The sequence below is a fragment of the Lactuca virosa genome, chromosome 3 (genome assembly GCF_052849685.1).
Source record: "Lactuca virosa cultivar CGN04683 chromosome 3, Lactuca_virosa_CGN04683_v6, whole genome shotgun sequence".
In the NCBI taxonomy this organism is placed as follows: Eukaryota; Viridiplantae; Streptophyta; class Magnoliopsida; order Asterales; family Asteraceae; genus Lactuca; species Lactuca virosa.
In genome coordinates this window covers 281,392,270-281,464,358 of record NC_136428.1, presented here as the reverse complement: position 1 = coordinate 281,464,358, position 72,089 = coordinate 281,392,270, and the positions used below count along the sequence as shown (strand labels likewise).

The window sequence follows — 72,089 nt, the reverse complement described above, 5'->3', positions numbered from 1 at the left end:
AGATCATTAAGGTCATGTCATAGTCTGTTTTATAGTAGTCACAAAGGAAACTCACTATGTGACTTAGAAAAGCGATTGAACAACCAACTTTATCAAGACTTTGACACCCAAATTTCCCAGCTTGTCAATATGTGACTTCATCTCCAAGTTGTGAGCACACATAGACCTTGCTTGCCAATAGGGCTTGAGTGACCTTGAACTATTCAAGAACTTGTGGGTTAGGGAGAATAATTGGAGGAGGTGAAGGAAGAGAAGTATGATTTCCTCGAGCCAACCACGAGACATCATCTTCATTAGGAAAGCTTGTTCCAAGGGATTTGGGAAGATCATAGATGTCTAAGCCAGACATCTAATATGGGAGATATTCAAGTCAGTTGATTTAAGTCCTTAATATAACACCCAATATGAAATATTAAGGCTAGGGCCCAACACAATACTTTTATAACTTGGAAGAGGGATGTCGTAATCCAAGCTATAAAATATTTGAAGGTAGGCGAATGACGATTCACCAGTTTCCACCATGAAAAACGAAATAGAAATATTAGGTTTTAATTGGATTTGAAACTCCTAGATCTTTTGAAATTCATTGAACTTTTCAATGGCATGTTTCAATCTCGATTGTGTCCTCTCAAGTTTTGTGACTGGGATGCCGGGGATCACAAAACAAGGTGTGAATAGCCATGCAAATATTCTTGGTACCCTTAATATTTATCACTTAAACGATGTGCCGGTTAACCACATGTGCTCCACCGATCCTATGATAAACATTAAGTTACCCTTTTCCTACCTTATTAAATCCAAGTTAGCGTGTCGGTTAACCACACGCGCTCCACTAACGACTTAAGCAAAGTGCAAAGTGTAATTTCATGGGTTAGCACCAAATTCACATTTTCCTAAGTAACTAAGATTGGGAATTTATAAGAGTTTAATTACTTAGTATCTTTCATTAATACTTTTAATGAAGGGAGAATTATAGTCCTTGTCCTACCCGTTCGGCTAACGACCCTCCACCAGTCAAGGAAGCGGTGGGTGAGAGTGGACACCCATTAAGCTGCCATTTTATAGGCAACAACCTTATACCCCCCTTATAGACTGGCTTCGTGAATGAGACCTACTAACTGTAAGACTGACTTGCTCTTATACATATATATATTATTAACTTATAATACTATAAAGTATAAGGGTTGAATTTTAACTTTTAAAACTCTAGGGTTTGGAATTAAAGTGTGTGTGAGACTTTACAAATTCCAAAACTTGAGGGAAAGTTTTGAACTATTCAAAAACTTTGGATTTTCATAACTTATGAGTTTAATTAAGTTTTAAAAACTTTAATGAAAAGACTCTTGAACATCCATAACTTGAGGACAAGTTATGGAGTTCATAAAGCAAAAAGACTCTTCAACTTTTATAACTTATGCATTTTAATGGATCTTTAAAAGAAATGAGTTTTGGTAATCCATAACTTGAGGACAAATTATGGACTACATTAAAATACATTTAGATCAAGAATTAACTAACAAACAATTTTTGCAAATAAGTCCTATGATCTACCAAAACTCATAAGTGTATGAACAATCATATAAACAATTTCAAGAATTACATAAACACACATCAAGCTTGAAATTTGTGATAACAACTTTGAAATTGGTTTACCATAATCATTACCACATCAAAAACAGGTTTCATAAGTCCAAAACAGTTTAAGGTAATGATTCTAGACCAATTCCAGCCTTAAAACTCGAAGATATGTTGTCATGGGGTCCGACTCGTCGAGTGCATGAACCAACTCGACGAGTTAGATGAATTTAGGCATGGACTCGTTGAGTCCCTTAATGGACTCGGCGAGTCAGTTGACCAGACAGCATATAAACTTCGATTTTCAGCAATTTGCATCAAGTATAAAAGAAAACATGCCTAGGCTCTGATACCACTAACGAGTTTTGAGCATTCTAACACTCCTATGGTGTACATGTAACCAACAAACCATGTGTAACATCCATAAATTTTTCGCCAAATTTAAACTTCTCAATCCAAAATAAAAACCAAATAGTATTTGTTTACAAAACATTTTCAAATCAATCTCCATCAGAGTGTCCCGAAAACAGATCATAAGGATGAGGAGCGGTATGGTCACGCCTTCGCCTTGCCACGATCTCCTGAAGTACCTGAAACAATCACTGAAAACTATAAGCCCAAGGGCTTAGTGAGCTCCCTAAAATACCAATACCACACTGAAATGCCAAATCTGTAACCATAAATCATCAACATGTATACTGGGCCATTGGCCTGACTGGACCGCCCTACAGGGCCTACAGTCTAACTGAATCTATACCGAGCCTTCGGCATGACTGGACCGCCACGTGGGCCTATAGTCTTCCAGGACCGCTCATAGGGTATGTTGGCCTTCAGCACAAAGCAAGACCGCCGCAACCCAAATCAACTTAGCAAACAATCATGTACGCATAACTAACATATACTAGCATATATAAGCATCGATCATAACTAACTCACCGATCATCAATCATAGCAATCTCTCATAACTAGAATACCGACCTAGCAGGCCACTAACATACCGATCCTTAAGGATCATAGAAACATAACATACTGTCTATCCTGAGTCCAATCTATCAGATCATAACCATATATATATATATATATATATACATATATATATATATATATATATATATATATATATCATAACGATAACAACTAAAGGGCCGGCCTTGGTGCCTTAGACCCTTTTGATATAGTGAGGATAACTCACCTCGTAGATGTCGACTCAGAAGGTAAACTCCAACTCTCGGATCACTTGACACAGGCTCCACCACCTATTACCATAGTACAATATACTCATAAGTCCTTAACCTTATAACGTACTGCATAACCCACTAGTCAACCCCTGGTCAAAGTCAAAGTCCTCAGTCAAGGTCAACAGTCCATGTTGACCTTAACTCGCCGAGTACCCTCGGCTACTCGCCGAGTTCCTTGAAGCACTTTCCAACTCACCGAGTTATCGAGGTGACTCATCTAGTTCCTTCGATTCTCGATCAAACTTTAAGGCCACCCGTCGAGTTTCCTTCTTGCAACTCGACGGATACACACGCATACATATCTTGGAGAAAGCTCATCCAACTCGCCGAGTCTATGGCAATCTTCATCGGACTCACCGAGTTGTTCATCCAACTCGTCGAGTTTATGGCAATCTTCATATGACTCGCCGAGTCAACCTTGCGACTCGCCGAGTACATGCAGTTCTTCATCCATACAGAAGCTTATTAGGCCATGCAACGCCTCCAAACCACAGATCCAAGCTCCTAGGGCATGTCTACCACGTAAAGTTGCAAACTTTACGTGCATGTAATGAGGAAATGACCCATAATGAGATAAAGAGAAGGTTCTAGGCAAAAAGTACTCCATCAACATGCTAAAAGTTGGGTTCTTGCGATAATGATGGCCAAGATGAGCCCAGATCTGAAGTTACAACTTCAGATCTTGGCTCCTTACTCGAAATGCAACACCAAAGCCCCAAAATGATCCCAAACTCAAATATAGAAAAGGGGTTTTATTAGAAGAAGCTCAAGGTGATGAATGAATACCTCCAAAAGATGATAAACTGAGATAAACTTCAGATCCTCGACTGCTTCCTTGCTCAAAGCTCCTTGACCCTCAACTTTTCCTCACTCAACTCCTTCTTCCAAGCTAAAGAGCACACCAAAGTAGAGAATATCACGAATTAGGGTTTCTGGATTAGAGGGAAGTAGTAAAAGAGGCTGAGGGGGAAAACATGGTCCTTAAATAGGGTGTAAAACCCCGAATTTAGGGTTTCCTCTGCCAGCTCCTACTCGTCGAGTCCCTCCTTGGACTCGGCGAGTAGATCACTAAATACGCGATCCCACCCCGCTGCTACTCGACGAGTAGGGCACCAACTCGTCGAGTAGGTCTTAAAACCAAGGAAATTCTTATTTAATCAATACCTGAGAATCGGGGCGTTACAATTCTCCCCCACTTGAACTAGACTTCGCCCTCGAAGTCCGCTGGGATAAACAATGTCGGGTAAAGCTCGCGCATCTGCGCCTCCGGCTCCCATGTCCACTCGGATCCCTTCCGATGTTCCCACTGCACTTTCACCAAAGGTATTTCTTTGTTCCGCAAAATCTTCTTCTTCTTTTCCAAGATGGCCGCAGGCCTCTCCACATAGTTCATGCGCTCATCAACCTGAATATCATCCAGTGATACCACTGCCTCCTGGTCCATAATACACTTCCGCAATTACGAAACATGGAACGTGCTATGGATCCGGCTAAGCTCCTCCGGGAGCTCCAACCTGTAAGCCACCTTGCCAACCCTGGCAATGATCCTAAACGGACCAATAAAACAGGGACCCAATTTTCCCCTCTTCCTGAAAAGGATCACACCCTTCCAGGGTGCGACTTTCAGAAGTACCATGTCACCCACCTAAAATTCCAACTCAGATCAGCGTCTGTCGGTATAACTCTTCTGCCGACTCTGAGCGGTCTGCAAACGCTGTCTAATCTGTTGTATCTTTTTGGTAGTCTGCAGAACTACCTCTGTCCGCCCCATTACCCTGTGCCCAATCTCACCCCAGCAGACTGGGGTTCTACACTTCCGACCATAAAACAAATCGAAAGGCGGGGCGCCAATACTGGAATGATAGCTGTTGTTGTAGGCGAACTCTGCAAGCGGTAGGTGGGAATCCCAACTCCCACCAAAATCAATAACGCATGCCCTCAACATATCCTCGAGGGTCTGGATGGTCCGCTCACTCTGCCCATCTGTCTGTGGATGAAAAGCTGTACTAAAATGCAGTCGCGTACCCAGTTCCTCATGGAACTTCTGCCAAAAACGGGAAGTAAACCTAACATCCCTATCGGAAACGATAGAAAATGGAACCCCATGGCGAGAGACAATCTCGCTGACATACATGTCGGCCAATTTCTCAGCCGACGAACTCTCCCGTATGGCCAAGAAATGGGCACTCTTGGTCAACCGATCCACGATGACCCATATAGCATCAAACCCCTTCGCCATCCTCGACAACTTTGTAATGAAATCCATCGTGATCTGCTCCTATTTCCACATGGGAATTTCCAGAGGCTGCAGCTTGCCATGCGGCCTCTGATGCTCGGCCTTGACCATCCTACAGGTCAAGCACCTCTCAACATACCCAGCGATTTCTCGCTTCATTCTGGGCCACCAATAACTCAAACTCAAATCACGATACATCTTGGTGGCCCCCAGATGAATAGAAAAGAGAGACTTATGAGCCTCCTCCCTCACCGTCTGCCGAACCCCTCCAGTCATCGGAACCCAAACCCGACCGTATTGAGTCAACAATCCATGGCTATCCTGAACAAACCGGGCACTCTCATCCTTAATTCTCTCCAACTTCCAGTACTCCGGTCTCATACCCTCAACCTGAGCATCCTTAATCAAGCTCACAAGTGGGGAATCCACCGCTATCCTCATACACCTTGCTGGGGCAGAAGACCCAGCTGACTTGCGGCTCAAAGCATCCGCAACCACATTCGCTTTACCAGGATGGTAAAGGATCTCACAATCATAGTCCTTGACCACATCCAGCCACCTGCGCTGCCTCATGTTCAGGTTCGGCTGATCCATGATGTGTCTCAAACTCTTGTGATCCGTATATATAGTGCAACGGACACCGTACAGATAATGCCTCCAAATCTTGAGAGCGAAAACCACCGCTCCCAAATCAAGATCGTGCGTAGGGTATCTCGTCTCATGCGGCTTCAGCTGCCACGATGCATAGGCTACCACCCATCCTCTCTACATGAGGACTGCCCCCAAGCCCGTGATGGACGCATCAGAAAACACTACAAAGTTCTCGAATCCCTCGGGGAGTATCAACACTGGCGCATCACATAAACACTGCCGGAGGGTCTCAAACGCCCTCTGCTACTTACGGCCCCACTGGAAATCCACCCCCTACCTCGTAAGACGAGTGAGGGGTACTGTGATCTTGGAGAAATCTCGAATAAATCTCCGGTAGTACCCTGCTAAACCCAAGAAACTCCTGATGTCTGAGGGAGATTTCGGAGTCTCCCACTGCATAACCGCCTCCACCTTGGCCAGATCGACCAAAATCCCCTCCTTGTTAACAAGATGTCCGAGGAACTGGACCTCTCGTAACCAAAACTCACACTTCGAGAACTTGGCATACAGCCGTTCTCGCCGCAGAACCTCCAGCAGCTCCCTGAGATGCTCCTCATGCTGCTCTCGGGTCTTGGAATACACCAATATATCGTCTATGAACACAATGACCGAGTGATCGAGTACGGTCTGCAGACCCGGTTCATCAAATCCATGAACACTGCCGGCACGTTGGTGAGCCCAAACGGCATCACCACGAACTCGTAATGACCATAACGAGTCTGAAACACGGTCTTCTCCACGTCTTCCTCCTTCACCCTGACCTGGTGATATCCGGACCTCAAATCGATCTTGGAAAACCAAGATGCACCCTGCAGTTGATCGAAAAGATCATCTATCCTCGGGAGTGGATAACGGTTCTTCACCGTTAACATATTCAACTCCCTATAGTCAATGCACATCCTGTGCGAACCGTCCTTCTTCCTGACGAAAAGGATCGGTGCTCCCCAAGGTGAACTACTCGGACGAATAAACTGCTTACCCAGCAGTTCCTGCAACTGTGATGACAGCTCCTGCATCTCAGGCGGTGCCAGACGGTATGGCGTCTTAGCAATAGGGGCCGCACCCGGCACTAGATCAATCCTAAACTCAACCTGCCTCTTCGGAGGCACTCCGGGTAACTCCTCCGGAAACACGTCAGCAAACTCTCTAACTACTAGGACCTCCGAAACTGAGGGCTGATCCCTAACCCTGGTATCTACCACATACGCTAAATAACTGGCACACCCGTGCTGAATATACTGTTGACCCTGGCCGCCGAACAAAACCCTGATCCCATCCTAGTGCCCTCGCCATATACCACCAGTTCTCCCTCACTTGGGGTTCGAACTACCACTCGCTGTCCCTCACAGTCGATCATGGCGCCAAATCGACTGAGCCAATCCATCCCTACGATCACGCACACTTCCCCCATGGGAATAGGAATCAAATCTATCGGGAAGGGCACCCCGAAAATCTCCAAGTCGCATCCCCAGTACACCGAAGAAGCAGAAACCCCGTGCTCGTTGGCGATCGAAACTCGCAACGGACACTCAAGCTCATCTACCGGCACACTAAACCCTCTACTGAAAGTCTGAGATACAAACGACCGACTGCCCCCGAGTCAAATAAAACCAAAGCAGGCAAAGAATTCACTAAAAACATACCTAATCACAGGTACAACCAATAAGTATAACACAAATACAATAACTGAGACAGAGAATAGAAACGTACCAGCAACCACATCCTGTGCTGCCTTAGCCTCCTCGGCCGTGAGTTAGAAGGCGCGACCCTGGGCCTTTGGAGGCTCCACCTTGACTGGCCTCCCATCTCCAATCCTCACAGTAGCTGGCGCGGGACCCTGCGCCGGCTTGGCGGCGAGCTGTGGACAGTTGGTCTTCACATGACCAACCTGATGACAATGGTAACAAATCACCATATCTGCTGGAGGGGCGGACTGACGGCAGTCCCTGGCATAGTGCCCCTCTTTACCATATCTGCGGAACCCACCTCCTGCTCGACAAACCCCCGAATGACCCCTGCCACACTTTCCACAAGTGCGGCTCTACTGACTCCCTGTCCGAGTATCAGTGGTCTTAGACCGCCTAGGCGCCGGCTAAGACTGTGCCGGTGCCTGACGCTGCTCCTTCAACTGCAGCTCTATCTCCAACTCACGCCGCCTCGTGGCTTCCTGAAGATCCAAGAGGGTATCACATCGCTGTGTAGACACAAACTATCGAATCTCAGTCTTGAGCATACTCAGATAACGAGTCATCTGAGACTGCTCTGAATCAAACTTCGAGCAAAACATAGCCCTCTCCGTGAACATACGGGTAATCTCCATCACAAACTCCCCATCCTGTCTCAATGTCAAAAACTCCTGAGCAAGCCGCTCCCGCTCAACACGTGGAACGTAGCGGGTGCGGAACATATCCCTGAACTGCTCCCAAGTAACAGCAGCCCGCTGATCATCAGTGTACGACCCAATCGTCAACCTCCACCAGTCCTTTGCCCCAAGCCTCAGCAGGTTCAGGGCACACCTGACCTTTTGGTCAGCAGGACATGAGCACGTGAAGAAATTTCCCTCAACGTTAGATAACCACCTCACAGCCCTAATCGCATCCTGTGTACCATCAAACGTCGGGGGCTTCGTGTTATCGAAGTCCCGGTACTAAAAAGCCCTGTCGGCTCCTCCTCCAACCCCTGCCGCAGTTACAGCCGAAGTGGCTGCAGCGGCAGCTGTCTCTGCTAGAGCTGCATATCGCTCATCAAAGTACTCAACCATCGTGGTCTTAATCGACCCGAACATCTCTGGCAGCTGCGCTCGGAATGCCGCAGCAATGTCATCGTGCATAATCTCCCGGATCCTGGCATCCAACTCCTCTGTCCCTATCTGTACCACGGGCTCAGGTGCTACCGGCACCTCCGACCCTCCGTCTCCCGACCTTGACCCCGATCCGGACCATGATCCTGATCCGAGCCCAGCAGCAAAACGTCTCGTCACCACCATACTGAAAGATATACTCAAATCATCAGATAAATAACATAATATCGGGAGACCAAGACCCACAAACCCTAGGGGTTGCGACTTCCTTGCTACGCGTATGGGTCCTGTGCTTTCAGTAGTACGGGCCCATACTACCTTCCACACCTACCCATATTTGTCTCAAGTATCACCACAACGCCCTAACACTAGCATCAACATAAAATGTGCTCAACCCTCACCCCTAGAGGAATATCAACTATCTCGCAACTGGTCTTACCGCTTCTCACAACTCACACATCCATGAAACTTTCATCATCCCCTGCAGCGCTAGTGTATGCTAACTGTACATAACGCTGGACCCAATAGACTTTCGAATGTCCAATCCTACCCAAAGGCCGAATCAATATTCTCAGGCTATGAGGTCTTTATTATGCACAGCCGTGATGCATACACTAAACATCTACAGTTATGATGTCAATTCCATATACATGAAACCCTAGGCTAACAGGCATCATATAATCAGGCAAATCTATCATGCGATTCCTGAAGATCCCTAGCCTAGCACTAGCATGTTGTTTTAACATATCAAAATGTCAAATAACTGTGTGGTATTTTGGGGTTCACTTACAGGCTCCGGCTGATCGTACCCTCTTCATCCTCCATCCTTTATTTTGAAAACCAGTTTAGAATTTATTCCGAAAATTTCCTTTATTTGAGACTGGGTTCACACGTGTGTCTCCCCCAATTCATTCAAACCAAGGCTCTGATACCAACTTGTAACATCCATAAATTTTTCGCCAAATTTAAACTTCTCAATCCAAAATAAAAACCAAATAGTATTTGTTTACAAAACATTTTCAAATCAATCTCCATCAGAGTGTCCCGAAAACAGATCATAAGGATGAGGAGCGGTACGGTCACGCCTTCGCCTTGCCACGATCTCCTGAAGTACCTGAAACAATTACTGAAAACTGTAAGCCCAAGGGCTTAGTGAGCTACCCCTAAAATACCAATACCACACTGAAATGCCAAATCTGTAACCATAAATCATCAACATGCATACTGGGCCATTAGCCTGACTGGACCGCCCTACAGGGCCTACAGTCTAACTGAATCTATACCGAGCCTTCGGCATGACTGGACCGCCACGTGGGCCTACAGTCTTCCCGGACCGCTCATAGGGTATGTTGGCCTTCAGCACAAAGCAGGACCGCCGCAACCCAAATCAACGAGCAAACAATCATGTACGCATAACTAACATATACTAGCATATATAAGCATCGATCATAACTAACTCACTGCTCATCAATCATAGCAATCTCTCATAACTAGAATACCGACCTAGCAGGCCACTAACATACCGATCCCTAAGGATCATAGAAACATAACATACTGTCTATCCTGAGTCCAATCTATCAGATCATAACCATATATATATATACATATATATATATATATATATATATATATATATATATATATATATATATATATATATATATCATAACGATAACAACTAAAGGGTCGGCCTTGGTGCCTTAGACCCTTTTGATATAGTGAGGATAACTCACCTCGTAGATGTCGACTCAGAAGGTAAACTCCAACTCTCGGATCACTTGACACAGGCTCCACCACCTATTACCATAGTACAATATACTCATAAGTCCTTAACCTTATAAGGTACTCCATAACCCACTAGTCAACCCCTAGTCAAAGTCAAAGTCCTCAGTCAAGGTCAACAGTCCATGTTGACCTTAACTCGCCGAGTACCCTCGGCTACTCGCCGAGTTCCTTGAAGCACTTTCCAACTCGCCGAGTCACCGAGGTGACTCGTCGAGTTCCTCCGATTATCGATCAAACTTTAAGGCCACCCGTCGAGTTTCCTTCTTGCAACTCGACGGATACACATGCATACATATCCTGGAGAAAGCTCATCCGACTCGCCGAGTTGTTCATACAACTCGCCGAGTCTATGGCAATCTTCATCGGACTCGCCGAGTTGTTCATCCAACTCGTCGAGTTTATGGCCATCGTCATATGACTCGCCAAGTCAACCTTGCGACTCGTCGAGTACATGCAGTTCTTCATCCATACAGAAGCTTATTAGGCCATGCAACGCCTCCAAACCACAGATCCAAGCTCCTACGGCATGTCTACCACGTAAAGTTGCAAACTTTACGTGCATGCAATGAGGTAATGACCCATAATGAGATAAAGAGAAGGTTCTAGGCAAAAAGGACTCCATCAACATGCTAAAAGTTGGGTTCTTGCGATAATGATGGCCAAGATGAGCCCAGATCTGAAGTTACAACTTCAGATCTTGGCTCCTTACTCGAAATGCAACACCAAAGCCCCAAAATGATCCTAAACTCAAATATAGAAAAGGGGTTTTATTAGAAGAAGCTCAAGGTGATGAATGAATACCTCCAAAAGATGATAAATTGAGATAAACTTCAGATCCTCGACTGCTTCCTTGCTCAAAGCTCCTTGACCCTCAACTTTTCCTCACTCAATTCCTTCTTCCAAGCTAAAGAGCACACCAAAGTAGAGAATATCACGAATTTGGGTTTCTGGATTAGAGGGAAGTAGTAAAAGAGGCTGAGGGGGAAAACATGGTCCTTAAATAGGGTGCAAAACCCCGAATTTAGGGTTTCCTCTGCCAGCTCCTACTCGTCGAGTCCCTCCTTGGACTCGGCGAGTAGATCACTAAATACGCGATCCCACCCCGCTGCTACTCGACGAGTAGGGCAACCAACTCGACGAGTAGGTCTTACAAACCAAGGAAATTCTTATTTAATCAATACCTGAGAATTGGGGCGTTACACCTTGGATCTATGTTTTCTCAATTATACATGCAAACATTCAATATTCCAAGGTTTCATCCTAACTAGCATAATAAGAAGTAACTATACTACAAGAATCTAGTAGAATGACATACCTTTTGATGTAGTAGCTTGATTCCATGGTGCTTAAGAGCCGAGTACCTCAAGTGTGACACCTCAAATAGTTCACACAACACCAAGAACCCTTGGAATAACTAGAGAATAAGGATACATGCACCAAATCTATTTTTTCGCTCTTGTGTATACACACTAGTGCATATTTCATGAACTAGGACCCTCTTTATATAGTGTGGAGGATTAGGGTTACATTCATGTAAACCCTAATACCCATGACCTTTCATTTCCATAGGATCCATGGTTAAACACTCCATGGACTATCCATGAAAGCTTAGCCCAACCTAAATGAACTTGGCCCACCACATATATAAGAGTCCATATTTAATTAGTTCTTTTTGATCACTAGATTAATTCTAAATTAATTCTTGATCAATACTAATTAAATAATATGATTTCATATTAATATATTAGAACATATAATATATTAATATAAATCGCTAGTATCCTTTTTCCTCATTTTATCTATCTAATTGTCCCGATGCCATGCAACCCAAATGGACCATGCCAAATCGGATCAAGTACATACCAATTATAGTTATGGGCTTAGACACTAATCCAACAGTGGGAACAACCGAAAAGTCCCACGGAGATCCAAAGCTTTCTAGGATTAGCCGGATATTACCGAAGGTTTTTCCAAGGCTTTTCTTCGATTGCTGCTCCATTGACAGCTTTGACCCATAAAGGAGTTACTTATACATGGAGTGAAAAACACAAAGAGGCATTTGAGAAGTTAAAGAAGAAGTTGTCTGAAGCACTGATTCTTTCTCTACCCGATGGAGTTGAATACTTCGCAGTTTATAGCGATGCATCTGGAGTTGGGTTAGGGTGTGTTCTGACCCAAAGCGATAATGTGATATCATATGCATCGAGGCAATTGAAAGAACATGAAAAGAACTAGCCCACTCATTATTTAGAGTTGGCAGCGGTAGTATTCACATTAAAGATATGGAGGCATTATCTTTATGGCACGAAGTGCCAACTTTTCACTGATCATAAGATTCTCCAGTATCTCTTTAATCAAAAGGAATTAAACATGAGACAACGACGCTGGTTAGAGTTACTTCAGGATTACGACTGTGAGATACTTTACCACCCTGGTAAAGGAAATGTTGTGGCTGATGCCCTAAGTCGGAAAGTGAGCCTTGAAAGGAAAAGGCCAAGAGCGTTAAAAATTGAAGTTGTCTCAACGACTGTGGAAAGCATCAAGAAAGCTCAAGAAGAAGCTTCAGAGAAAAATGACCGAAAGGAAGAACATTTGGGCAAAACATTAGTGTTCGGTACAAACAATCAAGGGTTGAAGGTATTCCAAGATATGATTTGGGTACCTAAGATGGGGGGAATAAGAGATCTTCTGATGGAAGAAGCTCAAAAGACCATATACTCAATTCATCCCGGCAGCACAAAAATGTATAGGGATCTAAACCCTACTACTGGTGACCAACGATGAAGCTCGATGTTGCAAAGTATGTGGCCGAGTGTGTGAACGGTGCGAGAGTTAAGGCTCAACATTAGAAACCGTATGGGAGTTTAGAACCTTTACCTATACCCATAGGTAAATAGGAAGACATCACCATGGATTTTGTCACTAAACTGCCCAGAACAAAGAGCGGTCACGACATGATTTGGGTGGTCATTGATCAGTTTACAAAAAGTGCACACTTCATAGCAGCTAATGAAAGATGTTCTATGGATAAGCTTGAAAATGCTTACGTGAAGGAGGTAGTAAGCCTTCATGGTGTTCCTTTAACGATTTTATCAGATCGTGATAGCCGTTTCACGTCAAGGTTTAGGAGGAGTCTGCAAGAGCAATTTGTACGAAGTTGTGTTTAAGTAAAACTTACCATCAGCAGACCGATGGTCAGATCGAAAGGATGATTCAAACACTTAAAGATATGCTAAGAGCATGTACCCTAGAGTTCCAAGGTAACAGGGATAAACATTTACCTCTGGTAGAATTTCCTTACAATAATAGTTTCCATTCGAGCATCAAGATGGCACCTTATCAAGCTTTGTACGGACAGAAGTGTCGTACGCCATATTTTTGGCTTGAAGCTGGAGAAAAGCAGTTTATGGGCCCTAAGATAGTCCATCAGACTGCAGAAAAGCTAAAAGTGATTAGGGAAAGGATGTTAGCAGCTCAGGATTGTCAAAAGATCTATGCTGACAAGAAAAGACGACCGATGACATTCGAAGTTCGGGATTTGGTTTTGCTTAAAGTCTCACCATGGAAGGGACTCATAAGATTCGAGAAAAGAGGAAAGTTGAGTCCAAGATTCATTGGACCGTTGAAAGTTTTTCAGAGGATTGGGAACCAAGCTTACAAGCTAGAACTACCATAAGAACTATGTGGTATTCATAACACTTTCCACGTATGTTATGTGAGGAAGATCATGGGAGAACTTCCCGACATAATTCCACTTTCTGAATTAAGGATAGATGAAAACAAGAGGCTAATTGAAGAGCCGGAGGCGATTGTTGACCGTAAGACTAAGAAGTTGCGACGCAAGATGGTCAACTTAGTGTGTTTGCGATGGAAACATACGAATGGGCCAAATCTCCCCTGGGAAACGGAGAGTGACATGATGAGTCGCTATCCGCATTTGTTTGCTGATGCATGATTCCGAGACGGAATCATCATAAGGGGGAGAGAATTCTAACGCCCGTGTTTCTAGGCTAAGCATTAGTATGATGATGTAATCGTCTAGGTTAACCATTGTAACCTATTTAAAGTAATAAAGATGAATTACTGGAATATTATGTGAATTATGTGATTATATATTTGTTTGTAAAGATATAATAAAAATAAGCGTCAAAAATAAAACATTAGATGAGCCCGATATCTATGAATAAAGTTGTAGTGGTCATGACAAGGACTCCAGAGATATAAAGAACGCCGAAATCCGAGTTATAATGAAGAAGTTATGACGTGTCGAAGTTTCGCGACAGAACCGGCACGACATTGCGTGACGTAAAATGTGAGTTTACGATAAAGTGCTTTTTAGCCTTAGCGATCTGAATGAAAGTCATAGTATACGTTAAACCAAGAGCGTGCATAAAAAGAACGTCCAAACTTGACATCGTATGAAGAAGTTATGGATTTTCCTTGGTGTTGAAGATGATCCAGTCATCTAACTGAGTATAGATGATGACCACAAAATTTTCTAGGAAGTCCAATGGAACGCTAGCAGGCTCGCAACCTGTAGGTGTTTGTGAACAATGTGTTCACCGGTGTACTCCATCCCGCTCATGGTTGACTAATGGACATTTATGGCCGAGGAATCCCTTCAGAAATAGAGTCCACCACGATGATGATCCTTATGCTAGGTCCCTTTTATTAGATGCTTTAGGGACGTAAAGTGAGGATAACGAGAACGGGTAATCGGGTTTTTTTGATTTGATGAAATTAATAAACTTGTTTATTGTGGGTTGAAAACCCTATATGCTCACCAGGCTCCCACGCCTTACCCACTCAGTTTCTTGTATTACAGGTAGTGGCAAGCACATAGTTGGATGATTTGACGAGAGATTATGGATTTATAGGCCAGTAGAAAATATATAGAATGTTGTAAGGCCTAAAATGTTTTTGAGGCCAATTTTGTTTTGTGGTCTATGATGTTTTTGGTTTATGATTTTGATCTGTATTGATGATGACATCCCAAATTTTGTAATATAGTGAAAATACATTTCTTTGGAACAAATTTCGCAACACTTTTCGTTAAAAGGTTACTCTGATTTTATTATAAAACATAAGCGAAATCAGTCTTTTCTGGTCGTGAAAATGGGCATGTCACAGTGTTATATAGAGATGATTTTCTTTCAGATAATTATCTGGTATGCCACTATCTGTTATGCTTTATGTGCTAGTATGCTATGAGATTATGTGATAGTGGTAGGACGGGCAGGATAGGCCCCAGTACCGATCGAAAGCACTGAAGGGGTAGGTCAGCACCCTGATATGCTAGACATTATTTGACTTATGTGTTTATGTACTAGGATATTATATGGTAGAGGTAGGGGTGAAATAGTCCTGGTACCAGTCGAAAGGACCGAAGGGGTAGGGCAGCACCCTGATATGCTAGGCAAGGTACCGTTCGAAAGGACTGAAGGGGTAGGCCAGCACCCTGAAATGTTAGGCGAGTTACCGATTGAAAGAGACTGAAGGGGTAGGTCAGCACCCTGATATGCTAGGCAAGTTACCGGTTGAAAGAGACCGAATGGGTAGGCTAGTACCCGGACATGTTAGATAGTATTGTATGGTATGTGGTATGATGAGGGAACTCACTAAGCTTCGTGCTTATGGTTTTCAGTTTTGGTTTCAGGTACTTCTTCTTCTAAAGGAAATGAGTCGGCATGATCACAGCGCATCACACTTTGTTTTCCGCACATGAGATCTTTGGGATTATACTCTGATATTGTTTCATTATGACACGTTTTGATTATTGAGATACTGGTTTTGGATATGGGATGACAATATGGATGTTTTTATACTATTGGTTTTATAATAATTCAATTCAAAATGAAATTTTTGGTCTTGAATTTTGGGATGTTACAATTGTGGTCTTATCGAACTATCATCTGAACCCCAACAAAGGAAACACCCTTCAGTTTGGTGTACGGAATAGAGGCAATAATACCCATCAAAGTAACCATCCGAACCACGCAGACGAATCCCGAAACAAATTCCACCAACCAGGGAGAGCACTTGGATTTGCTTGAAGAGAGACGTAAAAATCCGGCCATACGACAGGTGACTTGGTACTCCGGAAGAAGGGTGTGCAAGGTTGGTGACCTGGGACTCTGCAACGAGAGACGTAAAAAACCAGGGTACTCCGGAAGAAGGGTGTGCAAGGTTGGTGACTTGGATTTGCTTGAAGAGAGACGTGAAAAACCAGGGTATCTCAATAAACAGGCGAAAAGAAGGGTGTGCAAGGTTGGTGACCTGGTACTCTGGAAGAACGAGACAAGTAGACAATAGTTTTTTGGAATTCTCATCCTAAATTGGGGAGGACCATAGAAGGTGGTAGAGGCGAGGCGTAATGGATCGTATGTGTTGGAAAACATGCAGGGGGAGAGATTACCAAGAACATGGAAAATGCATAACGTGCATGTTTTCCATTTCTTGGCCTTGAGCTATTCATCAAAAGGGCTTAGAGCGGCGTTAGCTCGACTAATAAGAGCTGAAGAATAAGCTTTTCTTTTTTGAATTTTCTCCCATGTGAAAAGCTTGTAAGAAAGGAGACATCTAATTATTTAAGTTCAAGGATGAATGAAGTTATTTTCAATGAAATAAACCTCTTTGTAATGTATTAGACTTCGGGCCACCATGGTTCTAACAACATAGTCTGGTCACATTAGGTCACCATGACTTTCACATCATGGTTCGACCCTTTAACATACAACCATGGTTCTAACACTATAGTCCGACCATGTTAGGTCACCATGACTTGCACATCATGGTTCGACCCTTAAACATGCTACCATAGTTCTAACACCATGCTCTAGTCATGTTAGGTCATCATGACACAGCATGGTTCGACCCTGTGACTTAGCTAAGATGAAGACCACTAAAAAACGGCTAAGGAAATACATTCAAGTTCAACACACTGAGAGTTTGTACAAACTAAGCACACATAATTCAAACAACGGTGTGTAGAAAATAAAGAAGTTTAAGTTTATATAAAAGAGGTACAATCATAAAGTCAAGGTTGGAATATAAGGATTTTCCAGTTGCGTTGGGCTAAAACGTATCATTCAACATCGGTAGCCGAATCAAGATCTTCCATATGCTTCTTTAGTAAACCCACATCCATGCTATTAGTATCTACCATCTTGAAGAAAGGATAGTCATTATTGGTAAGATTGGAGAAACGATGCAGTATCAATTCCTCGGTATTTAGATATGAGTACAAAACTTCTTTTCCATCATGCTCCACCGAGTATTTACTCTTCATCTCAAGGCAAGCTCGGTGTATGCCAAGCTTAATGGCAGAAAAGTGGAGGACAACATTCATCGTGCTGAATAAATCATAATTTCATTAAATATCGAACCGAAGAAGATATTCCCTCCTTTAGAAGACAACGAAGTTCTTCAGATCTCTGCTCGGCTAGGTGTTGGTGGAAAAGGGATTCTTTCCTAGAAGTAGAGGCTTCGGCCTACAATTTTTCAGAATGGGCTATTTGATCTTTCAGTTTAAGCTGACACTCGACAAGGCTTTCCTTAAGCTGCCCAATTTGGGCCTCTTTCTCAGAACAGAGCAAACTCAAGTTAGAGTTCTTTTTGGTGGCTTCCTTTAATTTTGTGGCTAGGGCACCACGATGGGCACTCTCTTTGCTGATTATGTTCTTGAGCTTAACATTCGCCCTTTGAAGCTCTTCATAACATAGGGAATATTGATCTAGTTCCCGGAGTAAACGGCCATTTTCAATAGCAAGATCGTCTCTCTCCAAAACAAGCCCTGATTTCTCCAGCTCCCGGATGTCCTCTAGAAGCTCGAAAGCCTTCTTAAACTTAATTCACTATGTAGCAGTGTTAACAACCCTAGATTTGCTCAACAACAAAACCTCATTCATCCAGTCCAGACCCTCCAAGATATGGGTGCGAGCCTTATCCATCACCTCTTCATCAGTGATGTTTCCCAAGGTAGGAAGCTTGTAAAACTTAGTGCTTCCAAAAGGACGATGGAAGGGTGGCAGCGAAGAGGCCACTAACACCAAAAATGGCAAGGATGTCGGAGCGAATGCCAAAGTACCACCTATTAACAACTCAATATTATTTCCCTCATTCCAAAAAAAGGAAGGGAGGAAGTGAGGCATAGAAGAAGTACTTACCTGTTTTTATGGGGTAAAGACCGAAAAGGAGGTACAAGGTAGAAGTTCGGTAGAATTAAAATCCATCACATCCACGTCAGGAATCAAGGATTCTAGGTTGATAATGTTGGTAGGACTTAACAGAGCCTCGGTAGATGAAGGAGCAACAGGAGTAATGGCAAGGGAGCCGGTTGAAACAACAAGAGTAGAGGTCAGTACAGAAACCTGGGGAGCAAAAGAGTTGAACAGCTTCTGACGAAAAAGAAGCTTTGCAAGCTTATCCCTGCAAGGATAAGCTTTGGTAGTCAAACCACTAGGAACTGCTTAATAGTAACAACCAAGGAGTCCGACTGAATCGGGGTCAGAACGGTCGCAACTTCGGAAGATGGTAAAGGAACCTCAAGGGAGGATGAAATGGAATCAACAACAGAAATAAAGGCATGGTCTAAAGTTACCAAGAAATAGTGTAAAGCCTCACCGGATGAAGTAAGAGTGGTCGGTGGAAGGTCAAGCATGGCGTCAGCAAGCCCTTGGTCTCGGTTGAAGGAAGAAAGAGAGGTATGTATTTTCTTAGGAGAAGACCGGGAGGAATACCACTAGTAGTCGGAGAATCTGAAGGCCTTACTTTCCGCTTGTGAGCCTCGGTAGGAGCGGCACCAGAAGTTCCTTTGCTTGAGGGGTTTGGGGGAACTGGTGGGAGCGTGAGATGAATGTTTTCCGATGGTAAAGGGGTAGGACTAGTAGAAATCATTGGGTTATCGATAACGATTGTGTCAAGGCTGATTTTAGATTCGCCCCTGACATCTGCAGTGGACAAAGGGTCAGACTTGGGAATGGATGAATCGCTCCCTTTAACGACTTTAGACCGATGCTTCCAGTGAATTCCTTCAAAAAAGAAAAGATTACCAATCCTAAAAGTGGGGACTACTATCGGAGGAACCCATAAGTGTTGTCCAAGTTAGCCAAACTCAAGGTTGACTCATCAGTGTAACACTCTGTTCTGAAAGTATCCGTTTATGGATTTCAGAGGCCAAGGCTAGGGGCGTTTTGGTCTTTTATCGGTCTTGAGTTTTTACTCAAGAGGTTTTGGGCCGATGTGTGTTGCTAGAAACGTAGGGCTTCTCGCCACCTTTTCGTGGATATAAAGTTCGTCGGAAACAGACTTGGAATGAAGGAGTTATGACACTTTCAAGTTATTGGAAGAAATGACCCCTAATGGAAATAAATGGCAAGGAGGGACCATGCATTCAAGGTGGTAAGCGCGCGAGTACGCCCAGCGTAAGGCTGGGTTACGCCTAACGTATAAGGTCATGAGGTCGCGGTTGTTTTTGGTGTACACCCAGCATACAGGATGTACGCCCAGCGTACGTCCAGTGTCCAGAAACCCTAATTTTTTAGGGTGAGCCACTATATAATGAACATAATGGCTCAAACCCTAGCCTCCGTATATGTCCTCCAACCTCAGAGAAACCCTAGAACGCCTGATCTCTTCATCCTTGGGTGATTTTGACTTCAAGAAGTTCATTTTGGTGGTGTAAGCTTGGAAGAGGAAAAGAAGAAGTTGGCAAGGAAGAACTTGGGAAGTTGGAGCTCATAGATCTGGGATAGCGTCATCATTTGGGACTCCTTGGAGGTATAAAGTTCATAACTTTACTTAAGAATGCTTAAATCTAGTGTAGTGTGGTTTTGGAGTCATTTTGGTCCCAAGAATGGACCTTTATGATGAAATCTCGATTGTGAGCTTAGGGTTGCCACCCTCAGAGCTAAAAGGGTCCCATAAGCAGTAAAGTATCCATCTTGAATGCCTTAATGGGTTCATGCATGAGATCTAGCCCTCTTTATGGAAGTGGAACATCATTTTTGGAGTTTGGGCTTGTTTGGGTCAAGTGAAGTCACCAAGTCAGTGACTTTATAGTTTAAGACGTGCAAAAGGACTTGGATTTGTGTTTGTAGCTTCTGGAATAGAGTATTAAGCACTTAATGGGAAAGTGACTTAACAGAGGAAGTATGTTGAGCGTACATGCAGGTACGCCCAGCATACACACCATTTGGCTAGTATGCTTAGCGTACATAGGAGTACGCCCCGCGTACTCTGTCAGTTTGGGCTTCATATTATTGGGCCTCGGATTGGGCCATGCTTTGGACTTTGGGCCTTAGTGGGACAGCAGAAGTCAGATGATATGGGCCAAGAAGATGTTTGGGCTTAGGGTAAGGCCCATTAGAGGGATTGGGCCGATTTACCAAATTGGGCCATTAGTGGGCCACTAGTGGGCTTGGGAAGCTTACCTAGTATTGGGCCTTAGTTTTGGGCCTCGTATATAGACCAAGTTGGACTAGGGGTAGAATGGTCATTTTACCCTAAGAAGGATTATTGTATTCGACTAAGTGATGTTTGGTATTGGTAGTTCGGGAAGCCGAAGGGTCAGTAGTTCGGGAATTGCCAGTCAGCAGCCAAAGGAGTATCAGCAGGGTTCAGCAGTGTGAGGTGAGTTTCCTTCCAGTAGGAACGGGTCTACGGCCACAATGCCGACCCGTTTAGATTACAGTAGTTTCGGACTTCGGTCCGATGCTGGGGTGGTCCCGAGAAGTAGTTATGTATGCTTGATGTCTTCATGATTCATGCATGTTTATGATATGTGTTATATGTTCCGAACTCCGGTTCGATGCCGGGCAAGCCCGATGCATTATATGTGATTATGTTATATGTTCATGTTTATGTTATGTTCAGTTTATTCTGGAATTCGGTCCGATGTCGGGTGGGGCCTGATGCAGTGGGTGGGTCCCAAGTTATTCCGGACTTCGGTCTGATGCCGGGCGGGGCCAGATGCAGTGGGCGCGGCCCAATTTATGCTGGACTTCGGTCCGATGTTGGGCGGGGCCCAATTTATGCCGGTATGTAGGTATGTATGTGGTATGTGGTAGGTTAGGGAACTCACTAACCTTCGTGCTTACGGTTTTCAGTTTTGGTTTCAGGTATTTACGGTAGCGGAGGGAAGAGCTCGGGATGATTGCATGGCACACACCAAGAAGTTTTTAGCCTGGGATGTTTACTCTGATAAAATAAATATGTTTGAAATGATACTTGATTTCATATAAGGATTAATGTATGAATTGATTATGATTGATTAATGATTTTAAAACAGTATTTTTGGTCATGATTTTTGCGATGTTACAAGTTGGTATCAGAGCCTTGGTTTGAGGGATTTGGATACACTCTCGGGTGTGTCTGAACTCAAACTGAGGACTTGGTATGAAAATTTTCAATTAAAATCGTTTTTATAAAAAGGAACTTCGAAAAAGATAAGAATTTTGGAAAAAGAATAAGAAACAGGAACTATGAGAAAAGATAAGAATTTTGGGAAAAAGAGAAAAGGGTGTGGTGCATGCAATCAGCCGAGCTCAAGTATGTTCTCCCAAATTACCCATACAAGTTTATGATATGATTTGTGCTTTAGAACTGCATGCTAGATTAGGACTAAGGATCTAGGAGGATGCGTTATGTGCCTGTTATATGTGTATGAGCTTTATGACTTGCATGCTAGTATAGATTCCTGATTAGAGAATAGAACATTTTGATTGGATTATGTGGTTAGTTCTCCCAATGCCTGAATGCTGCTTGCTTTGTGCTCTTAGGAGTTGTAGTTAACTTTAACTAACTAGTAAACGAATGTGTAGGTTACATATTACGAGGACTAAATAATTTCAAAAGGTTAGGTTTAGCCCTATTTCGCAGCTCTTGTATGAGTCCAACCGCTGTAGGGTAGAACCTCTCATTCGAAGAATTATCTAGTCTTAGTGATATGTAATGGTATTCGAAGCTAGTTAGGGGGAGATAGTAGGAATTTCTTATGTAGCTGATGGCAGAGAGTGAGTTGGAGGATACCCTAGGGAAAGCCTAGGATGAGATTAGTGTTGGGAGCAGTATTAGTAGTAGTGAAAGGGACTTGGTGGAGTTGAGGCAACTCTTGAGGAAAGTACGGATAGATGTGGAAGGTAGTATGGGCCCGTACTACTGAAAGCATAGGATCCGTACTCGATTCAAGAAGGGCTGACATAAGACCAGGGAACTTGTAGTGAGTGCGTGAGATCCCTCAGTAGTGAGGAGTATTCTGATGGTAGTTATGACATGCTTGCAGCATGGTGACGCTACGGGGTAGGCCAATGGTCAGTTCTAGTGCAGGTGAGGGATCAGGCTCGGGTGCAGGAGCCGAGCAGCTCGGGGAGCAAATGCGAGAGTTTATTTCAGCCGAGATTACACGCAGTACACTGGACCAGACTCCTTTGATCTTCGGTACAGTCAAGGAGGGGATTTTAGAGCTTTTGGATAGCCGCCTCGAGGCCTTCCGGGCCGAGATCGCTACGGGGCAGTTAGGGGTTCATATGAGATCCAATGTTTATGGATCTCTGGGATTCCACAACAGGGAGGGTCCCGTTATCAGCTCTTGTCATCAGGGATCGGAGGTGGGTTGCGCACCTTGCCTTCAAGAGAGTCCACTACATGATTGGATCGTTGTGGAGGTTACGAGAGTCGTACGCGAGGAGTTACCTGACATTATTGAGCGTGTTACTGGCAGGGTAACTGCTAGGTTTCAGGGTCAGACAACGACTGTACAGACAGTTGATGGGGTAGTCGGGGTAACTCGGGAGCAAGAGATTGGGTTAGATGCGTAGTTAGCGAAAAGGAAGTGGACACCAACATCAGGACGGTTGAAAGAAGGTGGAAGGTCTGACTCGGCTGACTTGGGTGTTGGAAGTCAAGGAGATCTTGAGGTGTGTGGCAAGTGTGGGGGAACCAATGGGTTTGCTTGTCACAAGTTTAGGTGTTTCAAATGTGGAGAAAGAGGGCATGTACATTGGGATTGTAAGAAGGATCAGATATGTTTTCATTGTCACTAGCCAGGTCATTTCAAGTCCCATTGTCCTATTTTGGAGGTGGAGAGAGTTCAGGATCTAGTGCCTATGGTCCCGCAGGAAGTCAAGATCGAGCCGTAAGAGATCGCTGGTATGTAATTCAAATTCAGCTTCTGTTTATGATTTTATTGATATGGTACTGCATCGATGTCAGTAAGTGTGTTTCAGAATATTATGTTTCCTGCTTATGATTGAGTTATATGCCATCTATATACCATGGATGTTAGAGTAGTAGTTCGAAGATGTTTCCCTTTATAGCACGTTCTGAGGATGCAGTCAATGTAGCAAGTATGAGTGGGTCTCGGGAAGTGTTCTGTTAGTCTTCAAGAGTGGTTCAGATTTGGTATTGGTTGGTTGGAGTGCTAGAAGTGGTAAGCGTTGGATGTCAGCAGATCGACCCTTTAGATGGAGAGGAGAATTGAGAATCCTTCCCAAGCTGGGAGTTGTAGGGATCTAGTCGAATCAAAGTGGGGGAGAACTATCCCAGAGTTCAGGAACAGGAGTAAGTGCAATCGGGATGAGTTTGCAACTTTGTCGGAAAGGAAAGCAGCCCCAGTGGCTGTTGGGATAGAGAAGCGCGCGAGTTGGGAGTTTGGGAACCAGGTGGAAGATTTTCTCGGCAGGATGCGAGTTTAGTCAGGATGTAAGACTACAGGGTCGTCGTAGAAATATCCAGCAATTAGACGGAGCGGGAAGAGTTGTAAGGCTGCGGGATAGCCGTAGCATTTCGTTAGTAGCTAGTAGAGGAGTGTGGGCGAGGGCCCGTATCTCCTAGTTAGCAGAGTGTGGGAAGGGCCCGTGTCTCCTAGTTAGCATTATGAAGATCAATAGACAGAGTAGTTCGTTGAGTTTTAGGATGGAGTGGGGCCTGCATAGCCCAAGATAGGTGAGACCTGTGGGAGAGGCCACTCCGAGATGTAGTTAGGTGAGACCCGTGGGCGAGGCCTGTATGATTATAGCAGCGTAGGTGGGACCTGGTTGAGACCGTAGGGCCAAGATAGGGGATCGAGGATCCTAGGACAAAGAGAGCCAGAGTGGCAAGGTAGATATAGCAGTTTTATATAGCCGAAGTTTCCTTCGGAAGTCGCTGGGAGAGACTGGGAGGTGAAGATTGAGTTCAGTAACCGGTAGGAGTGTCACAACGTAAATTTTCAAAACAATTTTTCACTTTTCAACATATTATAATATTCCCAAAAATCTCATGTATATCAAATATCATCATGATAAAAACATAACCCAGAATCTCAAACAAAATCCTCTGCCGGTGTGTACAAATCATGCCGGCACCTTCCCGCGATCCTCGCTGGTACCTGAAACACATAACACATAACACGGTAAGCATAAATGCTTAGTGAGTTCCCCAAAATACCACATACAACGCATAAGCCACTCGAGTCTATAACTCGGTATGACCCTCCAGTCAATGCGTCTCAGCGGGACCCTCCAGTCCCGTAGCTCGTTGGACCCTCCAGTCCGGTCTAGCTCGTTGGACCCTCTGGTCCGGTCTAAATCGTTGGACCCTATGATCCGGTCTATATCGTAGGACCCTCCGGTCCGGTCTATATAACACATAGCATACATATATCACAATGCACATAAAGTCAAACATACACATAACACAAAAGACCATCCGATTTGCACATAGTTACCACTCTAGGTAATGTATAGTGAGAAGACTCACCTCGGGTAATCTCGGAAAGTCTCGACTCGAATACTGATCTAGCCTCCGCCTAATCACACAAAATATTTATCTCTAACTAATACGGCTCTCAAAGGCTAGGCTAGTCCCTCCCTATATTCTCTCAGAAAGGGAAAAGACCATTTTACCCCTCCAATGGTCCAATGTCCAAATGTTGACCAAACCATAAAAGTCAACTCCATTCAATGGTCCAACTTTGACCAGACTCGTCGAGTGCACTCGGGTGACTCGGCGAGTCCATGCATGTCCTCTGAATCTTCCTAAGGCCTCACTCGACTCGTCGAGTTAACCCTTCTCTCGACGGGTTACTACTGATCACGAATCGTGGTGCAACACGATCCGACTCGTCGATTCCTCTCATGGATTTGGCAAGTTCCTTCCATGAGAATGCTCAAACGACCTTCTGAGGTCAGATCTGTTTCTCTAACCTATAGATCTGACCTTCTAACACCCAAAAGTCACGTAAAGGTCTGAACTTTACGTTCATGCATCGTACATATAGCTCTATTTGAAGAAATAGCCCTAAAAATGAAGTCCTAAGCTCATTATCCTCATGTAACATCATAAAGCTTGGTTGAGGGGACACTCTGGACCTCTCAAGGTCCAGATCTAAAGTCTATTTCTCAAAAGGGACTTCACAAGCTCCATATTTCAACTAAAGGAAGGGTAAGGAAACTCTAGATTCCATAAATCTACTTTATACATGAAAATGGGCATGGATCCATATCTCAACCAGAAGCCCTTGATGAAATGATGGTAGATCTGAGCTCCTCAATCAGCCTTGCTTGAATCCCCTCTCTTCTTCTTGCAAGAATGCACTAAAGGTGGTGCAATTAGCTCTTTCCCTCACTCTCTATGCTCTCTGGTCTCTTAGGGTTTCTCAAGTGGGTGTGTGGCCGCAATGAGGGCCATAAGGACCCTTAAATAGGGCACAAGCCTAAAGATTTAGGGTTTTTGTCCGCAGCGCGGACTCGTCGACTCCTCGAGTCCATTCATTAATCCTAGTCAGCAGTCACGATCCTACTCGACGAGTCTAGGCATCAACTCGTCGAGTCCACCTCCTTGACTCAAAAATAAAAGCTCAATTCATGATACGTGGAAATCTGGATGTTTCAAGGAGTCCAGTAGCCAAGATGATGGCAGATTAGTTGGGACCAGGGTGGTCTCGGTTCATCCGGAGAGCGGATAAGAGACAGCAGAATCTTCGGAGAGGGACAACAATAAGAGGATTCGTACGTGGGAGTAGTTAGTGGACTGAGAGGTGCTAATTCCATTAACAGCATAACTAAATAATCTCAGAGTAAGTGATTTGACTATGTTGCGCAGCTCTCGTATGAGTGTAACCGTTGCATGGATGAGTCTTTTACTCGAAGGATTATCTGATCCATTCGCTGGGAGAGGTTTTCAGCATCAGGGTACAGCAAGAGAGAACACTCAGTGGGTATCAGTGAAGTGACCGGCACTGGGAGTGGCTAGAGAAGTAGATATAGCGAAGGGTATGTCCTTCACAGAGAAAGGAAAGATTGTTGTTTTTGGGAAGCTACCTTGGGAAGGCCAGTGATCGTGCAGGAGAAAGGGGTGAACCCCCTAGGATGTTCATCATAAGTACTTGGGGAGTACCGAAAGGATTGTCAGTTAGGTAAGAGTCGTGTTCCCAGGATTGTTGGTGATTAGATTGTTCTCAAGGTTCTTATCTTCGAGGACTAGTTGGGCTGAGTGATCGGCCGGAAGGTCGATAGAAGTGGTCCTTCGAGAATTGGATCCACCAGGAGATGTATGCATCGGGCAGGAATGTTGTGAGCAGGTTGCAGGATAGTTAGCCGTAGTGGACTTCGAGTACGAAATCTAGTTTAAGTAGGGGAGCGTTGTAACACCCTGTTCTGAAAGTATTCATTTAGGGATTTCAGAGGCCAAGGCTAGGGGCGTTTTTGTCTTTTATGGTTCTTGAGTTTTTATTCGAGAGGTTTTGGGCCGGGGTGTGTCACTAAAAGTGTAGGGATTCTCACCACCTTTTCGTGGATATAAAGTTCATCAGAAACAGACTTTGAATGAAGGAGTTATGACACTTTGAAGTCATTGGAAGAAATGGCCCCTAATGGAAATAAATGGCAAGGAGGGACCATGCATGCAAGGTGGTAAGCACGCGATTACGCCCAGTGTATAAGGTCATGAGGTCTCGGGTGTTTTTGGCGTACGCCCAACGTATAGGATGTACGCTCAACGTACGTCCAGTGTCCAGAAACCCTAATTTTTTAGGGTGAGCCACTATATAAAGAACATAATGGCTCAAACCCTAGCCTCCTGATTTGTCCCCCAACCTCAGACAAACCCTAGAACGCCTCATCTCTTCATCCTTGGGTGATTTTGACTTCAAGAAGTTCATTTTGGTGGTGTAAGCTTGGAAAAGGAAAAGAAGAACTTGGCAAGGAAGAACTTGGGAAGTTGGAGCTCATAGGTCTGGGATAGCATCATCATTTGGGACTCCTTGGAGGTATAAAGTTCATAACTTTACTTAAGAATGCTTAGATCTAGTGTAGTGTGCTTTTGGAGTCATTTTGGTCCCAAGAATGGACCTTTATGATGAAATCTCGTTTGTGAGCTTAGGGTTGCCACCCTCAGAGCTAAAAGGGTCCCATACGCAGTAAAGTCTCCATCTTGAATGTCTTAATGGGTTCATGCATGAGATCTAGCCCTCTTTATGGAAGTGGAACATCATTTTTGGAGTTTGGGCTTGTTTGGGTCAAGTAAAGTCACCTAGTCAGTGACTTTATAGTTTAAGACGTGCAAAAGGACTTGGATCTGTGTTTGTAGCTTCTGGAATAGAGTATTAAGCACTTAATGGGAAAGTGACTTAACAGGGGAAGTACGATGAGCGTACATGCAGGTACGCCCAGCCTACACACCATTTGGCTAGTACGCTTAGCGTACATAGGAGTACGCCCCACGTACTCTGTCAGTTTGGGCTTCGTATTATTGGGCCGCAGATTGGGCCATGCTTTGGACTTTGGGCCTTAGTGGGCCATGAGAAGTCAGATGATGTGGGCCAAGAAGATGTTTGGGCTTAGGGTAAGGTCCATTAGAGGGATTGGGCCCGATTTAGCAAATTGGGCCATTAGTGGGCTTGGGAAGCTTACCTAGTATTGGGCCTTAGTTTTGGGCCTTGGATATGGACCAAGTTGGACTAGGGGTCGAATGGTCATTTTACCCTAAGAAGGATTATTGTATTGGACTAAGTGATGGTTGGTATTGGAAGTTCGGGAAGCCGAAGGGTCAGCAGTTCGGGAATTTCCAATCAGCACCCAGAGGAGTATCAGCAGGGTTCAGCAGTGCGAGGTGAGTTTTCTTCCAGTAGGAACTGGTCTACAGCCACAATGTCGGCCCGTTTAGATGATAGTAGTTCTGGACTTCGGTCCGATGCCGGGATGGTCCCGAGAAGTAGTTATGTATGCTTGATGTCTTCGTGATTCATGCATGTTATGATATGTGTTTGGTCCGATTCGGGACAAGCCCGATGCAGTATATGTGATTATGTTATATGTTCATGTTTATGTTATGTTCAGTTTATTCCGGACTTAGGTCCGATGTCGGGCGGGGCCTGATGCAGTGGGCGGGGCCCAATTTATGTCGGACTTTGGTCCGATGTCGGGCGGGGCCCGATGCAGTGGGCAAGGCCCAATATGTGGTTATGTATATGGTATGTGGTAGGTTGGGGAACTCACTAAGCTTCGTGCTTACGGTTTTTAGTTTTTTTTCAGGTATTTCCGGTAGCGGAAGGAAGAGCTCGGGATGATCGCATGGCACACACCAAGAAGTTTTTAGCCTGGGATGTTTACTCTGATAAAATAAATATGTTTGAAATGAAACTTGATTTCATATAAGAATTAATGTATGACTTGTATGGTTGATTAATGATTTTAAAACGAAATTTTTGGTCATGATTTTTGGGATGTTACAATCAGGGTCAGACCAAACAAGGTAATTGGTGATGAGTCTCTTAACAACATCGTGCTCTGCAACAGTGAGTTCAGGATAAGGGTCGGAATCACTATTCACCAAATTACCAAACTACATACGTGTGGCAATGACTGAAGCATCGATGAAGAAAAAATCTTCTTTCCCCTTCTTGATTGATGAGGGATGACTGTTGCATATGTCAATTCCTCCACAACACAGAGAAAAAGAGATCTAGTCCTTGGTGATCATGGGCACGTATAGATAATGAAAAAGAGAAAGGGGAGGAGGAATGTCTAGGGCTTTGCATAGTAGCACAAAACACATATTCTTCTAGAATCCATTTAGAGTTATTTGGCCGATATGAATCTTGTAATAATCAAGCATGGTCCCCAATAAGGGAAAAGATGGATGGACCAAACTTGATCTGAAGAAGATCGTGTTGGATATAGTGTCTAAGTCCATAACTATATTTGGTATGTACTTGACCCGATCCGGCATGGTCCATTTGGGTTGCACTTCACCCGAACAATTTATGGATAATCGTTTGAGAATAGTATAAGTTATGATTTATTAATATATTATAAATCCTAATATATTAATATAAAATCATATTATTTAATTAGTATTGATCTATAATTAATCTAGAATTAATTTAGAGATCAAAAGTATGACTAATTAAATATGGGCTCTTGTATTTATATAGTGTGGGCTAATGCTTATTTGGAATGGGCTAGGCTTGCATGGAAATTCCATGGATACTCCATGGAGCTTTAACCCATGGATCTCATGGAAATGAAAAGACATGGGTATTAGGGTTTACATAGGTGTAACCCTAATCCACCACACTATATAAAGGAGGCTTTGGTTCTTGAAATCAGACTAGTTGTGGTGAGTAAAGTAAGAGGGCCGATTTCAAGAAAGGTGATTACTATTCTCTCAAAATTCCAAGTTTGTGGTGAATTGTGATTTCCATTTGAGGCATCCACACTATTGGTGCTAGGCTCTAAAACTCCAAGCAATCAACTACAACTACAAGGTAAGTAATTCTACTAGCTTTATTGGATTTAAGTTCCCCATGTCATGCTAGATAGGATAAGAACCTTGGAAAAATAATTATTTGCATGTATCTTAGTCAAACATAGATCCAAGGTTTCTAGGGTTGCATGTACACCATAGGAGTGTTAGAATGCTCAAAACCCATCAGATCGAGTATACTCCAATGCAACCTAGTGGGGGATTGGTGATAGTTTGATTTAGAGATGGAAGTTGGGGACATAATCGAGGATCTATGAGGAAGGATCTCACCAGTTCATTCAGTTGGTTCTGAGTAAGAATTGACAGAGTGGTATGGATATGGAAGCTATCTTTAGCCATAACGGAGAATTTAGGGCTCGAGGATTTCTGTGAAAAAATACACAAAAAGAGGGAAGAAATGAAGAAGTTGTAACATCCCAAAAATCATAGTAAAAAATTTTCATTGTTTCCAACAAGCCATGATCATAAATCAGAGTATTCCAAAATCATCTATCAATAAAATATCCAAGGATAATGTGCAAAATCACGCCTTCGCCTTGCCCCGATCATCTAAAGTACCTTAAACCATGAAAGAAAACTATAAACCAAAGCTTAGTGAGTTCCCCTAAACTACCCCACACACAAAACATATAAAGGCATGCATACTGGGTCCACAGCCATCCGACTGAATTACCCCTGAGCCCACAACATTAACTATGGATTGCCCTCCTGCCCAACAACTCATGTCTGGATTGCTCCCGAGCCCACAACATAAGTATGGATTGCCCTCCCGGCCCTCAGCTTATGTTTGGATTGCTTCTGAGTTTGTTGGCTTTCGTAAAAAGCAGTATAGCCTGAACCTCACCGGTACTATGTCGACACATGTAACAGATAAAACATATAACCAGCAAAATAGATAATCATACAAATCTACCAATCTAATAGATCTCTACGGCATAACAACATTCTATATACCAGGATACATAATACAACCTAGTGGGCTAACATTGGTGCCTTTGACCCACGAGTACAGTGAGGAAAATTGACCTCAAGGCTCAAAAGATGACTGAACTGCTTGTTGCTCCAACACCGACTCTACAGGTCACCTACACAACAAGCAGGGACCAAGTCTCAATTCACTACTCAAAATACCCCAAATAACCTAAAGTCAAACTTGGTCAAAGTCAAAAATCAACTTTCAGCTAAATTGTGTCATGTGTAACAGCTCTATGCCCTACGTAGAGCCCAAGGTGTCAAAGTCGGGGTAAAATAAGGCTACACCCTACATAGCAAAAATTACACCCCCCCCCCCGCGTACCCTCATGTTCCCTAACTTAATCATTAAGCTCTTAATATAGAAAGTTAAACCTCCAAACTTCTAGATCTAAGCTAGATGGACGTCTTAATGGATAAAGTCTCTAACTTTATCCATTTGCATGCATAACAAGGGCATAAACTCAAAACCTAAGTCCAATAAGTCACTTAAAGCTCCAAAAATCATGTATGGATGGATGAGAGTGACCATGCTCTTATTTTTATGACTTAACAACTCCAAAATCTACTGGAAATGATATCCTAATGGCCAAGAGTAACTCATACTCATAACAACCAAGGTTATGAGGACAAAATATGGATTTTCTTAAGCATAACTAGATCTATCATGAAAACTCATCAAGGTGGAGACTTTATACCTCCTAGAGATGGATGAGGGGAAGGAACTTCTGGATCCAAAGTTGATTCAAGCTTCTAAGCAACTCCACCACCTTATTCCATCTTCAAAAACACACAAAACACTCTTAAGCTCACAAATACACCAAGAGGGAACTTGGGTTTCAAAGGGAACGTTTGGAGAAATGAAGCTTGAGAATGGAAGGGCCTCAAGAGAGTTAGAGCCTTAAATAGGGCTCAAAACCCCAAGATTAGGGTTTGAGCTCCGGGGCAGGTACGCGCTACGTACCAAGATCTACGCCCTGCGTAGACCATTAAAGCCCCATGTCCAAGTTACCCCTCTACACAGTGGGTAGGAGGCTATCTACACCCTGCGTAGATACACTTCCAACATTAAAACTTAAGAGCAAAGGGAAGAAATTTACTTGCAAGGATCGGGTGTTACAAAAGTATTAGCAGATGAAGGGAAGCGGTTTCCTTGACCCCGACTTTATAGGGAAATGTGGGCGGTTCGAAGTGATAGAGGCGGCGTTACAGGGGAATGATGAAAAACTAAAATGGGTAACTGTCTAATCAAATACCTAGGACCTAAATTGGAGTTATCCGGTTATCCGTTTCTCAAAGGAGTCTCAACGACGCCACAACTAGTTCGAATTGTCAGTCAAGAATGAGGGACTTAATGAGGCATATATCTAATTACCAATGTATGTACCTTCGGGATGGAATTAGAATGCCATCGCATGGTTCTCCGAACCTTATACGACGAGGCTACCGAACCGGACCAGCAGAAGGAAACAAGGTCGGGAAAGCGAGGTCGAACGAGGGAGCAAGCGTTAAGTACAAGCGACAGATGAATACCTAATAACTCTGACAAAGTGTAGGCCATACAGTACTTAAGTCTACTAGCGATTCATCGATAACAAACTGACATGACTGATGACCTCTCCTTAGTACCATTCTTGTACGTTCGGCAAGGAGAGCATTTATGAGGATTAGAGCCTCATCTACACGGTACAACTCGGGTCGCCGATTCCCGAGATAAGTCGGTATATAAAGAGAACCCTGGTAGGTGGGCAAAGGTACGCAAAACCAGCTAAAACCTACATTTATACTATCATAACTTTCTCCCTCCCTTCCTGACTTTATCATCGAAGCGTTCTCCCAGGAGCAATCCTGGTAGACGACTCACATGTGTGTTGATATCTCAGGATTTAGACTTCAAGCTTCTTTACCTCATCAGGATCATCGAGAACCAAAATTCGGATACGGATTACTACACATTCATATGTCCGCCCCTGCTGCCCCTCCTCTTAAGTCTAATGGTATACAATGAGAGTCATGCTTTTTAATTAGTTCATGTGTCCACCCCGGCCTGCTGTTAAGTCTAACAATACAAAATGAGAGTCATGGTTTTTATTTTTTAATTAATGGTAGTAGTTTCATGTAATAAGTCCACGATTGTAAATTATGAGAGTGCTTCTTTATTAGCAAGTTATGTGAAACCGGCCTAGTGTCACACAAAAAAAATACAATCCACATAGATAGAGTTCACGAATACAATATTAAATAATTTCAAATGATCTTTAGAGATTGATAGTTCACAAAATTTGTTTTATATTTAGGCTTTTTGGAAGAAATTGCATTTAGTAAAATTTACTTTTCATATAAGTTACAGTTTAATATCTTAAGGGGTAAAATAATTATTACGCACATTAGGATATAAAAATTTGGATTAAAAGACAAACAATCGTAAGGCCTATGTATTCAAATTTCAACGTTAATCCTTATTAATCAAACGTTAAACATACCCGTTTATCACTTAAAACACGTTTGGCATGTCTTTTACCTTATTGTTAGTAGTGCAAGCTTGCGTAGCTTCTTAATTTTTCGTTTTATTAATATGTGTTGCCATGTATAAAGAAGACACTTGTGAAATTTCTATGCAATGTTTATTTTTGTAGAACAGTTGCGTGGGTATACAATATACACCATCATATATAGCAAAACTCTTTTTTACATAGTTTATTTCAGTATAATCTAAAAGAAAACGAGATATTGAAAGTTAAAGTATATTTTTCTTAAATGACTATAATTTAATATGTAGGTGTCTCACGGAAGCAAGAGTTGAATCCAGTTAAATAAACAATTTAAAAATCCAAGAGATAAAAAAATTCAAGAAATTGTATCAAGCTTAATGTTGTATTTTGTAGTTGATTTATTTGGAAGTATCGATATTTGCACAACTGTATGTTAGTTTCATGTTTTATTCGAATCTTATAAAAATTAAAACATTTATATAATTTAAAAGGTCAAATGTAAGAAAAGGAATGAATTGTTTGCTAGAAAGAAAACCTTTTGATTGTGTCGGTCATAATCATGCCATGTGGAGTGTTTTGCAATTGTTGTGTGGATATGTTTCCAAATGGAATCCTGCCCCTTAATCTTGTGCCACATCATAGCTTCCAAATCATTAACTAGTTTCAACTTTCAATACCATTTTTATATGTTAGAAAATGTTTTGATGATTTCGTATTTTTCTGGGTTATTTTTGTATATAACCTTAAGTAGTTGTGGTTTTTGCATTTTTCTTTAATTAGTAAGGTTTTATCTTTGTATAGTGGACCTCTACTTTTTGTACACTTCTCAATTTGGAATAAATAAACTACACCTTCAAGCCACGTCGATCATTTCTTCAATCAATTGAACTAGATGGGAATTAGATGCGTCAAATTGGCGATGTGTTTCTTTTTTTTCCTAATTTCAACTTGTAGCAAACAATAAGGAAAAATATCACGAGTCTGCGCACTTGATCTGTCACCACTGCGATTGCTGAGTATTCCAATATAGGGACATAATCTTGCCACGATGAAATCGCTCTGGAATTGAGTTGCCTTGCTGAGCCAATCTTGTTATTAGAAAGGGTAAATTGTAAGAAATAACCACTTTACACTTTTTACCTATATACATACATGTTTATTTTTTACATATGCTCATCCAACTTCCTGCACAATACAATACAAACTGATCAGACATTCCATTTACTATATTTTTTTTATCAAGATTAAAAACCAATTAACTTATCTTTTTGATCTATCAACTCATGGCATGTTGGAACAGTAGTGTGTGTGTGTGAGTGACCTCAATTTGTGTGTGTTTGTCTACATATTAGACACATCACCCATTTCTAATCAGAATTCCATTGGTAATTTATACCTTCAAAAAAAAATTACCATGTCCATTGTTAAATCAAAACAACCTAGCCTGATAAGCCTGCAATAAGAATTATAGTTCAATCAACATAATGAACCACTTTTTAAAATCAGGTGAAAGATTTCAATAACACGAAGAACATGAAAACCTCATCTGGTGTTGTTGTAGAATATGACAGCATGCAATTACATGACGTTGGAAAAGAAAAATAAATAAATATCAACATGTAGTAAATTTGATTGTATAATAATGTAACATCAGAAACATGTAAAAGTTAGTCTGCAAATAGATGAATTATATGTTCAATTAAAACAACCTAGCCTCATTAGTAACATCAGAAACATGTAAAAGTTAGTCTGCAAATAGATGAATAATAAAAATCAGGTGAAAGATTTCAATAAGATGAAGGGAATAGATGAACTTACATTATCGTTATGTTCAACTTTCATTCCTTGCACCGCGTATACAAAACTCTGTGAAATGGTTAAATTTTTATGATTGAACGATTGTTGTTAAAAGTTGAAAAAAATTAGCCACTTATATGGAATGTGACAATTAGTTGAAGACTCTCATTAGAATGTGAACAATAAATTATAGTGAATTAGCCTAAATAATTGGGAGAATATGATAAAATATACATTAACGCAGTACATTCTATAGTATTTTTTAAGCCAAATGATACAGACGCCTATGTCGTTGTAATTGGATATATAATAATTTATTGTATCTTTCATGTACTGTTTTATAAAAAATGAGTACATATAAAAGTTAAATTTTAACATAAACATAAAGGCTCTAAAGTGACATATTAATTACTAAGTTTTGTTAGGTCACTTCTAAAATTGAAAATTAATCAAAAAAGCATACATAACTTTATAAAGAAATAATAATAATAACAATAAATTGAGATGTTCAACTATGGTTTATTTACCTGATACCTAGTTGAAGATTAGGTGTCAAACAACAACTGTTATGACCTTCAAAAATACCTACACATGATTTCTGTTTCCCTTCGTTTATAATGCCCCTGGATGATTCTTAACACCTTATTTAACTACTCAAAAGACTTGGAAAAGTAAATACTCCTGTAAAACTAAACTTTTAACATAAGCGACATAAATTTAACCGTTACAAAAAACCAGATGAGTGTTTTTTCCTTTCATACCCTCTAATCGAACTTTATAGCCAACCTGTGAAAAGACAAAAATTATTGCTTATAAAGCTTTTCTTTAAGCAATAAAAACTAAGTGAAGAGTAAAGATTAAAGAAAAGCCTTACTAATTCACCAAGAGGATCTCTCCTTTCAGAAGAAACTCTTTCTGCAACAGCCATGGCAGACGACCAGATTCTATCTCAGATTCCAATATGTATTGTGGATAGAATGAGGAACATTTCTACAAAGTACAGCTCCCCATCCATTGTATAATGTCGAAAAACCCCCCTTCCCAATAATCCCCCAAAAAGCATTCCCGTGAAATTACAAAATGAGTTGACCAGAAAAGTCAAAAGTTATAAAAAAAAATAGCATCATATTCATACCAACAGCTGTGATAATGTGAGCCAACTTGCATATGCTGCTTTATTCACTCACTTGGAGTAAAAAAAATGATGTGGCAACACTTGCACAGCCTCCAGCTATGCAATGAGCCAATGATTGATGCTCCTGAAATTTGTAAAAGTAAGTATCAAGAAAACTAATTCTAAAATATATGGAAGAAAACAGAAGAAAACCCTTTCACCTTGGCAAAAAGGGGAAGCAAAGCCCCCTTTACTGATTCATAACTGAAAATGTAAATTGCAGAAATAGGTGCTGAAGAAGCAATATTGCTTGTGATTCCACGATAAAGTCCTGATAAACCTGCAAAAAAACAATATTATAATCAGTTTTAATGAAATTCCTTCAATAAGAACAGAGTAACAGACACAATGCATAATACGTCTTTCAGACATAATTGACTTGCTAATATATGGAATGGATCTTTGAATCGTAGGACATGACTGAATGACAGTCTTCACTGTATCCATGGGGTGCAGACACAGGCTAACAAATATTCCAGCAAATGCTCCAGCAAAATCATGCTCTTGTTTTGCAACTCCATGTTGTGGTTTATATGATGTTGATGTACAAACTTCCTGGTTGATAAATTTACTATCTTGTCCCTCTATGATCTCACTTAAGTCATTCTCTTTCTCTTCTATAGGATGAAGAAGATAATCTGAGCACAGAGACATAACACTTGCACTAGTTTTGATCATATTGTTTGTATTTTCATGTGTTGTAGTCACACTATTAAGTCTAGTAGCATCATCTGGATCGATTGTTTCAACATCATTTATTTCTTGAATTCCAATTATGGCATCAAGAAAACCAGGAATAACTCTATCTCCATCTTCTGTATCAAATTGGAAACATGCAAATCCAACCAAACATTATAATGAAATGTAATGACCCATTCCATTCCATTCATTTTAATTCCATTCCCTTGTGATTCCATTCCATCATTTCAATATATACCTCCTAAGATCTTTGCATACTTCTCATCTGTATACTAATGACTATGGATTACCATTACTACCCTTGTTCGCCAGCTCAGCATGATGACAAGATTCCCTCGTGACATCTCCAGAAATCAATTGCATTCGATCAAGATGTTCTTGGAGTAAACCTTCTACTATTCTTTGCAAGATTAATGGGATAACTACCTACATTCAATGGACCATAAACACTAATATACCCATCACCAGTTTCATGTAAGAGAATTTCCTGAAAGAAACTGGAAGAAGTCTTACCTCTCTTTGGGGGCGTTTATCATCAACGTCTGGACGATAGTTGGGAAGAGGGACCTTGCTTGCAACCATTACTTTTCCATATATCTTACTGAACATGTGATGATTAGTGTGGGAGAGGGAAAAACAAAATATATGTGTATAATCAAGATTCGTGAATATAATTTGAATGGGAAAGAGATAAAAGGATGTAGATAAGTCAACTACCAGTAAAGGCCCATTTTCCAGGCGAGGTTAGATATTTGTTCATACTCTCTCTTGTCTCTGGTTATGATCTCTTTCACTGTTTTGCTATGTAAAAGCATGCTAAGTTTCCATTTCCATCCGTCAATATTTGCCACTGATGATGATGCCTACAAGAAAAAGTTGGTGAATTCCAATTTCAAACTTGAAATTACGCTACTGAACTGATGGTAGAACACGAATGGAAGGATGTTAAATAGCAATCTGTGGGAAATACAAGCAAATGAGCTACACCTGGTCTTCAGAATCACAGGTTGAATATAAATTACCCCCAAGTCAAAATTGGAATATTAGTGTGTAACTCACAAAAAGACTTGCAAGATCAGGATAGGGAAGAGAGAATCAATGAACCTGTTCGTTGGCATTGTGATTTTGCGGGAGATTCCACTAGATTTCCGATGAGAAACCGCTGGAGCAATAGTAGTTGTTACTAAGGGAGTCGGTGAGGACGGCGACGACGACGGTCACGGCGGTGGTGTACGACGCCGTCGTGCTTCACTAAGAATGGTGGACAGGCAGCTAGCCAAGGGCAACTTCAAATTGGCCCTTTCTTTAGTAAAACAGTTGCAACGACTACCTCCTAATGCTGGTCTCCGAGGCTTTGCAACCATATGGTGAACAAACCGATTTCTAGGGTTCAGATCGAGTGCTACCTGTTTCTTGAAACCAAATAATTAAAAGCTGAGAGAAAACGAAATTGGAAGAAACAGAAATACTGAGAAGGAGTAGTAGAACTCGAGGTCATCGTTCGATTGGAATGCAATAATGGGAATAGAGCGGATGAGTTATCAAACGAAAGAAATATTCTAAGCATGAGGAATATATTCAGAGACGCAGTCAATGGCGGTGGAGAGTCCTATTAGAGGAGAAGGGCGGCACAATCAAAACAGGTAAGAAGAAAAGATAAGAATCGGAAAATATCGCAGTCTAGAATGAGAGGCGGCAACCGACTGTGAGGAAGAGAAGATAAGCATTAGCCAAAGCACAACTTACAGGGGCAAAATAAGAAAAGAGAGTAAAAACTGTGGCACAAATGCAAATGGTTAAAGTTTCCTGTTCATCAAGTTTTTAAGGATTAATAGTATATATAATGTGTAACATCTATTTTTTTTTTTGGTAATATTAAAAAAATTTAAAATTGAATAAACAAATATATAAAACATAAAATAAAAAATAATATAAATTCAATAATGTTAATTGTTAAAATATAAAAGTTGAGTCAAAGTTTAAAAAATTCGAAGTTGGCTTGGTTAAATTAGGAAAAATTATGTGTAACTCCGTCAAACTCATTTAACACTAATATTACAATAGTTTTGTTAATAAATAAGTTGACTAAGGTTGATTTAGCAAATATAAAAACAAGTCCATAGTTAGTATCATTTTAGGACCAAATGAAGAAAATAAGAAACTAAAGGACCAGATGTAGTAAGTTAGCATAGTTTAGAACATAAGCTCCTAACTCTCCATTTTATTCTTCATTTGGACGATTTTAAGAGAGACTAGAGAGCTTAAGGGAGTGGTTTTGAAGATATATTAAAGCTTAACTGAAGTTCTATTGAAGGATTTAGGTTTGAATCAACATCTATTGTTGCTGCTTGATTTCAACTTCATGAGTTGTTTTGAAGCTCAAGAACCCTCGATTAGTGAAATGTTGAGTAGAAGTTTTGGAAGATGGAATTGATGATTAAACTAGCTTAGAATTGTGATTTGGAGTCTAGATTTCGTGAATCCAAAACAAAAGGCTAACTATTTCTAATTTGTTCAAGTAAATGATTTCACACAAAGTTTGGAATTCATGTGGTTATTTGATGATTTTGAATCTAGATTTGTATGTGAATAGGTTTGATTAGTTGTATCATAAAGTTATTTCACTAATCCAGGTTGAGACTATCATTTGGAATCTATTTACATTTATGGATGATTAAACATTGGAATCTATTTGTATTTATGGATGATTAAACATTTGAAACGATGAATTAGGATGTTAATGATGAATGTTAGACTATTTACATTTATGGATGCTTATGAACTTTTTTTATGAATGATGGGTCTAAATCACTTATATCTTTAATTTTAACTTGTAAGTCGTTGGATTTATGATGAATTAAGATGTTGATTAATGTTTAAAACATATAGTTAAATGTTAGATAATCATACCAAATCAGTAGGAGTATAGAGAAGGAAGTTAGGATTATTTTGCATATGGTTTTAGAGCTTAAGAATGTCTAAACTTCGAGATGATATTGTCAAGAGGATGCACTTGATTGAGTGGATTTCAAGGCAAAATCTACTCGACCGGGTAGTCTTCTAAATCTTTTATGAAGAATCATTGTAATATTTGTAACTTTTGAATGTAAGTTCTAACTCTAGTTTCTTTTAATGTTATCATGTAATACCCATTTTTATGAATTTGTAATGTGATCTATGAGTACGATTATAGTAGAAATATTGTGTGTTTTCTTAACTAGAATAAGTGCAAAAATACATTTTTGCCACACCACGACGTGACAAAGAGGAGATCACGACGTTGTCTCGAAACGGTGATTTGAGTTACGTAAAATGAACAACGACGACAACATACTTTGGAAATACCACGACGAGGAGGAGCTAACCACATCGTGGAGGAAAGTATATTACCCTTTATTTTAATGTGGGGTTAAAATTCGTCGTGAAAGAAAAATGTGATAAAAGACACCACGACGTGGCAAACAATATACCACGACGTGGTAACTGAATCCGGATAAAAAAATTACGATCTGTTAACAGAATACACTCGGAAAAACACTCCCAAAAAACACACTCTAAGGTACGATTTCAGACACTTAAGCCCTATAAGTTCAATTTTGATGAGATTTTCATATTAAAGCTTCAATTGGTATGAGTACGCCCTGTGTAGGGTGGGAGTACGCAACACGTAGCGTATGACTGGCCCGTTTAGGGTTGGGACCTCTACACATGGTTTAGAGGAGGGGTACGCATGGCATAACCCCAGAAGTTATGTTTGGTCATTTTTGGACTCTAGGGCATGTTTGGATGGATTAGACCATGGAAGGGTAAATTGGTCTGGTCATTCCATATCAACTAGAGCTTGATGTATTTGTTGGGATTATTGAAGAATCTAGTACGATTAATATAACAATTATAAATAAAAACGAATATTGAGGCTTAATAATATTCATATTTAGGTCGTTCAAAAGCGAAAATTAAGTGTCAGTCAAGGAGTTGGCTTTCCGCGAGTCTTCCACTTTAATCAGTTGAGTACATAGTAACTTTCAAGAACATGATTTAATACAAGTATTTATTAAAAGGGAAAATTGCAAAAAAGTCACCATATTACCACAAAGTTTCGATTTTGACATCGAGCTTTCTTTCTCACTGCCTCTAATAGTTTGTACCCAAAACCTGGGAGAGCAAATTTTCGGCTCTTAGGTTATGAGGGAGAGTGCATGAAAATAATAGGCCAAAGGACCTTATTTATAGCTGATACAGGAAGCGTTGAATAACCCTAATTTAAATATTATATTAATATTTCAAATTTGGTAATTATCCAACTCCTTAATTATCTATAAGGAATATTCCAGAAACCCTAATTATCCTTATCAAAATCGTAAAACCTTAGGAAGGTTCAAGAATTCCTTCTTGTTCAACTATTGAACAACTACAACTTAAGTCCTTGCACTTCAATTAATTCAAATTAACCTGAAGTTAACTCCAATTAATTTCTGATTAATTCTTAATTAATTATTACTATTTCCAATTAATATATTAATCATATAATATATTAATAAATTATTTATTTCAATTTATAATTAGTTTATTAATCATATAATAAATTAACAAATCAGTCTCTCTCTCCAAAAGTTATTCTATTTAGTTACTAGTTATGAGGGCAACGCCAAAAGGACTTTGCTTCTAATTACAAAAATATACCAATTTTGTTACTGGCTTAGACACCTTAATCCAATCGCCTCCCACTTGGATAAGTTTGTAACTATAATTGCAAGTATAGACCTTGAACTAAACAACAAACAGTGCTTTCCTAAGCCAGTTCCAAACTCTGTTCTAAATCAACTATTGGCCCTAAGATAAGTGATTAGCTATTCTTTCATTCTAAAAGATATTGTATGAACTGAGTCATGAATTAAATGATCAACCTCATGTTCATTTGTTCTGTTTTCCAATTTCACGATTTGTGATCGAATTTAAGATTACAAAATTGAACACATGAATTCAGTCCAGACCAAGCGCCTAATATTGATAGATCAACTCAAATCACTGAGGGGCCCACATATATCGCTTTTCCTTATTTAGGCAAAAGGAATGAATTACATTGACTATATAGTTATATAATTTATGTATCAAATCACACATGAAATAACCTTTTATAACATCCAGTTACGAGATGTGTTTGAGCAAACCAATGCACAACTGATCAGTAAACTATGAACTATATATCTCTGTTTTAAGAATAGAAAATATTATCGTCTTAGAATTACTTGTGATTGAATCCATGAAGTAATCTGTAAGCATGAGCTTATCCAATACTTAAAATCTTTATTTTCAAAGTACTCATGAATATTGTAGCAATTCCAATTGCGATGTCTTAACCTCAATCGACAATCGACAATTTACAATCAATTCATGACAATCTTAATTCACTACTTACTTCCAAAAGTATGAATGACTGTGGAATTTTGAATAATATTTAAATTACTTAGGGAAGTAAAACATGCAAAGTGAAACACAATAATAAATTATTTAACTATGCCATCATACCTGTTGATTATAAATAAATCCTTATTGTTTAATCACCATAAAAATTATGAATTTATTCATTGTATAATGTTTTGAGTAATCAGCTAACCACTTGAATTAAATAACATCAGTCATGCCATGTTATAAAAATACATACTACACCTCTCAACGGTCCTTCCTTTGTGAATAGATCGATTAGACATTAGTCCAATGATGCTTAATTCACGATTCTAAATTCTTGTCACTATCTAATATGTAGTGGAATTTTATCTTTACATGCATTGTCTTTCTGTGATGTCAAGGTTCTTAAGTCGTAGAGATCGAGCCTTTGACATTACCAAATGTTCCACTGGAACTTGTTACTCAGAACAATTCCATGGTTATGAAGTCTCAAATTCAAGGTACACTCCCTGAACACTTCTTTGCATTAAAGTTTTCAAATCACATGTAGATTTTGAAAACATCTCCCATTATGGACACGTTTCCATATTCCCATATGACCATCATTTCTGACCAAGAATCATGTCAATCCAAAACATGTCACTATGGTCCTTTCCAAACAATATCATACTTCCAATTGCCCAAAAGCTACCAATTCTTTGGTAAAACCTTAGAACGTTCTTGAAAGTTGTTTGACAACTTTAGTTATATGAATTTCTAATCCTTTTCACATAATGCTAAAAGCATTTTAAAAATAGAATAATCGAATATTGTAGCATATGTAATCGATCATATATCCGATGCATATGGGACTCGACTCATTATTACAAGGGTCCAATATCTATTCAATTCCTTGTTAAAATATTTCCATATATAGAATACCCAATGTCAAAACATTTCAACATGGTATGCCTTTAACTACGTTCTATTAAACTATTCAATCTAAACCTCTAGATTCAAAATGAAGTATGAGTGCCCTCTCCCTAAAGTCTACTATAGCGAAATAATTCCCAAACTTTGTGATATTCCGATATTTATACATATTTTTAGGCAATATTTTAATACATTTTTATTAATATTTCGGTTATTTACAAAAATATATGGTACTTAGAAGATTTAATTGTAATTCACAGCCAATATGAGCATTCTTGAAGAAAAAGGACCAAAAGCGATAAGGATCGGAACTTTGGAGGTTTGGAGCTTAAAAGATAAATATTTCAGCTAAAAGACGACCTCACGACGTGAGGAATCATATCTCACGACATTAGTAGCAACATTCTATAAAATAAACATACGAATGATAGAATCCGTGTTCAATACGGATTACAATTGAAAGTTCTTCTGGAGATTGGAGGGTTTAGAAAACGAATTTTGATGGAAAACAAGTCAGTGAATTCTAGTGTTAAGCATCTAAGGAGGAAGAAGTGATTGAAGATCATAACTTTTAATTTAATTTGGTATATTTAACTATGTTTCTAATTATTAAATTTGTGTGTTTCAATTCAGCCATGAGTAGCTGAATCTAGCTGCTTCTGTTTAGCTAGATGAAACTTCAACTCATGGATTAGTTTATTAGTTATGCATCTTACTAGTTGGTTAAATGCTTGTGTTTGATTGTTAATACCTAGCATGCTAATATTTTATACTTAAATTTCTTAAATTCATGTTCTGTGTAGCTTAGTGACTATTAAATTGCATGAACTTGACACCTAGTAATTTAGTGAGCATTAGATTACTAGAGCTAGGATCGAACAAATCTTAGATAAGTAATTAAAGTTATTAAATTTTGTTGTGCTGGAGAACATATATTGTGACTATAATTGTGCTTGCTTAATCATTCTTACATAGCTCCATCCATAATTCATAATTGATTATGTGTTAAATTATGTGTGACCATTCATAGTTCTACATGAATTAGTTCAACATTGGTATATTTGGACTTAAATTACTAATAATATAATAACTGGTAACCAACGTGAATTATCCATAATTAGTAGCTAACTATTAAGGAGAAGTGGATTCAAATTAATTTTTAGTAGTTGAATAAGTTAATTAAAACCGTTCCCTGAGTTCGATACCCGACTGTTTGTGCTATATTATTTGCGAATAGGTCCACCGCCTTAAGTCGTAATCGTTAGTTAGATAGTTGGTAAAACTACTAGGTATAATATTACGCATCATGTTTTTTGCGCCGTTGCCGGGATACGACATTTACTTTAAATTTTATTTGCTTTAGGTTAATAGATCCTTTTTGTGGGGTAAAACCTGCAAAAAGTTAAATTTGAACATTAGTTTTTTTTTGAACTGAACTCACAACGTGACCCTTAAGCTCACGACGTGAGATAAGTCATTTACGTTTGTTTTTGTCTTTCTTTTTTGTTTAGGTTTTCTGCGACATCACGTCGTGGTATTACTAGCCACGACGTGGTGAACGTTCAGTAAGACTTTTTAAGTAGTTTTTGTTCAATTTTATGTTTTTATTTTTGTTTTTGTTGCAGTAGTACATGACTCGTGGATCCAACACACCCTTGATACCACCACTAGAAGATCTAGAGTTAGCCCTTCTTAAAAAGACTGATAAAAACGTAGGAGAAACCCAACCACCAAAGAAGTCACCTTTCAATGACCTTAAATCAGTTTTCGGAAAGAAGAAGGGGAAGAACGTGGGTGAATCAAGCAATTCCGCAAGGAACGAAAGCAAGTTAGAAAGCTTTGAGCAAACTCCTAATCTTCACGAATCTGATTCCGAATCAGAAACCGATAAAGAAGAAAGTGAACCCGAAGACGAGCCAAAAGACGAGATGGCGAATATTGCCAACATGTCCATGGAGGCATATAAGAAAAGAATCCGAGAGGACACCGGTCCTGGTCTCGTGTAACCTGCAAGTACTGCTACCGCAACATTCGAGCTGAAGGGACATATTTTTTCCGAGCTTAAGAAAGTCCCATTTTCCGGGAAAGATCATGAGGATGCTTACAAGCACCTTGATGAAGTCAATGACATAGTTTATTACTTCAACATCCCGAATGTTCCAAGAAAGATGGTGCTTTTGAGAATGCTTCCCGTTACTTTCAAGGGAGCTGCTAAAGATTGGTTGAAGGCACTACCACCTGGTGCAATTACTACTTGGGCGTAAATGTGTGAACAATTCATAGAACCTTTTTGCCCACCTTCTAAAGTTTCTAAACTCAAGAAATCCATAGGAAACTTTGAGCAACAATCGAGTGAGTCACTCTATGAGTCATGGGAGAGATACAAAGGCTTGATAAGAAATTGTCCCCAAAATGATTTGAATGAGCAACAAGAAGTATCAATCTTCTATGATGGGGTAAACTTGATGACAAGGAAACTCCTTGACTCTCAAGGACCGTTAATAAACAAAAATCCTAGTGAGATTAAGGAATTGGTTGAAGAATTTTCCAAGCATTCGCTTGAATACCACAATCTGAGACATGACGAAGGGAAAGGAATTGGGAGAGGCACTTTTGAAGATATGGCTGCTGTTTTAGCCATGATAAAAACTATGGACCGAAGAATGACAAAAATAGACTAATCCATACATGCTATTCGAGTTGGTTGTGAAAGATGAAATAGTCCACATTTGACCAAGGATTTCCACTTAGACGAGAACGGAAATAAGAAGGTTCAAGTATGTTACTCTAGTGGAGACAAATATGATGAAGATTGGAGGAAGCCAAAGAAAGAGTGGTTGCCATATGAAAAATATAAAAAGCAAAAAGAAGAAAATTTTAGGCAAACTGGCTGAGGATTTTATCAAAAAGAGCAACCACCTGAAAAAAAGAAGGTCGATTTAGAGTCCCTGCTCACTAGATTCATGGAGGCTTCGGAGAAAAGACATGATGAGACCGATGCGGTGATAAGAGACCAGAAAATTCTCATGAGGGACCAACAAGCTTTGCTAAGGAATCATCAAGCATCAATCCAAAACATCGAAGCTCAACTAGGACAATTAACTGTTGGGATATGAGCAAGACATCAATCCTATGGTGCACATGCAAACCCTAAAGCTTTGGATCTAGTTTTTCTATTTGTACATGCAATAATCATCCAAAGCTCTAAAACCCTAATCTAGCATACAACAAAATCGAAATCTGCATCTAATGAAGAGTAAAGATATTACCTTTGATTGTAGCTTGAAGATCTTGAGCTTTTGAGAACCAAGCACCTCAAATGCGATGCCTCTAATGAATCACAAACACCAAAACAATTGGACAATCACTCATGATTAAATTCCATGAAGTGATTCATGTGAATGCGGGTTTAATCCAATACTCAAATCATATTTCATAAGCAGTCATGAACGTTGCAGCAAACCTTTGCTATGTCTAAACGCTTAGAAAATCTACAAGCCAATTCATGACAGTCTTCTTTCATACTTACTTCCAACGTCTTATCGACTGTGGATAGTTTAAATAATCTTATTATTTAGGAAGTCAAAACATGCAAAGTGAAACAATAGTAAATAATTAACACAAGACAGTAACTTTACTTATAAATAAAACACCTTCATTTAATCATCAAAATGTCAATTACAATTTATCTATTACAAGTTTCTAACGTTATCTAATCACTAAAACTAATATCGTCCTTCAGCCCAATGCTCCTAGCGTGCTGCAAGTGCTTAACCCTACTCAGTCCCTTCGTATGGGAATCTGTTGGGTTCTCTTATGATGATACTCTCTTTACTATGAGGAGTCCCTCTTCTACCCGATGTTTAATGAAATGATATTTTATGTCGATATGCCTGGATCTGCCATGATCCCTCGGTTCCTTGGTTAAGGCAACCGCATCTTCGTTATCACAGAAAATCTCCATAGGCTCCTTTATGGCTGGTACAACTCCAAGGTCTCCAATGAAGTTATTTAGTCATATCGCCTTCTGCAACGCTTCGTTCGTTGCTATGTACTCTGATTCACACGTTGAATCAGCTATGGTCTCCTGATTGGAACTTTTCCATGTCACTGCTCATCCATTCAGGGTAAAGACTCAGCCCAACTGCAAGCGGAAATTATCCCGGTCAGTCTGAAAACTAACGTCACTATACCCTCGCACTCTCAAGTCATCACTCCCACCGAGGATAAGAAACCAATCCTTAGTCCTCCGCAGGTACTTAAGAATATTCTTTACTGCGGTCCAATGTGCTCTACCAGGCTTCCTTTGATATCTGCTGACCATGCTCAAAGCAAAGGCCACATCAGGGCGAGTACATGTCATAGCATACATGATTGAGCCAACTGCGGAAGCATAAGGTACTCTGCTTATCTCGCCTATATCGGCATCGGTACTCGGGCTTTGAGTCTTGCTCAACTTAGTATTGCTTTGGATTGGTAACTCCCCTTTCTTGGAATTCTCCATGCTGAAACGTTTCAACACTTTATCCAAGTAATTACTTTGACTAAGTCCTATTAGTCTTTTACTCCTATTTCTCAATATCCTTAGTCCAATAATATAAGCAGCTTCTCTGAGGTCCTTCATAGCGAAGCACTTCCCAAGCCAGGACTTAACCTCCTACAAGGTTGGGACGTCGATTCCTATGAGCAGTATGTCGTCCACATACAAAACAAGAAAGCTAACTATACTCCCACTGGCTTTGACATATACACATGATTCATCTTCGCTTCTTGAGAAACCAAACTCTTTTACTTTCTCATCAAAACAAAGATTCCATCTGCGAGATGCTTGTTTCAATCCATAAATGGATTTCTCAAGCGTACACACTCTATTAGGGTGCTCTACATTAACAAAACCCTCTGGCTGACTCATGTAAACATCTTCAGCCAACTTCCCATTAAGGAAAGCGGTTTTGACATCCATTTGCCAGATTTCATAGTCATGAAATGCAGCTATGTCTAGCATAACCCTTATAGATTTAATCTTCGCAACTGGTGAGAAGGTCTCATCATAGTCAACTCCGGGAGTTTGAGTAAAGCCCTTCGCAACCAATCACGCCTTATATGTGTGTACTTTCCCATCCATGTCGGTCTTCTTCTTGAAGATCCATTTGCACCTGACCGTCTTACGACCTGGCACAATGTCAACCAAGTTCCAAACTTGATTGTCATACATGGACTGAATCTCGCTGTCCATAGCCTCTTTCCATTTCGCAGACTCTGGGCCTACCATGGCTTCCTTGTAGTTGTTAGGTTCATCCAAATTTATTAGTGTACTATCACTAATAAACGTATCACCCTCAGCAGTTATATGGAAACCATATAATACGGGTGGAACACTAACTCTACTAGAACGTCTAAGAGGTAGGGACTCGTCAATCGGTTCAACATGAGTTTCCTCCTCGGGTTGAGCTCTAGTGTTAGAGGTTCCTTCATCGTTTGATTCTTTAAGCTCTTCAAGATCAATTTGCCTCCCACTGTCCTCTTGGCATATGAGTTCTCGCTCTCAGAAAACCCTATCCTCGCAACGAATACAACATTATCACTCGGTCTATAGAAGAGATATCCAAAGGACTTCTGCGGATAGCCGATGAAAATACACCGCTCACGACGAGGCTCGAGCTTGTTGTGAGTCTCTCGTCTTACGAAAGCCTCGCAACCCCAAACCTTGATATGTGCCAATGATGGAACTTTCCCTGTCCACATCTCGTGAGGTGTTTTGGCAACATTCTTAGTCGGGACTAGATTAAGGATATGGATGGCAGTCTCTAAGGCATACCCTCTGAATGAGATAGGTAACGAATCTCGACTCATCATGGAATGAACCATGTCCAACAATGTTCGATTGCACCTCTCAGCCACACCATTCAACTGCGGTTTCCTAGGTGGCGTCAATTGCGAAACAATTCTGCATTCCTTGAGGTAGACGTGGAATTCAATACTAAGGTACTCACCTCCTCGATCGGTTCGGAGCATCTTAATTTTCCTGCCCAGCTGATTCTCCACTTCTTGCTTAAACTCCTTGAACTTTTTAAAGGTTTCTGACGTGTGCTTGATTAAGTAGATATATCCATATCTGCTGTAATCATCGGTGAAAGTCACATAGAAGCTGTTCGCATCCCTTGTGGTGGATCTAAAGGGCCCACATACATCGGTATGTATGAGATCCAATAAACCCTCACCCCTTTCACAAGTATCAGTGAAGGGTGACTTGGTCATCTTTCCAAGTAAACAAGACTCACACATGTCATCGTCCCTAAGGTCGAATGACTCCAACACTCCATCCTTTTGGATTTGGGCTATGCGCTTCTTGTTGACATGTCCAAGACGACAATGCCACAAGCATTCATTATCCAAACTATTGGAAGAATCGATAGGCAACACATCATTTCCTAAGTTGTCTACAACCATCACAGTTTCATATATACCATTACAAGGCAATGCTTCAAAATAGAAAGTACAATTAAAGAAAGCATTAATAGAACCATTTTCATTATTAAACGAAAATCTAAAACCTTGTTTATACAAACCATGAAAAGAAATAATGTTTCGTGTCATTTCTGACGAATAGCAACAATTATTCAAATCTAGACCTAACCCACTACTAAGCACTAAAGAGTAAACTCCAATCTTGGTGACAGGCGACACTTTCCTATTCCCCATGATCAAGTTTATCTTCCCATGCTCCACATCCCTACTTCTTCTTAGACCCTGCAAATCAGAACAAATGTGAAAACCACATCCTGTATCGAGGGCCCAAGACATAGTATGTGATGAGGTATTAGATTGAATAGTATAAATACCAGCGAAGGAGGGCTTTATCTTCCCATCCTTGATATCTTGCAGATACTTCGGGTAGCTTCATTTCTAATGCCCTTTGTCGTGGCAGTAGAAGCACTCTGCATCCTTCGGGTTGGAAGAGGGAGCAGCAGGACCAGCTTTGGTTCCACTTGAAGAGGTACCATCATGAGACTTTCCCTTGTGGCTCTTAGAAGGAGCCTTCCTCTTCTTTTCTTTTCCTTGCCCAATAGCCAAGACCGGGGCAGCAGTAGTAGGAGTAGATGCAATAGATTTGCCTTTCAGACTACTCTCAGCAGTCCTTAGCAGGCCTTGAAGCTTGCTTAGAGTGACCTCCTCCTTGTTCATGTGGTAGGTCATACGAAACTGGTCGTAGCAAGGAGGCAAGTAGTGTAGAATGATATCTATGGCCAGCTACTCATCGAAGTTGACATTCAACTTCAGCAAGCGGTCCACATATCTCTGCATTTTCTACAAGTGGGCTGTGATGGACTCTCCATCCTTCATTTTGGTAGTGATCATCGCAGCGATGATCTCATATCGTTCCTGCCTAGCACTTTGTGTTGGATTAGGTGTCTAAGTTCATAACTATTTCTGGAATGTACTTGACCCGATTAGCATGGTCCATTTGGGTTGCATGGCATCATGCATTTGGATAGACTAAAAAGAGAGAAATAACACTTATGGTTTATTAATATATTATAATTTCTAATATATTAATAGTATTATTTAATTAGTATTGATCAAGAATTAATTTGGAATTAATTAAGTGATCAAAAGAAGACTAATTAAATATATGGGTTGATTGTGTAAATCATCCATACTTGTATAGTGGGCTAATGCTCCATGGATTATCAAGTTGGGCTAAAACCCATAGGATGCTCCATGGTGGTTATAGAACCCATGGGTCATGGAAATGAAAAGTCATGACAATTAGGGTTTACATGGTGTAACCCTAATTGTAATACACTATATAAGCATCACTTTGTTCACCAAAATCGGCCACTAAGCATACAAGTGAGGGCTAGCCGATTTCAAGAAGTGTACCATTTCTCTCTAAGTCATTCCAAGTGCATTTGGTGTTGTGTGAGAAATTTGAGGCATCACACTTGAGGTGCTAGGCTCACAAGGTTATCAAGGAATCCAAACTACTACAAGGTATGATTTCTTACTATCTTTTATGATTAAAAGTACCCCATGTATGCTAGATAGGTTATGAACCTTGGAAAATCAATTTTGCATGTATCATAGATAAAACATAGATCCAAGGTTTCAAGGGTTGCATGTACACCATAGGAGTGTTAGAATGCTCAAAACCCTTCAGTGGTATTAGAGCCTAGGCTTGTTTGTTTGATACTTGATGCAAAAATGTGAAAAAACTCAGTTTTTCTGCATTCTGCAGCATGAACTCGCCGAGTCCATGGGGGGACTCGACGAGTCCATGACTAAACTCATCCTACTCATCGAGTAGGTTCATGCACTCGACGAGTAGGAGCCACATAATGCAGTTTTTCGAGTTTGGCTGCTAGAAATGGACTAGAAACATTACCCTAAACTGTTTTGGTGTTATAAAACTTGTTGTAGATGGTGTAATGGTTATGCTAATCCATTTTCAATAGCTATTATCAAAATTTCAAGTTTTATATGGTTAATTTTATGATTCTTGAAATTGTTGATATGTATGTTCATGAACTTATGAGTTTAGAAGATCATAGGAATTATTTGTAACTTGCTTGTTAGATTAATTCTTGATCATTATGTGTTTTAATGGAATCCATAATTTGTCCTCAAGTTATGGATTACCGAAAGTCACACTTTTAAAGACCATTAAAGAAACACATAGGTTACATAAAATGAAAAGTCACTCATTTTATTAAACCATTAACTCATAAGTTATGAAATGAAAAGTTTTGTAAAGTTACAAAACTTGCCCTCAAGTTTTGGAACATGTAAAGTAACTTTAAAAAAACTTTAAGTTCCAACCCCTAGAATTTTAAAAGTTAAAATTCAACCCTTATACTTTATAATATTATAAGTTTAATAATAATTATATATGTATAAGAACAAAGTCGTTTTACCGTTAGTAGGCCTCATTCATGAAGTCGGTCTATAAGGGGGGGTATAAGGTTGTTGCCTATAAAATGGCAGCTTAATGGGTGTCCACTCTCACCCACTGCTTCCTTGATCGGTGGAGGGTCGTTAGCCGAACGGGTAAGACAAAGACTTTAAATCTTCATTAAAAGTATGATGAATATAAAGTAACTAAAGTTTTTTTTATAAATTCCCAATCTTAGTTACTTTAGGAAAATGTGATTAAGGTGCTAACCCATGAAATTCCACTTTGCACTTTGATTAAGTCGTTAGTGGAGCGTGTGTGGTTAACCGGCACACTAACCTGGACTTAACAGGGTAGGCAAAGGGTAACTTAATATTTATCATAGTATTGGTGGAGCGCGTGTGGTTAACCGACACATCGATTGAGGGGTAAATATTAAGGGTACCAAGTAATTTGCATGGTTACTTCACACCTTGTTTTGTGATCCTCGGCATCCCAGTCACAAAACCTGAAGGGCACACTCGAGATTGAAACATGCCATTGAAAAGTTCAATGAATCTCAAAGAATCTAGGAGTTTCAAAAACCAATTAAAACCTACTAATTTATTTCGTTTTTCATGGTGGAAATTGGTGAATCGTCATTCACCTACCTTCAAATATTTTATAGCTTGGATTACGGCATCCCTCTTCTAAGTTATAAAATATTGTGTTGGGTCCTAGCCTTAGTATTACATTTGGGTGTTTTATTAAGGACTATCCTTATATCTAATCTAATTTTGTCTTTCTTCTTTTCAGATGTCTTGCAACAATGTTGTTTCTGGCTCAAACCCTATCGGCTCCTTCTCTCTCATGAACCTTTGTGGGAGAGTCATCTTTGATGGATCCAAATTTATGGATTGGATCAGAAACATCAGGATGGTCACTCGGTATGAGAACAAAGAATATGTTCTCGATAAGGAGCTTAAGGTACCCGAGCCGTCTGCTACTCCTGAGGAGATCGCTGAATATGAGGCACATGAAAGAGATACTACCAAAATGGCATGCATCATGTTAGCCACTATGACAGCCCAGCTCCAAAAGTCCTATGAGGACTACTATCCATTTGAGATGCACCAGGATTTGATGGACCGCTACCATCAGAGTGCTCGTCAAGAGCGATATGAAATCATCCCCTCCATAATAACAACCCGGATGAAGGATGGTGAACCCATCACGGGCCATATGCAGAAAATGCAAAGGTATGTGGACCGTTTGCTGAAACTGAGTGTAAACTTCCCCGAGGAGTTGGCAATAGATATCATTTTGCACTCCTTACCTTCGTATTACGATCAATTCTGCATGACATACCACATGAACAAGGAGGAAGTTACCCTCAGCAAACTTCAAGGACTTTTGAAGACCACAGAAATTGGTCTTAAAGGTAAATCAGTTGTTACCACTCCTACTCCAAACTCCACCCCTGTCTTGGCAATCGGGAAAGGTAGAGGAAAGAAGAGGAAGAACCCTTCGAAGGGTACCAAGGGAAAGTCCCTTGATGGCTCCTCTTCAAGTGGAACCAAGAAAGGTTTCGTCACTCCTTCTTCTGACCCAAAAGAGGCTGAATGCTTCTATTGCCATGAAAAGTCGCATTGGAAGCGAAACTGCCCAAAGTACCAGCAAGATGTGAAGGATGGGAAAGTTAAACCCAACCATGCAGGTATTTACACTATATTGTCTAATAACTCACCCCATTCTAATTCTTGGGTCCTTGATACCGGTTGTGGTATTTATATTTGTTCTGATTAGCAGGGACTAAGAAGAAGTGAGAATGTGGAGCATGGGAAGATAAACTTGATCATGGGGAATAGGAAAGCTTCACCTGTCACCAAGATTGGAGTTTATTCTTTGTTGTAAGTAGTGGGTTTACATTATATTTAAATAAATGTTGTTACTCGCCTGAAATGGCTAGAAATATTATTTCCTTTCATGCTTTGTACAAACAAGGTTTTACCTTTTCGTTTGATAATGAATGTGGTAGTATTAATGCTTTCTTTAATAATGTTCTTTATTTTAAAGCATTACCTTGTGATGGTGTGTATGATGTTGTGTCGGTTGTAGGTAACCTAGGAAATAATGTATTTTGTATCGATTCATCCACTAGCTTGAATAAAGCATCTTTATGGCATTGTCGTCTTGGACATGTAAGCAAGAAACGCATAGGACAACTCCAAAAGGATGGAGTCTTGGAGTCGTTTGACCTAAATTCAGATGATAGTTGTGAATCTTGTTTGCTTGGGAAAATAACAAAGTCACCCTTCACTGGTACTTGTGCTAGGGGTGAAGGTTGTTGGATCTCATACACACTGATTAGCGTGGACCCTTCAGAACCACCACAAGAGATGGTAACTGCTTTTATGTGACTTTTACTGATGATTTTAGTAGATATGGATATGTCTACTTAATCAAGCATAAGTCAGAGACCTTTGAACGATTCAAAGAGTTCAAGCAGGAAGTGGAGAATCAGTTGGGCAGGAACGTTAAGATGCTTCGATCTGATCGAGGTGGTGAGTATCTTAGTACAGAGTTCCTTGACTATCTTAAGGAATGTGGGATTATCTCACAATTGACACCTCTTAGGACACCACAGTTGAATGGTGTGGCTGAGAGGCGCAATCGAACCTTGTTGGATATGGTTATTTCCATGATGAGTCGAGCTTCGCTACCAATCTCATTTTGGGGGTATCCCTTAGAGACTGTCGTCCATATCCTTAATCTAGTTCCTACAAAGAAGGTTGCCAAAACACCTCATGAGATGTGGACCGGAAAAGTTCCAAATCTAGACCACATCAAGATTTAGGGTTGCGAGGCTTTTGTGAGGCGTGAGTCTCACGATAATCTCGAACCTCGAAGTGAGAGGTGTATTTTCCTCGGCTAACCACAGAGATCCTTTGGTTACCTCTTCTACAGACCTAGTGATAATGTGGTCTTTGTATCAAGGAGAGGAATCTTTCGAGAGAGATAATTCATAAGCCAAGGAAACAGTGGGAGGCAAATTGACCTTGAAGAAATTCAAGAGTCAAGTGGTGAAGGAACCTCAAACCCTAGCAATCAACCTGAGGAGGAAACTCCTGTTGATCCGACAGAAGAGTCTGTACCTCTGAGGCGTTCCACGAGAGTTAGAATGCACCTGAGCATTACTATGGTTTCTATATTACTGCGGAAGGTGATACACTTATCACTGATGGCACACTGTTAAGTTTGGATGAACCTAACAGCTACACGGAAGCCATGGCAGGCCTTGAGGCTGCTAAATGGAAAGAGGCTATAGACAGCGAGATACAATCCATGTATGACAATCAAGTTTGGAACTTGGTTGACAATGTAACAGATCTCAAGACAGTCGGGTGCAAATGGATCTTCAAGAAAAAGACCGAAATGGATGGTAATGTACACACTTATAAGGCGCGACTGGTTGCAAAGGGCTTTTCTCAAACTCTGGGAGTTGATTATGATGAGACCTTTTCACCAGTAGCGAAGATTAAGTCTATTAGGGTTATGTTAGCCATTGCTGCATTTCATGATTATGAAATATGGCAAATGGATGTCAAAACCGCTTTCCTTAATGGAAAGTTGGCTGAGGATGTTTACATGAGTCAGCTAGAGGGTTTTGTCAGTACAGAGCACCCTAATAGAGTGTGAAAGCTTGAGAAATCCATTTATGGATTAAAGCAAGCACCTCGCAGATGGAATATTTGCTTCGATGAGAAAGTCAAAGAGTTTGGCTTTTCGAGGAGTGAAGATGAATCTTGTGTATATGTCAAGGCTAGTGGGAGTATAGTCAGTTTTTTGGTACTGTATGTGGATGACATACTACTAATAGGAAATGACATCCCAACTCTGCAGGAAGTTAAGTCCTGGCTTGGGAAGTGTTTATCTATGAAGGACCTTGGATAAGCTGCCTATATCCTCGGGATAAGGATTTTGAGAGACCGGAGTAAAAGACTAATTGGACTTAGTCAGAGTACCTACTTGGATACGGTGCTAAATAGGTTCAGCATGCAGAATTCCAAGAAAGGAGAGTTACCGATCCAGAGTAACGCCAGACTGAGTAAAACTCAGAGCCCGAGTACAGAGGCTGAGATAGCTGAGATGAGTCGAGTACCTTATGCTTCCGTTGTAGGCTCGATCATGTACGATATGATTTGTACTCGTTCTGATGTGGCCTTTGCGTTGAGCATGGTCAGCAGATATTAGGGGAACCCTACCAAGGCACACTAGACTGTGGTACAGAACATTCTCAAGTACCTGCGGGTTTCAGACTGATAGGGATAATTTCCGCTCTCAGTCAGGCTGGGTTTTTACCTTAAACGGAGGAGCAATTTCTTGGAAAAGTTCCAAGCTGGAGATAGTAGCTGATTCAACTTGCGAATCAGAGTATATAGCGGCAAGCGAGACAGTGAAGGAGGCTATATGGCTAAAGAACTTCATTGGAGACCTTGGAGTTGCACCAGCTATAAAGGAGCCTATCGAGATTTTCTGTGATAGTGAAAGTGCAGTTGCCTTAGCAAAGGAACCAAGGGATCACGGAAGATCCAGACACATCGATAGAAAATATCATTTCATCAGACATTGAATAGAAGAAGGACTCCTCGTGGCAATAAGGGTATCATCGGATGAGAACCCGACAGATCCCCTCACGAAGGGACTGGGCTAGATTAAGCATCTCCAGCATGCAAGGCGCATAGGGCGGAAGGATGATATTAGTTTTAGTAGTTACATAACTTTGAAATGTATAAAGTGTAATTGACATTTGATGATGAATAAAAGGTGTATTTATTTATGAGTAAAGTGTTGCTATCTTTTGTCAATCGTTTACTATCGTTTCATTTTGCATGTTTTGACTTCCAGAATAATTATGTTATTGTAATTTCATGTTATTCAAATTCTCCACAGTCGGTTATATATTGGAAGTAGATATGAATCAAGACTGTCATGGGTTGGCTTGTAGAGGTCTAAGTTGTTGGACATAAGTGATGCTACAACACTCATGAGTACTCATAAGTTCTGAGTATTGGATTCAACCCACGCTCGCTGGTATCACTTCATGGAATTTATCTCGAGTGATCGCGAGACGGTAATATCATGTAAGTCTTCAAACCTAGAGATATGACTTGTTGCCTATGAGTTGGGTATGCATTGATTGTACGAAAACGCATTGGTAACTCGATGTTATAAAACGTGCCTTTGTGTATGATTCAACAAGTAGTAGAACAAGCATATGAGTCGAAGTTTATATGTTCCTTCTTGGATTAGAAGCGATATCTGGGCCCCTCGATGATTTTCTGTTGACCCATGTACCGGGCCCGGTCAGAACTAGGTTGATGTGTTCAATTAAATTTTATGTCAAACAAATCGGAAATCGGGAAACAAACTGCTGGACAATAAGTAAGACATTGTTCCATGTATTTGTCCGGCTGATATCTAGAACAGAGGATTATATGATCACTTATCTTAAATGGCATATCATCATCATCTCAGTTCCGCGAGACCTTGAAAGAGCTACGATTGTTGATCGGTTCCTGAAGTCATTCTTGCAGTTATAGTTATTAGACTTATCCAAGTGGGAGACTGTTGGATTAGGTGTCTAAGTTCATAACTATTTCTGGAATGTACTTGACCCGATTAGCATGGTTCATTTGGGTTGCATGGCATCATGCATTTGGATAGACTAAAAAGAGAGAAATAAAAATTATGGTTTATTAATATATTATAAGTTCTAATATATTAATAGTATTATTTAATTAGTATTGATCAAGAATTAATTTGGAATTAATTAAGTGATCAAAATAAGACTAATTAAATATATGGGTTGATTGTGTAAATCATCTATACTTGTACAGTAGGCTAATGCTCCATGGATTATCAAGTTGGGCTAAAACCCATAGGATGCTCCATGGATGATCCATGGTGGTTATAGAACCCATGGTTCATGGAAATGAAAAGTCATGACAATTAGGGTTTACATGGTGTAACCCTAATTGTAACACACTCTATAAGCATCACTTTGTTCACCAAAATCGGCCACTAAGCATACAAGTGAGGGCTAGCCGATTTCAAGAAGTGTACCATTTCTCTCTAAGTCATTCCAAGTGCATTTGGTGTTGTGTGAGACATTTGAGGCATCACACTTGAGGTGCTAGGCTCACAAGGTTATCAAGGAATCCAAACTACTACAAGGTATGATTTCTTACTATCTTTTATGATTAAAAGTACCCCATGTATGCTAGATAGGTTATGAACCTTGGAAAATTAATTTTGCATGTATCATAGATAAAACATAGATCAAAGGTTTCTAGGGTTGCATGTACACCATAGGAGTGTTAGAATGCTCAAAACCCTTCACTTTGATGGTACCTTTCCATTAAATATTGGTGCATCTCATCTGGATAGTAGTCCTTGTAGGACTTTTGGAGTTCAGCAGTCATTGTTGTGAGCATGATGTAATGAACCTTCGTAGCCTCTCGATCATGAGTTTCGTAAGCAACGATTTCTTCGGGAGTGGCAGTGTTCACATTAACCTCTTTTAGCTCCTTGTCGATAACATACTCTTTGTCCTCGTAACGGGTGACCATGTGAATGTTGCGGATCCAATCGTTAAAATTCGACCCATCGAATATCACCCTCCCACACAAGTTCATGAGTGAGAATGAGCCAGAAGGGGTCGAGCCAGAAGCGTTGTTGTTGTTCGAAGTAGACATTTGAAATAGAAAACGAACAAAGTTTAGATAAGATAAGAATCCCCAATTTAACACCCAAATGAAAAATTAGGGCTAGGACCCAACACAATTATTTACAATTCAGGAGAGGGATGCCATAATCTAATTGCAAATAATTTGAAGGTAGGTAAATGACGATTACCAATTTCCACCATGAAAAACGAAAAAGGATTTTAAGTTTTAAATGAATTGAAATTCCTAGATCTTTTGAGATACATTGAACTTTTCAATGGCATGTTTAAATCTCGATATGCCCTTCAAGTTTGTGACTGGGATACCGAGGATCACAAACAAGGTGTGAATAACCATGAAAATGTATTTGGTACCCTCGATGTCATTTACCACCTAATCAATGTGTCGGTTAACCACACACACTCCATTGATCTATGATAAACAATGATTTACCCTTTACCACCATTGTTAGTCCCAAATTAGTGTGCCGGTTATCCATGCACGCTTCACTAACGACTTGGCAGGGTGCAAAGTGTAAATTCATGGAATAGCATCATTTCACATTTTTCCTAAAGTAACTAAGATTGGGAATGTTAAAAAAGCATTTAGTTACTTTATTAATCATTATACTTATTAATGAGGAATTAGTTGCCCTATCCTACTCGTTCGGCTACCGATCCTCCTCCAATCAAGGAAGCAGTGGGTGAGAGTGGACACCCATTAAACCACCATTTTATAGGCACTAACCGTATACCCCCTTACAGATCGGCTTCGTGAATAAGGCCTACTAGCGGTAAGACTAGCTTATCTTATACATATATATAATTATTAATCTTATAATATTATAATAGTATAAGGGTTGAATATTAAACTTTTAAAACTCTAGGGTTTAGGATTTAAATATTTCAAAATTAAAACTTTTAATTAAAAATTTAAATCCCAAAACTTGAGGGCAAGTTTTGAAACTTTTAAAAACATCTTTTAGATCAAATTTGAAAAATAATTAATTAATCATATTATTAATCTTTATCACATAATTTGACCTAATCTTTTTACTTGACAAGATAATTCAAATAAAATTACAAATAATTAATATTTATCATATAAAACTAGCAATTATCTTATTTGTGACAATTATCTTTGAATTGCATTAGGATAATCCATACCATATTGAAAAAAACGGATTTTATCAGTTAAAAACATTTTTGGTAATTATCCTAATTCAATTTCAGTCAAAATCCCGAAAAATCAGCCAACAGACTACCCGACTCGCCGAGTCACTGAATGGACTCGTCGAGTTTCCCTGCCTCGTCGAGTTCATCGGGTGACTCGACGAGTTCATCAGGCAGATGCTAGATTTTTCAACTTTTGAGCTTTGAACAATTTATCTATGCATCAAATACAAAAGAAAAACGACCTAGGCTCTGATACCACTGTTGGGATATGAGTAAAACATCAATCCTATGGTGCACATGCAAACCCTAAAGCTTTGGATCTAGTTTTTCTATTTGTACATGCAATTTTCATCCAAAGCTCTCAAACCCAAATCGAAATCTACATCTAATGAAGAGTAAAGATAGTACCTTTGATTGTAGCTTGAAGATCTTGAGCTTTTGAGAACCTAGCACCTCAAATGTGATGCCTCTATTGAATCACAAACACCAAAACAATTGGAGAATCTTAGAGAGAGAGAGAGAGAGAGAGAGAGAGGAAAGGTAATTTTCGGCTCTTGAATCCTTCTAGGGTTGTGGTAGCCGAAAAAGTGAAGCCAAGGGGTTCCTTATATAAGTGAGCTACTAGGGTTTCAGTCAAAACCCTAATTAGATTGCTTAGGCTCTAAGCAGTCCAAAGGATCCTTCCAGAAGGCCCCTTATGGACTATTTCTGCATGGGCTTCTCCAAAGAATTCGTCCACCCCTTCCTCAGGGTTCCTCAGCCCATATGGCAACTATCACATAATTACAATATCAGTCCCCTTAATTTAATTAATCTCTTTTGACCACAAAATTAATTATAAATTAATTCTTGACCAATATCAATTAAATAAATATGATTTCTCTTTTAATATATTATTCATATAATATATTAATAAACCATAATAACCTCTTTCTCTATTATTCATCCAGTCAAGTTGCTTTGGTGAAGGCAACCCAAAAGGACCATACTACAACCGGGTCAAGTACATACCAAATATAGTTATGGCTTAGACCCTAATCCAACATTAACCACTTTGGTTAATGAACGACTTTCTCCAAAAATTCTCGACAAAAAGCCTCAACCGCAAGTAATGGTGATCGAAACTGAAGAAGACACCATCTCTGAATTCCTAGAAGGCCTCGAAGTCGAGCCATATTAGCCCAAACCATAGCCGAAGAAAGTCAAACATCGAAGAAAAAAATAATATTGAATTCACGAGCTCACGACGTGGGGTGGGTCTGATCAGGAGAATTTTGCTGATACTCGAGTTTTTCGTCCTCCACTGCCATTTCCTTCTCGAGCTAATATTCACCCACTGGAGCAGGAACATTTAAAATTTATAAAGCAAGTGAAGGATATTCCAATAAACACTACTTTTATTGAATCATTGTCCCAAGTTCCTGAATATGCTAAGTTTTTGCAAGACTTACTCGATACTCGCCAACAATTAGAGAAGAATTCCATGGTGATCCTTACTGAGCGGAGTTCTAAAGTGATAATGGGTGAATTACCAATGAAAATGGGAGATCGTGGGCGCCTCACTCTTCCCTGTGAATTTGGAAATAATATGAATACTTATGCTTTAGCCGATTTCGGAGCAAGCATAAATTTAATGCCTTACTTGTTCTATCAAAATCTAAATCTTCCAGATTTAAAGGCTACTAGAATGACGATTCACATGGTAAATCGTTCAATGACTCATCCTCGACGCATAGTGTAGTGGATGATATATTGGTGAAAATTGGGAAATTTGTTTTCCCATTTGCTTTTGTCGTATTGCATATGAAAGAAGATACCCATGTCCCAATGATCATTGGTCACCCTTTACTTACGTTGAGAGATGGAGATGAAGAAGCTACCTTTGGAGCGGAAGATGGATTTTAGAATAATAATGCTCAAGGTAAAGTTTTCAACATAGATGAAGAAAATGAACTTGAAGAATTGAAAAAATTAATGGAATAAGAAATTCAGTCAATTCAACAAGTCAAACGTACAAAGCCAAGAGCATCCATTCCAACAGTTTTTGAAGTGTTTGCTTACAAAACTCCAACATCTTTTGTGAGTAAGGAGAATGAAGAAGACTTAGTGTCGAGTGATGAGGAAGAGGTTACTTCAGAAGGAAAACATATAATTTTGGAAAAGAAAGTTAAATATATGGAGTTAAAAAGTGAAGAAGGAGTAGAACCTAAACTTGTGGTAAATAAGGGAGTGAAAAGAAAGCTTGAAGAGGGTAATGCAAAGGTTACAAAGGAAAATTCTAAAAAAGCTTTTCTTTTTCGAGTTCAAGCATATAAGAAATGATGGAAGGTTCAAAAGGTGCAAATGGTGATGGAAAATCCTAAAAATTCAACGTGAGGCGGCACGGAGTCCAGCTCATGACTCCAACAAAAAGAAGCGCTTCTCGGGAGGCAACCCGAGCTCAGTTTGCAATTTTTATTTTCGTTTGTTTGCCTTTTTAATTTAAATGTAGGATATTAATCATCAAAATCATCTAAACGTTTAGAAAATGGTAAAACTCAAGTGTGGGGTTCATAAATATTGAGTGGCTAATTTTTATTTAAAAATAAATGCAAGTTTTAAGACAAAATGGACTTTTTGACAAATAAAGCACGATAACACGTTGTGGTCCAAAGCCCACTTCGTGGTTATTTAAATTGGAGTGATTATTTAGCTCAGATGGACACTCACGACGTGAGCCCTAAAGCCCACGATGAGAGCTTTACAGAAAACAGGACCACAAGTATAAACAAATCAGATGCACACTTTAAACACTTTTGTTCCTAAACTATGACGTGAGCTCATATTTTGGTCCCCCTACTTCGATTTCGGTTGCTTCTTTTACATAACCTCTTCTCTCTTACGTAATCTTCAAAAAAGGTAAACACTTTATGTTCTTAACTCCTTGTTTTGAATGATTTTAGAGGTTTAGGAGTTAGGGTTTATGTTCACATTAGCAATTACCTTCGATTTTGTGTGAAACTCGACTTGCATGTTCCTGATTTATGCTTAGAATAATTATAAGACAAAACCCTATGTGTCAATTGGACTTGATTTTCCCTTTAAAATGTTCGATTTTCAGCCCACGACGTACTGCCTTCGTACCGAACTCAGAAGTGAGAACTGCATTACCGTGATATTTTGTTTTCTGTTGAGGTTTAATGGTTGTTTGTGGTTTGGGTTTTGTTGCGTTACACTTTTTACAGGAATATGGGTCCAGGGAGAAATGCCCAGGAAGCACAGGGAGATGTTTCTAACCTACATCCATTCTATGCCCTTCCTACTAACATCTCTAGAGAGGTGCATAATCGGTATATCAACAGATTGGGGTGGCTACATAGTTGCGAGTTTGCTGTAGCCCCAACAATAAATTGGAACAAGTTGCGGGAGGTTGGATTACTTAATCAGTTGAGCCCATTTCTCACCAAAATATTTGTAGGGAGCGGGATAACTTTCACACGCAAAGGATGGAGCAACTTATTTGCTATTCAAGAGCAAGTTTACAAGGAGTTGTGTGTTGAGTTTTTCTCTACCGTGGCATTTCAAGATAATGTGGAAGACCCGAATTTTCCACAAGCTCTAGTTTTTCGATTAGGAGGGGAATACCGGGAATGTAGCCTTTCCGAATTTGCATGGAGTATGGGTTTGTATGAGGCACATGCAGCAATGACACTAGTATTTTCTACATTTTACAGGATGTTGTAAGGGAGAATTATGGGGGTGTATCCAAGTATGAATTTTGGAGTAACATTGCTACGTGGAACTTAAATTCTGGTGTTTCTCCTGAAAGCAACATTAGATCCCCGATTCATCGCATTATCCATCGCCTCATCACCTTTTCCATTCACCACAAGAAACATGGGGATAAGGTCACAAAAATTATTTTGTTCTTTTTATGGACAACCCTGGGACCCGGAATATGTTGCAACATACCTTACTTTCTGGCAAGGTACTTAGCAGAGCATGCAGCCAGTTCTCGGGCTGGGAGCCCGATATGTGGTGGACATTTTGTGACCCGTTTAGCACATTCTTATGGAGTCATCATTCCCGGGATCACTAGGACTCTTACATGTAAAGAGGGGAATGAGTTTTCTTTGAGTTATTTGGAAACAATGCGTGTGGTGGTTAATATGGGTACACATTGGAGTATACCGGGTGATAATGAGGAAGATGTTGAGTAACAAGAGGAACAACCGCGACAAAGGGGAAGGCGCAATGTTAGAGCTCGAGGAGAAGGGAGCTAACCACAACAACACCCTCCATCATTTGAGGGTGGGGTACTAACTGACCCATTTTGAATTCGGGTCGGTACTTATTTGGATAATCTCTGTGGGGGTGTCAAGTACCACAACCAAGCTATTGATGTTTTATTTACGCATCTGCATGTCCAACGGCCACCAACAATGCCACGTCATTATCCTTACATTCCGACTTGGGCGGAGTTATGGACAAGGCCAGGAGACGGAGTAGGAACGAGCGGAACACACAACGAAGAAGATGATGATTGATATTTATCCTTTTTATTTTTTTTAGTTTTTATCATTTTTTTGTCTTTTCTATTTTTGGTGTGTTTTAGTTTTTGTTTGGTTAGATTTTGTAACAAAACTTTATGATTTTTATGTTTCTTCCTTCCACATTTTGGTTGTTTGTTTGCATAAAATCGTGAGAGAAAAGCGAGAAAAATAGATAAGAGAGTATACGAGTTAAGCTGTGTTGTTTAGAGTTGAGAGTCGAGACCCATAATTTTTAATAAGTGTGGGGTTAATCATGAGAGAAACAAAAATTAGAAGTGAGGGAAGAGTCAGTAATTATAGAACTTTTAGAAGGGTCTTAATCTAGTAAGACATTCGGCTGCATGTTACTTGAAAGAAGAAGTTTTTACAAAACTGCAATCTGGATGACCCAGTTCTCACGACATGAGTCTTATTACCTCACGTCGTGAGCCCGTTATCAGCATTCTTCCAGAATTGATATTATACGACACCACAGTGTGAGTTTCATTCCGCAGGTCGTGAGACACATATTTCTACGATTTGGATGCCTTTTGTTCCATATTCAATTCACGGGTTACTATTATCATAACCAGAGATATCATAAAGCTGGTTATGACTATTTCTCTCAACGATGAATTGTGGTGTATGCTTTCCCACATTATGGTGCATTTTACGCTTTGAAGACTATATGCACCACATTTGTTGAAGATTCAAGTTTCGAATCTATAGTTTGTCGGCACATTTACATATCTCAAGAGATACAAGTTTCATTCTCATATTCAAGATGTTTGAACTTTTCCACGCGCGTGAAGAAATCGATCTCGCCACTACTACCCCTGGGGATTTTGCTCCTTTTTCTCCCTTTTATTTCTTTTAATTTATTTTATGCATACAATGAGGTCATTGTATGTAATTAGTGTGGGGTAGGGGGTCGAAAAAGTAAATTGCTAGAAATTTTTAAAATTGAAATTTTTTAAAAATTTAGAAATAGATTTGAAATAATAATCTAAAAATTAAATCTAGTGATAATTTAAAAACTTAAGTTGCTAGTGTTATGTGGGATGATCCGATGCGAGCTCAAATGCTTAATTAAGCCAACACATGTTATAGTATATTTGTATCTTCCCAAGTTTTAGTGAAAATCCATGAGACTGGTAGTTTTTATGGCATAATAAGTTTTGCAGCCTGCACCTAAAATCTATCCAGGAGAGCTTATGTAGTCATTGCATTTAGACTAATACCTCTAACCAATAAAGGTTGAAGTTAAGCTCCCTAGCTTAAGCATGTTGGATTTGAGCGGAAAAAGTGAGCTATATATATATATATATATATATATATATATATATATATATATATATATATATATAAGAGAAAGTTAAAAAAAAGTTGTAAGAATTTTGGAGCTATCAAAGTATGAAGATCAAAAGATCAAAAATTCTGAAGAATCAAAAGTTGAAGATACCAAAAATCAAACAATAAAGGTGGTGAATTCAAAGAAATCAAAGATAAATTATTCAAATAAGTGGAGAATTCCAAGAGCTCCATAGTGGTATCGAATTTGTAATTTTTCTGAACTATGTATGCTTGGCTAGCTTAACCAAAAATACCTTGAGGTTAAGAAAGATTTATGAGGATTGATTCGGAAGGTTGCAGAAATGAGTGTCGTATAAACTAAGGGCTGAAGGTTCATAATGATTGTGAGTATTTAGGATTCGGAAGTTTTTAGGAACCTTAGACACAAATATGTGCATTGGGGTCTTGGTATAATGGCTAAGTTCAAAATGGATTATTTTATGTGATATTGGTAATGAGAGTTTAACTTAAAATCAATTAATATTTCTTGAAGGCAGGCAAAAGATAAGTGTGGGGTATTTGATATTGTCATATTTATACATATTTTTAGGCAATATTTTAATACATATTTATTAATATTTTGTTTATTTGCAAAAATATATGGTACTTATAAGATTTAATTGTAATTCACAGCCAATATGAGCATTCTTGAAGAAAAAGGACCAAAAGCGACAAGGATCAGAACTTTGGAGGGTTGGAGCTTAAAAGATGAATATTTCAGCTAAAAGACAACCTCACGACGTGAGGAATCATATCTCACGATGTGAGTAGCAACATTCTAGAAGATAAACATACGAATGTTAGAATCTGTGTTCAATACAGATTACAACTGAGCTCACGACGTGAGCTTCTATATCTCTCGACGTGAGCAGGGTAATTTCCAAAAAACTATATATATATATATATATATATATATATATATATATATATATATATATATATATATATATATATATATATATATATATTGTCACATCCCGCTAAAGCGGAAACACAAGATATGACAGCGATAAAGGTTTCATTGCAAAAGATAAAGATACATCACAATAGTAGTAGTTAAAAGTTTACAATCCATAATTCAAACAAAAGAAAATACAAGTTTTCCAAAATGACATTGTTCAAAAGATAACTTCATAAAATAACTTCCATACGATGCAACATGCTCTATGATGATGAATCTTTATACCCACTTACTAATTATTTCCTGAAAAAACATGTAAAACGAGGGTCAACTATGAAATTAGTTGGTGAGTTCACAAGTTTACAAAATCAAGATTTGGTATAAAACTTTCCATAAATACAAGTACATTGCTATAATGAGAAACAAAGTTAATTGCTATAATGAGAAACAAAGTTCATTGCTATAATTAATAAACAAGTTTATATGTATATGAATAAACAATGAGTTCACAACCAAGCCTATGACTGATGCCCTATCAAGATCTATGCTTATCGTTCCATAGATGAATATGGTATCATGCACTCAAGCAATCGGACGAGTGAGGAGTTGTCAATTCCTAATAGCGCTATTCATAATGACCATTGGCTCAAAGAGTTAATGGTTGGAGTAAAGTGGAAGGGACTTAAGACGATAAGGCCTCATGTTTTAACAATAAAATACACATACACAACAAAATATAGAAAAATATAGCAATCAAGTTTGATACAATTCAATATAATACATCAATCTTAAATAGTTTGGACATGCTTTTCCACCCCAAAACATAAAAACCGAAAATAGGGGGAAAATAGGTATGCATTATGAAAAATTCTGAAAATATTTTTCTGAGTATTCCACATGAGGTCGGATCTGCGAAAAATCTTAGATAGCCTTTTCACATTCCCTAAAGTGGCTTTATTATTTATTTGAATTAAACAAAAAGAAAATTCAAAACCATACCAAACAGTAACCAAAATCGATGAAACTTACTGAGATGTCATCATTTACTTTAGGGGTCATCCACGAATTTACCTAGGATTTATAGACCTAAGAAAGTATTTTAAATGATTTATGGCCTTGTTTTCTTGTAACAATTTTAATAAATTAAAGAAATGATAAAAACTCTTGGGATTTTCTAGATCCTCATATCATCATATTGGGAATCTGAGGAAATTTTATTTCAAACAGAAAAATGATATCTAGATTTTTTATGAATAAAATCATTTACATGCACTATTAACAATGTACTTTGATCATCAAGGTTTTTAACTTGATGTTCATCACATGCATCACGGTTTGAAGACCATGAATGGACATATTTTTTCATAGTGATGTTTTCAACGGAAAAACTTGAATGTATAAGGTAGATGAATCTTCAAAACTTGTAAAACTTTGTATTTTAGGGTTTGATATAGTTTTTTGGTCCTTGGATTTCACCATCAAACAACATGCATGTTGTTCTTGGGTGAAACCCTACCACCATCATCATCAAACTCGAAATTCATGGATATGTTCATGAATGTTCATAAAGAATGGTGTAGAAGAAGGAGAAATGCAAGAAAAACCTTTAAAACAAGAAAGAAAGTGAAGGAAGATGAAGGATTTTCGTGATTACCTTGAAGAACAACCCTAGAAGATGAAGATTTGAAGGTTGAGAGATGTTCTTGGCTGGAGAATTTCATGGGTTTTGAGAGAGAAAGAGAGAGTTTGAGAGTGGTAAAGAGTGGAGTTTGAGAAAGAGGGTGAAGGGAAGTTGGAGTGTAAGAGAAGATAAAATGATTGAAAGACTTGGGAAAGAGGGAGCATGGGATGTGGTGGACGATTTTTTTGAGTATGAGAGGGGTCTTTTCTCTCATAATTAAATTTTTATATAATTTCTCTTTAATTTTTATAAAACCCTAATTTTTATAAAAAGACTTCTTTATTTAATTCTTAACTTATTAAAAATCTTTGTTTTTAGCTCATAAAATATGATGTATGTTTGATAATTAAATTTTTATGTCTTTGATTATATCCCAAAACTTAATTATTTAAATTTGATATAATAAGGTTTATAACAAATCTTATAGAGTTTATAGATTTTAAAGTTTATAAATTTAGATTTTTGGGATTATTAGGGCTTTTGGAACTTTGTTAGATATTTACCATCATGTTGAAATGAAATTAGAATATGTTAATTTATATTTAGGGTTTTATACCCTTTTTTAATCGTAACAATTGTTTAGAGTTCGTTCTAATTCGGGTATTGGCATTTCCTACAGTAGCTAGACAACTTACTAGAATCGTAAGAGTCAAGTATATTAGTCCTAGATTTTAGGTGGATCGTAGTTTATACAAGATTGTGACCTAATTTCTATTACTAGGTCATGGCAAAATTTGCATATATGGTTTATAAAAAGTTGAATGAGTCCGAGAATGACCTGAATTTGACAGTTGTCACAATATCCCCCACTCAAAAAGAATTTCGTCCCAAAATTCATTCTATGTCATCGTTTGTCATCGTATGGAAAAACTTGTGGATACTTTTCCTTCATGAAGTCCTCATGCTCCCAGGTGTACTCCGGGCCACATTTTGAGTTCCATCGAACTTTCACAATCGGAATCTTACTCCGTTTGAGTTGTTTCACCTCTCTGTCAAGGATTTCTATCGGCTCTTCAACGAAATTCAACTTATCATTGATATTGATTTCCTCCAGAGGTACTATCAATGTTTCGTCGGCTAAATATTTCTTAAGATTAGAGACGTGGAATGTGCTGTGAATGGCGCTTAACTCTTGGGGTAATCGGAGTTTATATGCCACCGGACCGATCCTTTCATTGATCTCAAAGGGTCCAACTTATCTTGGGCTTAGTTTTCCTTTCTTACCAAAGCGTACAAGCCCTTTCCAAGGCGACACCTTTAGAAGTACCTTGTCTCCATCTTGGAATTCTAAAGGTTTTCGACGATTGTCTGCATAACTTTTTTGACGATATCTGGCAGCTTTAAGCCTATCTCTGATGATAGCAATCTTGTCAGGTCTTTCCTAGATAAGGTCGAGTCCAGTCAATTGTCTATCTCCGATTTCTATCCAACATAATGGAGAACGACACTTGCGTCCATACAATGTTTCATATGGAGCACATTGGATACTCGTGTGGTAACTATTATTGTAGGAAAACTCGATTAGAGGCAAATAAGTATCCCAATTTCCTTTTAATTCAATGGCACATGCCCGTAGCATGTCTTCCAAGGTTTGTATTGTTCTCTCCGTCTGCCCATCTGTCCGAGGGTGGTAAGTTGTGCTTAAATTTATCTGGGTTTCTAGAGCCTTTTTTAACATCCACCAAAATCGTGATGTGAAATGACTATCTCTATCAGAAATGATAGATAGAGGTACACCATGAAGAGAAACAATTTTGTCGATGTAGACTTGGGCCAATTTTTCCAACTTGAAGTCTTCCCGAATAGGGAGAAAGTGAGCAGATTTTGTCAGTCGATCCACTATGACCCAAATCGAATCATGACCCTTAGAATTCCTAGGGAGTTTGGTAACGAAATCCTTGGATATTTGCTCCCATTTCCATTGTGGAATTTCAGGCTGTTGTAGTAAGCCAGATGGTTTTTGATGTTCAGCTTTGACTATTGAGCATGTCAAACACTTCCCAACATACAAGGCGGTATCCTTTTTCATTCCAGACCACCAATAGTACTCTTTAAGATCTTTGTGCATCTTATCCGCTCCAGGGTGGATTGAGTATTTAGATCGATGAGACTCCTCTAGTATTATGTCTCTCAGATTGTTAAATCTTGGAATCCAAACTCTTCCCTTCAAATAACGTACTCCATCGGGTTTGGCTTCAAATCTCACTTCTAAACCATGTAAAGTTTCACCTGGAAGATTTTCCTTGATCAAGGCTTTCTCCTGGGCATCAACGATTTGAGATTTCAAGCTTGTCTGAATTACCATTTCCAAAGTCCTCACACGGGAAGGTTTCACTCTTTCTTTTCTGCTAAGAGCATCGGCTACTACGTTAGCCTTGCCTGGGTGATATCGTATCTCACAGTCATAATCACTAAACAACTCTACCCATCTCCTCTGCCGCATGTTTAACATTTTCTGATCTAGAATATACTGAAGGCTTTTGTGGTCGGTATAAATGATGCACTTGGTTCCATACAAATAATGCCTCCATATCTTAAGAGCGAAAATTATTGCTCCTAGTTCTAGATCGTGGGTTGTATAATTCTTCTCATGCGGTTTGAGTTGTCTGGAAGCATACACAATGACCTTATCTTTTTGCATTAACACACATCCTAAACCTTGATGAGACGCATCACAATAGATTACAAAGTTCTCTGATCCCTCTGGTAAGGCCAGAATTGGTGCATTGCATAGTTTGTTTTTCAGGATTTGGAAAGCTTCTTCGTGTTTCTCTTCCCAGAGAAATTTTCTGTCCTTTTGGGTCAAGGATGTTAATGGTTGAGCAATCCTCGAGAAATTTTCAATGAAGCGTCTGTAGTACCCAGCTAATCCTAGAAACTATTGTATTTCCGTCGGGGTTTTGGGGGCTTCCCACTTCTTGATTGCCTCAATCTTAGCTGGATCTACATGAATTCCTTTTTTGCCAACAACATGGCCAAGGAAATGTACTTCCCGAATCCAAAATTCACACTTAGTGAATTTGGCATACAATTTATGCTCCTTCAATAGCTCCAACATTAGTTTCAAATGTCGTTCATGATCTTCTTTGGTTTGTGAGTAAACAAGTATGTCATCAATAAATACGATTACGAACATGTGAAGGTATGGTCTACAGACCCTGTTCATCAAATCCATGAAAACAGCTGGCGCGTTCGTTAGTCCAAAAGGCATGACTAAGAACTCATAATTTCCATAACAAGTTCTAAACGCTATTTTATGGATGTCTTCTTCGTGAACTCTCAGTTGATGATATCCTGATTGTAGGTCGATCTTTGAAAAGTATGAAGCGCCCTGCAACTGATCAAACAAGTCATCAGTTAGAGGAAGAGGATAACGATCTTGATT

General features: G+C 39.7%; 1 non-coding gene across 1 annotated transcript; it reads right to left on the bottom strand.

The window, feature by feature from the left end:
- Positions 1-45,795: 45,795 nt before the first annotated feature.
- LOC145168087 (small nucleolar RNA R71) lies at positions 45,796-45,902 on the bottom strand. Its single transcript, XR_013741677.1, has one exon. It is a non-coding gene; the product is annotated as a small nucleolar RNA R71 (small nucleolar RNA).
- Between the last annotated feature and the right edge of the window lie 26,187 nt (positions 45,903-72,089).